Here is a 72,089-nt window from a genome sequence, read left to right on the forward strand (position 1 = left end):
TTGGTTGCCCTCCTCTGGACACTTTCCAGTTTGTCAGTGTCCTTCTTGAACTGTGGTGCCCAGAACTGGACACAGTACTCCAGGTGAGGTCTGACCAGAGCAGAATACAGTGGCACTATTACTTCCCTTGATCTAGATGCTATACTCCTATTGATGCAGCCCAGAATTGCATTGGCTTTTTTAGCTGCCGCGTCACACTGTTGGCTCATGTCAAGTTTGTGGTCAACCAAGACTCCTAGGTCCTTTTCTAATTATTAGTACTGGCGGAAATGGCTGGCAGAATCCGAGACCAGGGAGAAGAGTTGGGTGAAGAAGATTGGAAGGAAGAAGATTGGTGGAAGAAGATTGGAAAAAATTTAAAGAATATTTACAGAAATACTGTAAAATCAATGAATGTTAGAAAAATGTTGGAATGAAGTTACATAGCTTTAGCAGAAATGTTATAAAGAATTAAGTACAAATAGTTTAATAGAGTATTAAAGGAAAAAATAAGGTTAGAATGAGTTAAGATAATTATAGGATAGAAAACAGAGGAAGATGGAAAGGAATTGCTGAAATAATTAACAGAAGTGGAAAACAAAAAGGGAGGTGTGAGGAGGTCGCGGAAATAAGTGAATGAATGATGGGATAATGAAATTGTTTGATTTATTTTACTGTTTTTGTTTTGTTTGTTAGTTTAATGTATTGTATTGTATTGTTTTTTTTAGTGTTTAATTTTTTTGGAAAAGTAATAAATATTATAAAAAAAAAATGAAGGTGACCTGGAAACTGCAAATAATCCAGAATGCGGCAGCTAGACTGGTGACTGGGAGCGGCCGCTGAGACCACATAAAGACCTTCATAGACTCCCAGTACGTTTCCGAGCACAATTCAAAGTGTTGATGCTGACCTTTCAAGCCCTAAACAGCCTGGGTCCAGTATACCTGAAGGAGCGTCTCCACCCCCATCATTCAGCCCAGACACTGAGGTCCAGCTCCGAGGGCCTTCTGGCGGTTCCCTCCCAGTAAGAAGTGAGGTTACAGGGAACCAGGCAGAGGGCCTTCTCGGTAGTGGCGCCCGCCCTGTGGAACGCCCTCCCACCACATGTCAAAGAGAAGAACAACTACCAGACTTTTAGAAGACATCTGAAGAAGAAGAAGAAGAGTTTGGATTTGATACCCCGCTTTATCACTACCCTAAGGAGTCTCAAACTGGCTAACATTCTCCTTTCCCTTCCTCCCCCACAACAAACACTCTGTGAGGTGAGTGGGGCTGAGAGACTTCAGAGAAGTGTGACTGGCCCAAGGTCACCCAGCAGCTGCATGTGGAGGAGCGGGGAAGCGAACCCGGTTCCCCAGATTACGAGACTACCGCTCTTAACCACTATGCCACACTGGCAGCCTTGTTTAGGGAAGTGTTTAATGTTTAACAGACCACTGTATTTTAATACTTTGTTGGAAGCCGCCCAAGGTGGCTAGGGAGACCCAGCCAGATGGGTGGGGTACAAATAATAAATTATTATTATTATTATTATTATTATTATTATTATTATTATTAGCCCTTTTGCTTGATTTGATCATTGTTAACTTTGTGTTATCTTTTGCAGGCCTCAGGAACCTGGGTATACAACATGGACTTGAATGGACTCTTCAGATCTGGAAGGAGATTTCTTATCTCAGGGAGAGAGGGTTGGGAGATACATTTTTTTCATTGCCAATTTCCGTGCTTGTATCACTTTGTAATATAGTAATTAAATAAACAGAGAATTAAAAATAATTAACAGATCTCTCTCACACACGTTTCCTGTAACTGTTGCATCAAGTAATGAAGACAGAGATTAAGCCTTTCAAGTAAGTTAAACCTTCCCGGTAATTTAATAATATACCGATCGGCTCATTTGAAATATTATATCCTGTGATCTGTTCATTATAATGCAGACCTAATTTCCAAATACTTTTAATTTTAATTTAGTGCTCATTCCCCCCCCCCCGAGAAAAGTTTCTTTCCCTTCTTTGCTGACTTTGCATGGAAACTTATTTGCTTATTGATTTATTCATTCATTTACTCACTCGGCCCATTTCTGGCTCTCCTTTCGAAATGCCTGCTTCTATTTGGGTTTAAATTTTGTGAGCTCTAACCACTCATTGTCGTCTCACCACCACTCCCCTGGCTTTGAGCCTTCCTTCCTTGGGGGTTCCACAGCTGGTCCCTTCGACCCGTCCTCTACCTGAAGGAGCGTCTCCACCCCCATCATTCTGCCCGGACCCTGAGGTCCAGCGCCGAGGGCCTTCTGGCGGTTCCCTCGCTGCGAGAAGCCAAGTTACAGGGAACCAGGCAGAGGGCCTTCTCAGTAGTGGCGCCCGCCCTGTGGAACTCCCTCCCACCAGATGTCAAAGAGAACAACAACTACCAGACTTTTAGAAGACATCTGAAGGCAGCCCTGTTCAGGGAAGCTTTTAATGTTTGATGCAGTACTATATTTTAATATTTTGTTGAGAGCCGCACGGAGTAGCTAGGGAAGCCCAGCCAGATGGGTGGGATATAAATAGTAAATTATTAGGTAAAGGTAAAGGGACCCCTGACCATTAGGTCCAGTCGTGACCGACTCTGGGGTTGCGGCACTCATCTCGCTTTATTGGCCGAGGGAGCCGGCGTACAGCTTCCGGGTCATGTGGCCAGCATGACTAAGCCGCTTCTGGCGAACCAGAGCAACACACGGAAACGCCATTTACCTTCCCGCTGGAGCGGTACCTATTTATCTACTTGCACTTTGACGTGCTTTTGAACTGCTAGGTTGGCAGGAGCAGGGACCGAGAAACGGGAGCTCACCCCATTGCGGGGATTTGAATTGCCGACCTTCTGATCGGCAAGTTCTAGGCTCTGTGGTTTAACCCACAGTGCCACCCGCGTCCCAAATAACAACTTCTTCTTCTTCTTCTTCTTCTTCTTCTTCTTCTTCTTCTTATTATTATTATTATTATTATTATTATTACAGTGGTGCCTCGCAAGACGAAATTAATTCGTTCCGCAAGTTTTTTCTTCTTGCGAGTTTTTCGTCTTGCAAAGCACGGTTTCCCATAGGAATGCATTGAAAATCAATCAATGCGTTCCTATGGAGACCGTCCGGCGACAGAGGGGAAGCGCCGCTCTGTCCCCTCTTTTGAAGCAAGGGGCTGCAGGGAGAAGATCGCTTCTCCGCGCCGCCCCTTGCTTCAAAAGAGGTCCAGGGACAGCGGGAAGCGCTTCCCGCTGTCCCGGACCTGGGGCTGCGGGGAGAAGATCGCTTCTTCCCCGCTGTCCCCAGACCTCTTTTGAAGCAAGGGGCTGCGGGGAGATCGCTGCGGGGAGATCGCTGTCCCCGGAGCTTGCGGGGCAAGCTTCGTTTTGCGAAGCAAGCCCATAGGGAAATTCGTCTTGTGAGGCAACTCAAAAACGAAAAAACCTTTCGTTTTGCGAGTTTTTCGTCTCGCGAGGCGTTCGTCTTGCGGGGTACCACTGTATTATTATTATTATTGCAATTGACTTGACCAAAGTCAGAAAGGAGCATCCTTCTCCTAACCGTGAACCCCCCCCCCCTTTTAAGAATTGTTTGGAAGGTGCCAATCTCAACAAAATGGCCAAGTTGCCCACAGTGAGAAAGGAAATAACCAATGCAGACAGCATTTTGTGGGAGCGAGTAGCCACAACGCCCATTTCCTTGCCCGTGACCTGAAGCACTACTAGACATGATGTAAAAACTCAATCATTGTTCATGGGATTTGGGTTATGGTGAGTTGGGCTGTTTGTGTATCTGTGGGCGAGGGAGAGAAAGAGAGAGTTCGCCAGTGGGCTGCAGGATGGATATTGGAAATGACAAGCAGTTGGGTGAGGTTTTTCCAGATGATTTATGATACGCAAGATGGTTTCATGGTCACGTACTGAGGTCGCTTTGCGGCACAAGTTATTCATAGATGCAAGATCATCGGAAAGTCAAGTTTCAGAAAACAAAACTTTTGCTAATGGGTTCAGAGGCTGCGCTTGGTTCTACATAGATCAGTCTTCCCCAAGCTGGTTCTCTCCAGATTTTGTTGGACTACAGCTCCCATCATCCCTGACATGGTGGCTGGGGCAGATGGGAATTGGAGTCCCATACCATTTGAGCCCCACCCCCAAATTATTAACTGATATATAAATCTTAGAATCACAGAGTTGTAGAGTTGGAAGAGCTCCAAAGCATCATTTAGTTCGTCCCCCAGCAATGCAAGAATAATTTGTTAAATTCAACTAATTATTTTGTTAATTTCTGGTTGTCAATCTGTTCCACCACCATCAACCACTTTTGAGATTTTGGTGCTCTTTCAGGAGGAATGTCCACCATCAGATCAGAGGTTTTGTTCCTTAAGGCTACTTGCCATTGTGGATTTCCTGAAGGCAACTGGTTGGACACTTTGAGAACAGGATGGTGGACTAAATGGGCCATTGGCCTGATCCAGTAGGCTCTGTTTTCTTAGGATCTAAGGTCCCCACAAGAGGGTGGAGCCTGGGAAAGGTAGTATGAGAGGCAAAAGCTTTCTAAGGCCCTGTTTGCTTTCCATATTTGTTGGAGCAGGTCTCTCACTTGGAGCTCTCCATAGTGCTGAAATGCCCTGTGGACTCCAGTACGAGGACAATACAGTGGTACCTCGGGTTACATACGCTTCAGGTTACATACGCTTCAGGTTACATACGCTTCAGGTTATATACGCTTCAGGTTACAGACTCCGCTAACCCAGAAATAGTGCTTCAGGTTAAGAACTTTGCTTCAGGATGAGAACAGAAATCGTGCTCCGGCAGCAGCAGGAGGCCCCATTAGCTAAAATGGTGCTTCAGGTTAAGAACAGTTTCAGGTTAAGTACGGACCTCTGGAACGAATTAAGTACTTAACCCGAGGTACCACTGTACTTTGTTGTGCATTGCTCAAGATTGCCAGAAAACAGGGCTGGCGCCAAGGGTCTTTACCCCAGGGCCTGCTGAAAAGAGCCCCCTCGTCCTGCTCCTCTTCTTCACCATCGCAACCTAATTTCTCTCTGGCCTCTTGCTGTGGCAAGCAAGTCAACAGCAGCAGTGGTAGGGAGTAGTTAGAACATCTGCCAGGACCTGTTTACTCATTGGCTTTGCCCGGCATGAGCAAGCAGGTGGCAGTAACAGGTAGAGGAGAGGGAGAGCGGTTGGCAACCATGGCAGGAGAGCAGGGATTGGGAACCCAAGAGTCAGATGCACTCAGCCATTTTCTGGCCCTTTGTGCTCTGCACCCCATTCGAGTGCTTGTGCCTGGCTGCAATGTGTCCTTCAAAGGTATGAATGCCTTGCAGAATGTAGAATGTAGATGTGTGGCTTGTGTACCAGCTCCACCTGGTACGCAGGATGAGACCCTCCCTGCCCGCAGACTGTCTTGCCAGAGTGGTGCATGCTCTGGTTATCTCCCGCTTGCACTACTGCAGTGCGCTCTACGTGGGGCTACCTTTGAAGGTGACCCGGAAACTACAACTTATCCAGAATGCGGCAGCTAGACTGGTGACTGGGAGCGGCCGCCGAGACCACATAACACCAGTCCTGAAAGACCTACATTGGTTCCCAGTACGTTTCCGAGCACAATTCAAAGTGTTGGTGCTGACCTTTAAAGCCCTAAATGGCCTCAGCCCTGTATCCCTGAAGGAGCGTCTCCACCCCCATCATTCTGCCCGGACACTGAGGTCCAGCGCCAAGGGCCTTCTGGCAGTTCCCTCCCTGTGAGAAGCCAAGTTACAGGGAACCATGCAGAGGGCCTTCTTGGTGGTGGCACCCACCCTGTGGAACACCCTCCCACCAGATGTCAAAGAGAACAACAACTACCAGACCTTTAGAAGACACCTGAAGCACTGTTTAGGGAAGCTTTTAATGTTTAATAGATTGTTGTATTTTAATATTCTGTTGAAAGCCGCCCAGATGAAACCCAGCCAGATGGGCGGGGTATAAATAATAATAATAATAATAATTATTATTATTTTCACCTTTAATAATTTCATTGTGGGGGGTGTGGTGACGAGAAATCTTCCACACTGGGGACCACCTGACCTTGCTACGCCTCTGGATGGAGAGGAAGAGATCAGCTCAAAGCTGATTATTATTATTATTATTATTATTATTATTATTATTATTATTATTATTATCCAAGACAGGAGGATGGGGACAACCATACTGTACTCTACTGCCACAATGGCAGGCAGGCGGAAAGTGATATCGCTGCTTCAAGAACCAGGCATTGGGGACCTTGACAGCCAATATGGCTCCACAATATAAATTATCATCATCATCATCATTATTACAGTGGTACCTTGGGTTACATATGTTTCAGGTTACATACGCTTCAGGTTACAGACTCCACTAACCCAGAAATAGTGCTTCAGGTTAAGAACTTTGCTTCAGGAGGAGAACAGAAATCGTGCTCCAGCAGCGGGGCAGCAGCAGGAAGCCCCATTAGCTAAAGTGGTGCTTCAGGTTAAGAACAGTTTCAGGTTAAGAACGGACCTCCGGAACGAATTAAGTACTTAACCCGAGGTACCACTGTATAATCATCATCATGCTCACAATGTTCAGTAAATAAACCAGAAAATAACACTTGCGACTGTATCTTATTTTCACCTTTAATAATTTCATTGTGGGGGGTGTGGTGACGAGAAATCTTCCACACTGGGGACCACCTGACCTTGCTACGCCTCTGGATGGAGAGGAAGAGATCAGCTCAAAGCATCTTTGAGGTTATACCCCAATTGGGACTCTCAAGATGCATTTGTGACATTTGAGATGTCCGGCGATCCCCTCTCCCTGCAATCGTTTCCCCATATGCACCCAATCAATTGTCTTCAGGACTTGAAAAGCGATGTCCCAGGATAGTGTTTGACTCATGCCAAGGACAGATCTGGCGATTATTTTTAGCTTCTTGGAAGAGCAACTGTTTCCAGGACAATTCCTCCTCTGGAGAGTCCTTTGTTCTGGAGAGAGAGAGGCATGAATTGATTGCTGGAGACAGTTGCGGCTTCCTGAACTTTAGCACCGGCAGGGCATGCGCTCCTGTTCCTGTCAGTCACGAGTTCGAAACACCTGCGTGGTTGGGCGATTTGGGTTGGCGGTAGCTCATGCTATGGGCTTTGTTTCCTTGTGAAGAAGCTGTGGTTCTCTTTGGGGCAGCCGCACAGGTGTTGTGTCATAAAACACACAAAGACTGACAAACACAAAAGGCAATGCTGGGAGGGGAGAGAGAGATATGCTTTCCCCCCACAGAACAAAGGAGCTCCAAATAGCTCAAAAATAGCCGGGTGAAGAAACTGATATGGCCCCGTCATGCTCTCCAGAGAAGTCCTGAGGGCATAAATTTATGTCTTCTCAGGTTACTAGACCCCATAAGGGTCTGGGAATGCAAACAAGGCTTCCATGAGATGAAAAAAAAAATTAAAATAAACGAAACGCAGATAGGTCTGGTCTGATCTGAAACAGGCCATTCTTAAAAAAAAACCAACGTTCTCCCAATTTAAATCTGCTTGCAAACATCTTGGATAGCTAAATATAGGCTGCATTCATCCCCTTTCCTCAAGCTTTCCCTAACAGTTAATTTCCTCACTCTTTGAGTTTTCAAACACTGTAAAATCCACTTCCAGAAATACAGTGGTACCTCGGGTTACAGACGCTTCAGGTTACATACGCTTCAGGTTACAGACTCCGCTAACCCAGAAATAGTGCTTCAGCTTAAGAACTTTGCTTCAGGATGAGAACAGAAATCGTGCTCCGGTGGCGCGGCAGCAGCAGGAGGCCCTATTAGCTAAAGTGGTGCTTCAGGTTAAGAACAGTTTCAGGTTAAGTACGGACCTCCGGAACGAATTAAGTTCTTAACCCGAGGCACCACTGTATAGCAGAATACAGTCTTCTACAGATTTATTTCCAAGTTCTTTGCAAACAGTTTTTTGGTTTCTTTTCCTGGAAGCAGATAACAAGCGCTAAACTTGTGCTATGTTCTTCTTTATTTCCAGAAGTATACGTCATAGACAATCTTTATAGAATTCCTTCAAATCATAAAAAGTTCAAAATGAAATCTTTAGTCTCAAAGTCTCTGGAAATCTTTAAATGAAGCGAGGTACCAAACTTAGTACGGTGGAAGTCAAGCTGTGAAGCTTTGTGTATTCAACAACGATGTCCAACACTGAACAGTAATTCCAGATATTGACTACTGTTTCGTAGAATTCTTCCTCAGCGTGGTGGGTGGATATAGAATGCTTCATAAACCCGTCTTATTTTGAATGAATGTATATAAATGAAAATAATAAATGCTGTGCTCATTCAAAATAAGATGGGTTTATGAAGCATTCAATATCCACCCACCACACTGATGAAGAATTCATTTTGAACTTTTTATAATTTGAAGGAATACTATAAAGATTGTCTATTACGTATACATATGGTCATCGTGTTGCCTAGACATTGTTGACGTTCTCTTTGCAAAACAGGGGCTTGTTTGGATATTTATTTCCAGAAGTGGCTTTTGTGTCACATGAAAGCTCAGATATAATGTGGAAATAAACAGTATGGGAAACCTCAGGAAAATGGAATAGATGGTTGTGTGGATGCAGCCACAGAGTTGTGTGAAGATCATAGAATCATAGAGTTTGAAGGGACCCTGAGGATCATCTAGAGTCTAGTCCAACCCTCTACAATGTACATGCAACTGTCCCATATGAGAACCGAACCCGCAACCTTGGCGTTACCATGCTCTAACCAACCGAGCTATGGAAAGGTGTGGTTTCCCCTACCCCCAAGGGCTCCAATGCCAATAAAGTGTGCCATGCATTAAAAATCTGAGCCGTGCAGATTAACTGTTCGAGGAGGAAGGAGTGCTGTCAGCAGGAGGGAATTCAGTAGTAGTAGTAGTAGTAGTAGTAGTAGTAGTAGTAGTAGTAATAATAATAATAATAATAATAATAATTCAGCCCCCCATGCTTCTCCCAAGCAGCTGACCATTGTATCACTGTCTGTTTTATTGTGTTTAAAATATATTGCAAACCTCCTCGAAAACTTTGAGTAAAGCATTCTGGGAAACAATTTATAATGAGTTGAAAAAAATGTTTAAAATAACGTTTGTAAAAACAACAAACCCAGAGGCTTTTTTTTTCCTTATTAGGAATCTTAGGTGCAGAGATACCAAAGGAACAGAAACTATTATTTGTGTATGTGATGACAGAAGCACGGATACTACTGGCCCAGAGATGGAAAGAAGATAAAGTCCCAACCAGAGACGAATGGTTGATGAAGATGATGGACTATGCTGAAATGGTGAAATTGATCAAGAAAATCAGAAACCAGGAAGAGAGGAACTTTAAGAAGGAATGGGGGAAATTTACAACGTTCTTAAGAGAACACTGTAAACAACTAAAAACTTTGGCAGGATTTGAGTAATGCTTGTAATGTACAAAAAATTATGGTTAAAATGGACTATTTAAAAAATATAGAGAAAATAAGAGAAGCAGTTGAAAAAAGATTGATAATGGTAACCAGGGAAGGGTGGAGGGGTGTCGAAGAATTCAGGAAATCCTAAATGATAGGTAGGCAAACTAAGGCCTGGGGGCCGGATCTGGCCCAATCGCCTTCTAAATCCAGACTGTGGATGATCCAGGAATTGGCGTGTTTTTACATGAGTAGAATGTGTGCTTTTATTTAAAAGGCATCTCTGGGTTATTTGTGGGGCATAGGAATTCGTTCTCCCCCCCCCCAAAAAAAAAATATAGTCCAGCCCCCTACAAGGTCTGAGGGACCCCCTGCTAGAAATGTTTGCTGACCCCTGTCCTAAATGATGAACTTTGCATTTTAATTTGTGACGTAAAGCTTAATAAGGACTCGGGTGGCGCTGTGGTCTAAACCACAGAGCCTAGGACTTGCCGATCAGAAGGTTGGCTGTTCGTATCTCCGCGACGGGGTGAGCTCCTCTTGCTTGGTCCCAGCTCCTGCCAACCTAGCAGTTCGAAAGCACGTCAAAGTGCAAGTAGATAAATAGGTACCACTCCGGCGGGAAGGTAAACGGCGTTTCTGTGCACTGCTCTGGTTCGCCAGAAGCTCCTTAGTCATGCTGGCCACATGACCCGGAAGCTGTAGCTGGCTCCCTCGGCCAATGAAGCGAGATGAGCGCCGCAACCCCAGAGTCGGCCACGACTGGACCTAATGGTCAGGGGTCCCTTTACCTTTACCTTTAAAGCTTAATAAAAAAAAGATTTTATGAAAGAAAGAGAGAAAACTTTGAGTAGTAGTCAGGGTATAAATACTCCTAAGTAAGTCAGCAAGCAAATAAATAAATAAATAAATAAATGACGATGCACATATTTATTATCCAGGTACCAGGCAGCAAAAATGGACAACTGTTAGTCATCAACAGATCGCTCGATGGAGGGGACTTTTCTCCTTCTGTTCTCAGGTTCCCAGACGGGTGAAGGTGAAGGTCTTTGTTTGATGTCTTCTTCTTCTTTACCTGCAGGAAGTGTGAGGTTCGATCCTCGTTGGCATCTTCCGGTGGATCCCTGGAATCCCTCGACTGAAGCCCAGGAGAGCCACTGTTTTTGTTCAGTGGGGACACACTGAGCTAGGAGGAGCAATGGCGTGACTCAGTATAAAAGCAGAGTCCTCTTTTTGTTTCTGACCTGCTTCGTTTGGCTTTGTTGAGGTTTGGCTTTGTTGAGGTTGAATCCTGAAAAGACAGAAGCACTGTTTTGGGGGGACAGGAGGCGGGCAGGTGTGGAGGACTCCCTGGTCCTGAATGGGGACACTGTGCCCCTGAAGGACCAGGTGTGCAGCCTGGGAGTCATTTTTGACTCACGGCTGTCCATGGAGGTGCAGGTCAATTCTGTGTCCAAGGCAGCTGTTTATCAGCTCCATCTGGTACGTAGGATGAGACCCTACCTGCCCGCAGACTGTCTCGCCAGAGTGGTGCATGCTCTGGTTATCTCCCGTTTGGACTACTGCAATGTGCTCTATGTGGGGCAACCTTTGAAGGTGACCCAGAAACTACAACTAATCCAGAATGCGGCAGCTAGACTGGTGACTGGGAGCAGCCGCCGAGACCACATAACACCGGTCTTGAAAGATCTACATTGGCTCCCAGTACGTTTCCGAGCACAATTCAAAGTGTTGGTGCTGACCTTTAAAGCCCTAAATGGCCTCGGTCCAGTATACCTGAAGGAGTGTCTCCACCCCCATCGTTCAGCCCAGACACTGAGGTCCAGCCCCGAGGGCCTTCTGGCGGTTCCCTCTGAGAAGTGAGGTTACAGGGAACCAGGCAGAGGGCCTTCTCGGTAGTGGTGCCCGCCCCGTGGAACGCCCTCCCACCAGTTGTCAAGGAAATAAACAACTATCTGACTTTTAGAAGACATCTGAAGGCAGCCCTGTCTAGGGAAGTTTTTAATGTTTGATGTCTTATTCTGTTTTTAATCTGTTGGAAGCCGCCCAGAGTGGCTGGGGAAACCCAGCCGGATGGGTGGGGTACAAATAATAAATTATTATCATCATTATTGTTATTATACATCCCAATAACCATTTTTGTGAAATGGCTAACTTCTCTGGAACATGAGGTAGCTTGGCTAGATATAACCATTTTAGCACAGCTACACACAGGAGCCAAAGATTAATGCTTTTTTGTATGTCAGTAAGAGAGGCTTAATAGTGCTTAGTTGCCAGGACTATCTCTAATAGTAGTAAATTACTATTGTGTTACTACTAGTAGTAAATTACTATTGTGTTACTACTAGTAGTAAATTACTATTTTGTTACTACTAGTAGTAAATTACTATTGTGTTACTACTAGTAGTAAATTACTATTGTGTTACTACTAGTAGTAGAAGAGGACTACAATTTCAAGCTAATCGAGTGCCAACATTGGTCTTTGCCTAGAACACTGAGTCGCAGCATCCAAGCTCAGGGATCTGTAGTCTTTATTACAGGATAAAAGACAGGGATAGGATGGAGGTGCCCCAAAGAATTAAGGGGATGGAGAGAAACCAGTAGAAGTGGGTCTGTGGAGAGGGTTGGGCTCATTCGGGAGAAGGAAGCGGAGGTGGCTGTTCCAAGCAGAGGGAACGACATGGCGGAGGTTGTGAGGAATAGGGTAGCCGGTGGCCAGACAGAGTGAAAAAGAGCCCATTCCAGAGGGACAGAGACAAAGACAAGACGGTTGATGGAATCTGAGCATCGATTCCAACTAGAAATACTAATTCCAATCCACAGGTTCGGTTGAAATCCAATCTCGGTATCCAGTTCCGGTTGTCGTGGCCTAAAAACAAAGTTGGAAACAAAGTTTTATTCATTTGCTACTGCATTTCAGAAACACTTGGGGGTTGACCACATAACACCAGTCTTGAAAGACCTTACATTGGCTCCCAGTACATTTCCGAGCACAATTCCAAGTATTGGTGTTGACCTTTCAAGCCCTCAACGGCCTCTGTCCAGTATACCTGAAGGAGCACCTCCACCCCCATCATTCTGCCCGGACGCTGAGGTCCAGCTCCGAGGGCCTTCTGGCGGTTCCCTCACTGTGATAAGCCAAGTTACAGGGAACCAGGCAGAGGGCCTTCTCGGTAGTGGCACCCGCCCTGTGGAACGCCCTCCCACCAGATGTCAGAGAGAAGAACAACTACCAGACTTTTAGAAGGCACCTGAAGGCAGCCCTGTTTAGGGAAGCTTTTAATGTTTAATGCATTACTGTATTTTAATATTTTGTTGGATGCTGCCCAGAGTGGGTGGGGAGGCCCAGCCTGATGGGTGGGGTATAAATAAATTATTATTATTATTATTATTATTATTATTATTATTATTATTAGCAAAAAAAGAGAAGAAATTAGAACAAGATGGGGGAGAGATCGATCGATGGATCGGTCGATGAGATAGATAGAAGAGATAGATAGATAGATGAGATAGATAGATAGATAGATGATAGATAGATAGATAGATAGATAGATAGATGATAGATGATAGATAGATAGATAGATGATAGATAAATATAGATGATAGATAGATAGATAGATAGATAGATAGATAGATAGATGATAGATGATAGATAGATAGATAGATGATAGATAAATATAGATGATAGATATAGATAGATAGATAGATAGATAGATAGATAGATAGATAGATAGATATAGATAGATGATAGATGATAGATGATAGATGATAGATGATAGATGATAGATTAGATAGATAGATAGATAGATAGATAGATAGATAGATAGATAGATAGATAGATAGATGATAGATAGATAGATAGATAGATGATAGATAGATGATAGATAGATATAGAAAACAGTAAGTATGGCATAATGACTAGGCTGTTGGACTACAACCTGAGAGATGAGAGTTGAAATCTTAATTCAGCTATGAAGCTCACTGGGTGGCCCTAGGCCAATTGTTGTCTCTCAGTCTAACCTGTGATACGTGAGGATAAAATGGTGATGGGGAGAAGTCTGTTTGCCACCTTGAGCTCCTTGGAAAAAAGGTGGAATATACACATAATGATGATAATACATAGATGCTGGGTAGCTACCTAGCGAGATATAGAGGAATTAGTTCATTGTTAACATTTAATTCACACTTCCCAAACCAAGAAGCAATGATAAAAATGCTATTCTTTTTTTTTTAATTGAATCTTGTGGTGCAGTTCTTCCACAGCCAAAAAAAAAGTGTCCACAAAACTGCAAATATTAGTGAAAAATAAAAAAGTAAGCGCAAGATTGCATGCAGGAATGTGAATGCTGGGCAAAATTATTTACAATAATTCCCAAGCAAGGGAAATGTGCATGTAAAGGCCCATGGCTTTTTCTGCAATCTGTTTGGCAAGGAAGATTTGCAAATTCTGTGGAAATGCAGCCAGCTGAAGTTTGTGTGGTTATTATCTTCCCTTGTGGGTCATGCAAACTGCTCTTCTGAATAATGCTTTTTATAGGGTAGGTCAGGGGGTGCTGGGGATGAATTTATGGAACAAGAGGGGCAGTGGGACCCCCCAAAAAAGTATGGGAACTTTAAGAACTGACTCAGAATAAATTGCTACTGTAAAGATCCCGATACACCTCAAGATATCAAACTCCCAAAAAGGATTAGAATTGCCCAAAAAAGATGTTAGATTATTTTTGTATGCCACTACAGCGGCAAGACTGCTATTAGCAAAAAAATGGAAATCCCAAGAAATACCAGCGGTAGAAGAATGGCAGTTGAAGATGTTGGAGTTTTTGGAGCTGGCTGAACTGACTGGGAGAATCAGAAAGAAGAGGAGTACCAAGAAGACTGGAAGAAATTTAAAGACTATTTAGCTAAATATTGTAATATAAGATAATTAGAAGATACTTGAAAGTATCTGATAGGCCTAGGATTAGAATAAGAATGTTGTAGAGTAATATGGATTTAAGTCAAAAAGAAAAGAGATGAAGATAGTTAGTTGAAGAGGAGTTAATTGTATTAGAAAGAGGATTTTGGAGACCTGTTAAAAAGGTGTTACAATGAAATTCAGTTAGGGGTGGAATCGAGGAAGTCAGACTACAGTGAATCATAGAATCATAGAATCATAGAATCATAGAGTTGGAAGAGACCACAAGGGCCATCGAGTCCAACCCCCTGCCAAGCAGGAAACACCATCAGAGCACTCCTGACATATGGTTGTCAAGCCTCTGCTTAAAGACCTCCAAAGTAGGAGACTCCACCACACTCCTTGGCAGCAAATTCCACTGTCGAACAGCTCTTACTGTCAGGAAGTTCTTCCTAATGTTTAGGTGGAATCTTCTTTCTTGTAGTTTGGATCCATTGCTCCGTGTCCGCTTCTCTGGAGCAGCAGAAAACAACCTTTCTCCCTCCTCTATGTGACATCCTTTTATATATTTGAACATGGCTATCATATCACCCCTTAACCTCCTCTTCTCCAGGCTAAACATGCCCAGCTCCCTTAGCCGTTCCTCATAAGGCATCGTTTCCAGGCCTTTGACCATTTTGGTTGCCCTCCTCTGGACACGTTCCAGTTTGTCAGTGTCCTTCTTGAACTGTGGTGCCCAGAACTGGACACAGTACTCCAGGTGAGGTCTGACCAGAGCAGAATACAGTGGCACTATTACTTCCCTTGATCTAGATGCTATACTCCTATTGATGCAGCCCAGAATTGCATTGGCTTTTTTAGCTGCCGCGTCACACTGTTGGCTCATGTCAAGTTTGTGGTCAACCAAGACTCCTAGATCCTTTTCACATGTACTGCTCTCAAGCCAGGTGTCAGCCATCTTGTATTTGTGCCTCTCATTTTTTTTGCCCAAGTGCAATACTTTACATTTCTCCCTGTTAAAATTCATTTTGTTTGTTTTTGCCCAGTTCTCTAATCTGTCAAGGTCGTTTTGAAGTGTGATCCTGTCCTCTGGGGTGTTAGCCACCCCTCCCAGTTTGGTGTCATCTGCAAATTTGATCAGGATGCCCTTGAGTCCATCATCCAAGTCGTTGATAAAGATGTTAAATAAGACCGGGCCCAAGACAGAACCCTGTGGCACCCCACTAGTCACTCTTCTCCAGGATGAAGAGGAACCATTGATGAGCACCCTTTGGGTTCGGTCAGTCAGCCAGTTACAAATCCACTGAGTGGTAGCAGAGTCAAGACCGCATTTTACCAGCTTCTTTACAAGAATATCATGGGGCACCTTGTCAAATGCCTTACTGAAATCAAGGTAGGCTATATCCACTGAGTTCCCTTCATCTACCAGGCTTGTAATTCTGTCAAAAAATGAGATCAGGTTAGTCTGACATGACTTATTTTTCAGAAATCCATGCTGACTATTGGTGATCACAGCATTCCTTTCTAGGTGCTCACAGACTGTTTGCTTAATGATCTGCTCCAGAATCTTCCCTGCTATTGATGTCAGACTGACTGGGCGGTAATTATTTGGGTCCTCTCTTTTCCCCTTTTTGAAAATAGGGACAACATTTGCCCTCCTCCAGTCTGCCGGGACTTCGCCTGTTCTCCAGGATTTCTCGAAGATGACTGCCAGTGGTTCTGAGATCACATCTGCCAGTTCTTTTAATACTCTTGGATGCAGTTCATCTGGCCCTGGAGACTTGAATACATCTAAACTAGCCAAATATTCTTGTACTGTCTCCTTAGTTATTCTGGGCTGTGTTTCCTTTGCAGAATCATTTGCTCCAAATTCTTCAGGTCGGGCATTGGTTTCTTTATCGGAGAAGACTGAGGCAAAGAAGGCATTGAGGAGTTCAGCCCTTTCTGTGTCCCCTGTTTGCATTTCACCATCTTCTCCTCTGAGTGACCCCACTGTTTCTTTGTTCTTCCTTTTGCTACGAACATACCCATAAAAGCCTTTTTTGTTGCTTTTAACCTCTCTAGCAAGCCTGAGTTCATTCTGTGCTTTAGCTTTTCTGACTTTGTGTCTACACGTGCTGGCTATTTGTTTGAATTCCTCTTTGGTGGTTTCCCCCCTTTTCCATTTTTTGTACACATCCTTTTTTAATCTTAATTCAGTTAAAAGTTCTTTAGATAGCCACCCTGGCTTCTTTAGGCACCTTCCATGTTTCCGTCTCATTGGTATTGCCTGACGTTGTGCTTTTACTATCTCCCTCTTAACAAACTCCCAGCCATCATGAACTCCCTTTCCTTTTAGTATTGCTGTCCATGGGATCTCACCCAGCACTTCCCTAAGTTTTATGAAGTCGGCTTTCTTAAAGTCAAGAAATTGAGTCCTAGTATGCTTGGCTGCTCCTTTCCGCTGTATAGTAAACTTCAGAAGAGCATGATCACTCGCGCCTAATGATCCTTCCACTTCTACCCCACTAACCAGGTCATCAACATTGGTTAGGACCAGATCTAAAATGGCTGTTCCTCTTGTTGCTTCTCCCACTTTCTGGACAATGAAGTTGTCTGCAAGGCCAGTGAGGAATCTGTTTGACCTTATGCTCTTGGCTGAGTTTGACGTCCAACAAATATCCGGGTAATTGAAGTCCCCCATTACTACTATCTCCCTTCCTTTTGCATGCTTGGCCATCTGTTCCAGGAAGGCATCATCTATGTCCTCCGTTTGGCTTGGGGATCTATAGTAAACTCCCACAATGAGGTCTCTGTTATTCTTCTCTCCCTTAATTTTGACCCAAATGCTCTCACATTGGCTTTGAGGTTCTAAATCTTGGATCTCTTCACAGGTATACACATCCCTGACATATAACGCCACTCCTCCTCCTTTCTTGTCTGGTCTGTTTCTCTGAAATAGATTGTATCCCCCCATTATTACATTCCAATCGTGGGACTTATCCCACCAGGTTTCAGTGATGCCTATTATGTCATATTTAGTTTGCTGTACCAAGAGCTCAAGCTCATCTTGTTTATTTCCCATGCTTTGCGCATTAGTGTACAGACATTGAAGTCCATTAATCATTCCCCCGTGTCTCTTATTTAAGGATTTTTTCCTCCCACCACTAGGTCCGCGTGCTGTTTGTTCCATTTGGTCTATGACATTTGGATGATCATCTTCATTAATTGATAGACTCCTACCTTCAGGAGCACTGTCTCCCTCCCCCACATTAGTCAGTTTAAAGCCCTCCTGATGAGGTTTCTGAGATTTTTGGCAAAAACATTCCTCCCAACCGTTGTGAGGTGCAGCCCATCACTTGCCAGAAGTCCATCTTCAAGAAACTGCAGTCCGTGATCTAAGAATCCAAACCGTTCCTGTTTACACCATTTGCGAAGCCAGCTGTTCACTTCCACTATTTTCCCCTCTCTCCCTGGGCCACGTCGTTCAACTGGGAGGACAGACGAGATGACAATTTGTGCATTTAGTTGCTTCAATTTCCTGCCGAGAGCCTCGTAGTCTCTTTTGATCTTCTGGAGGCTATTGCTTGCAGTGTCATTGGTTCCCACATGAACCAAGAGGAAGGGGTATTTGTCAGTGGGTTTTATGATTCCTTGCAGTCGTTCAGTTACATCTTGGATCTTAGCCCCGGGGAGACAGCACACTTCCCGAGACATCTTGTCAGGCCCACAGATCACTGCTTCTGTTCCCCTCAGTAGGGAATCCCCTATCACCACTACACGCCTCCTCTTGGGTTTGGTCGGGGTTCTTCCGTGAGCTGTCCGTTCCAAGGTCGCCTGCACATTCCCTGAGGACTGACTTTGCTGCTCGTCTTCATATACCTGATCGACTGTAATGAGGGAGAGATCCTCAAATGGAGTCTGCTCTTCGTCTTCCATGCTAGGGGAGAGGACCTCAAAGCGATTGTGTATTTCTAAACAATCAGAGTGAACCCTGGGCCTCCTACTTCTTTGAGTCACGTTTCTCCATATATGTGGCTCCTGTGTTGATGAAAGTTAAACTTGGAATTTGGAAGTAATGACTGCTTTTTTTCTTTTTTCTTTTAGTATTGTAAGATGTTTTGTTTTGTGTTTTTCTTATATTTGTTATAAATGTGGAAAAGACAATAAAAAAAATTGGGGGGGGGGAGATATCAAACCACCGAGGGATATAGATATAGATATAGATATAGATATAGATATAGATATAGATATAGATATAGATATAGATATAGATATAGATATAGATATAGATATAGATATAGATATAGATGCAATGGGCAGCGTTGGCTACAACTTCGCTGAATTACTCAAGGCAAGAAGTCGCAGAAGAAGGAATCTGGGGAAAGTGCCTATATGGGAGCTGTAAGTTATCTGACGAGAGCGGGCCGCGAGCCAGGCAAGTACTTGACCCCCGGGGGTCAAAAAAATAAGCCGCGGCCGGATGTAACAAATTGCTCCAGATTATCGAGATTTCGCAGCCTGTGCAAGAAAAGGAGCCAGCAAAGGAGGCTGCTCTGTGTGTGGGCTGAGAATTAAACAACATCCCACATGGGAAAAGGTATCAGAAGAGACGGAGAGTGACTCACGAGCTCTGGGATAAGGAAGGAGCAAAGGTTTCCACGTGGTGGGTTTTGCTGCTGCCTGGCGAGATGGGGGCTTGGATGGTTTTAGATAGGCTTACCAGGATGCGGGTGGCCCTGTGTGTTAAACCACAGAGCCTAGGACTTGCCGGTCAGAAGGTCGGCAGTTCGAATCCCTGCGACGGGGTGAGCTCCCGTTGCTCGGTCCCTGCTCCTGCCAACCTAGCAGTTCGAAAGCACATCAAAAGTGCAAGTAAATAAATAGGTACCACTCCGGCGGGAAGGTAAACAGCGTTTCTGTGCGCTGCTCTGGTTCGCTAGTAGCGGCTTAGTCATGCTGGTCACATGACCCGGAAGCTGTACGCCGGCTCCCTCGGCCAAGAAAGCGAGATGAGTGCCGCAACCCCAGAGTCGTCCATGACTGGACCTAATGGTCAGGGGTCCCTTTACCTTTTAAGGAGGCAGCTACCAATTAGCAGAGCATATTCAGGGACAGTGTATCTCTCTCGGTACCAGCTGCTGGGATTGGCAATCTGCTTTCTTTATGCCCTGCTTGTGAGCTTCCCATTTTGGACTCACAGCTGTCCATGGAGGCGCAGATCCATTCTGTGTCCAGGGCAGATGTTTACCAGCTCCATCTGGTATGCAGGCTGAGACCCTCCCTGCCCGCAGACTGTCTTACCATACTGCTCTGGTTTTCTCCCGCTTGGACTACTGCCATGCGCTCTACGTGGGGCTACCTTTGAAGGTGACCTGGAAACTAGAACTAATAAGAAGAATAACTACCAGACTTTTAGAAGACATCTGAAGGCAGCCCTGTTTAGGGAAGTTTTTAATGACTGATGTTTTAATGTATTTTTAATCTTTTGTTAGAAGCCGCCCAGAGTGGCTGGGGAAACCCAGCCAGATGGGCGGGGTATAAATAATAAATTATTATTATTATTATTATTATTATTATTATTATTATTATTATTATTATTCCCCAAAGCAACATTTTTTAAAAAAAATAATAATTGAGAAACAGCCCACATCAGGAAGTCCCCCGTATTTTCCTTAATACAGTGGTACCTTGGTTCTCAAACGCCTTGGTTCCCAAATGTCTAAAACCCAGAAGTAAGTGTTCCGGTTTTCGAACGTTTTTCGGAACCCGAACGTCCGATGTGGCTGTCGGCTATTGTTTCCAGGACACCTGCACCAATCACAAGCCCTGCCTTGGTTTTCAAACATTTCAGAAGTCAAACGGACTTCAGGAATGGATTAAGTTCAAGAACCAAAGTATCACTGTATTTGGCACTTTTGTTATTGCTGTTTATTTTGCGTTTTTGTTTTTGAGGCTTTTTCAGTTAATTTGTTTTTGTGACTGTGTGGAACCCAGTTCAGCTACTGATTGATTGATTGATTGATTGATTGATTGATTGTGTGACTGTGGAAATGGATCAAAGCGCCCCATCCAAACAAGGACTATCATCAGTGCAGCTAAGAAAATAATAATAAATTTAATTTTTATCATCTACTGTCTTATTTATTTTATAGTAAATTGCTCTTTTAGGGGTTGCTTTAAAAAATCTGGAACAGATTAATCTGTTTTGCATTACTTTCTATGGGAAAGCATGCCTTGGTTTTGAAACGCTTTGGTTTTGGAACGGACTTCTGGAATGAACTAAGTTTGAGAACCAAGGTACACCATAAATGAGTCTGTCTAAGCGACTCAACTCACAAGGCAGGATGGACTGTAAAGATCCACAGAGAGTGTACAGGGATCCAGCAGGTTCCTTCACAAATTACTTGCTGTGGTCTACTCTGTGGAGTCCATATATTAGAGATGGACAGAGTAGCCAATTCTGTCCTGTTTCATTTCACTGGAACTCAGTTGCAGATCTGTTGCTTTGCGTGCAGATTCTGTGAACTTTTTTTTAAAAAAAGATGTGCGCACGCAAAAGTTGTGCACACATTTAAAATGTGCTCGTTTGCAATGTAAACTACACATTTCTAAAAATGTAAAATAAGAATCCTTTGGTGCTTTTCAACTCTTTCATCTAGAAAAAATACTTTTTTCCATTAGATTTTAACATAAAATACCGCTATATATTTTCTGCGTTCATCTTTTGCACACTACCAACTGCTTCATTAAATCCCATGCTGCTTCAGCAAATCCAGAGAAATGTGCATCTCACAGGGTCTTAAGCAAGTTTGGAAGCCTCAAATCTGATTGGTCCACTGTGGAAAGTAGACCAAACAATTTTTTCTGGTCTCTATCACGTACTTCCAAAAGGAAGATCAGAATAACACAGTGATTTGCTGTGATGAAAGGAAAAGAAGGAAGGACAAGGGAAAACATTTTTGTTTTCTTTCTGCTCCTTATTTTTCCATCGTTAGGTTCTGTCCAAATTTCCACATCAGTTTCTGATTTTTTAAAAAAGTCCTTTTGAGTAATTTTCAATTCAGCATCATGCAGCAATTTCCCCCTTATACACACTTTATTATATTCCATTTTGTCCAGAATACACATCTTGCCAGCAAATCGCCCCAATTGGCGATGCATTTTGTATATTCTTCTGCATGCTTTACCCTAGTACAGTGGTACCTCGGGTTAAGTACTTAATTTGTTCTGATGGTCCGTTCTTAACCTGAAACTGTTCTTAACCTGAAGCACCACTTTAGCTAATGGGGCCTCCCGCTGCTGCCACGCTGCCGGGGCACGATTTCTGTTCTCATCCTGAAGCAAAGTTCTTAACAACGGCCGCCCAAATATTACTTGCTAAAAATTGGAAAACACAAGAACTACCAACAGTGGAAAACTAGCAGATGAAGATGATGAACTTTTCAGAGCTAGCTGACCTGACTGGAAGAATCCGTGACCAGAAAGAAGAGGAGTTTCAAGAGGACTGGAGGAAATTTAAGGACTATTTGAATAAATATTGTAATATAAAAAAATTAGAAATTACTTGAAAGAAACAAATAGGCCTAGGATTAAACTAAGTAAGTTATAATTAAATGGGATTTAGAATGTTAAGAAAAGTGAATAAGATGGACTATAATTGCAAATTGTTTTAGTTTAATAATGATATTGGAAAGCTGTTACTTTTAATTACAAGGAAACTCAGAAGGGAGGGATTTGAGGAAGTCAACCAAGATGTTTAAAAGGTTGGATTTGTGAAGAATTAAGTTTGTTGTTATTGTTTATGTGTTTATTGTTCACTTTTTCTGTTTTTGTGTATCATTTTGCTTTGTGGTTTGTGTTATCATTGTGGAAAATCTAATAAAAAAAACTATAAAAAGAGAACAGAAATCATGCTCTGGTGGCACAGTGGCCCCATTAGCTAAAGTGGTGCTTCAGGTTAAGAACAGTTTCAGGTTAAGAACGGACCTCCAGAACGAATTAAGTTCTTAACCCGAGGTACCACTGTATTCAGAAGGATTTCCTGGCTCTGTGAACGCTCAGCATAGCCCTCCTGCCTACAAGCCATCGGTGGCCCTTCTCTCCTCCTCCAGAAATTTGCCCAATTCTCTTTTTAAAGCCACCTATGTTGGCGGCTGTCCCTGACTCCATAGCTTAACTCTGTGGTACGTTAATAAGTCCATCGTTTATCTGCCCAAATCTTCCAACTCTCAGCTGTGTTGCATGCCCTTGAGTTCCAGCGTTAGAAGAGAGGGAGGAAAACTGTCCTCTGTCCTCTTTCTCCTTGCCATTCACTCGAACTCAGCATCCTGACTTTATCTTCTCCTCTGGTTTGCTCTCTCCCTGGGGTTTTGCTGACCGGGTGAAAGCCCATGTTTTAAAGAGCTTTGGCCCCACAAGCTGGGATAATTTCAGATTTCCCTGAGCAAACAAGATCAGGAGGCAACGACAGATAAATAAACCAGAGCAGCGGGAAAACAGGAACTGATAATACAGAGTTTGGATTGTTTTCTAATTTATCTAAGACACACAGATTGTTTTTTTCCCCTTTGCCCACAAAGTTGTGGTTGCATCCTAGGTCACCCCCACCAAAGAGCCTAAAAGATATCAGCAGAGGTTCTGAGAAATCAGATGTTTCTGTTGCTGTTCTGTGTGTGTTTTTCTTCCAGGAAGAAATATGGACTCAGTGACTGTGGAAGAGCTGATCGGAGCTCCTTTGCAATGGCAAAATCGGCTGCGTTCTACATTTAAGGCTCTAGGATACCACTTTAAACAGCTCTCGTTTGCCCCAAAGGATCCTGGGAGCTGTAGTTTGTTCAGGGGGCTGAGAGTTGTTTGAAGGTCCCTATTCTCTGCCCACAATGACAAACCTAGACACCATCCTTAAAAGCAGAGACATCACCTTGCCGACAAAGGTCCATATAGTTAAAGCTAAGGTTTTCCCAGTAGTGCTGTATGGAAGTGAGAGCTGGACCATAAAGAAGGCTGATCGCCAAAGAATGGATGCTTTTGAATTATGGTGCTGGAGGAGACTCTTGAGAGTCCCATGGACTGCAAGAAGATCAAACCTATCCATTCTGAAGGAAATCAGCCCTGAGTGCTCACTGTAAGGACAGATCCTGAAGCTGAGGCTCCAAGACTTTGGCCACCTCATGAGAAGAGAAGATTCCCTAGAAAAGACCCTGATGTTGGGAAAGATGGAGGGCACAAGGAGAAGGGGACGACAGAGGATGAGATGGTTGGACAGTGTTCTCGAAGCTACCAGCTTGAGTTTGACCAAACTGTGGGAGGCAGTGGAGGACAGGAGTGCCTGGCGTGCTCTGGTCCAGGGGCTCATGAAGAGTCGGACACGACTAAACAACAACAACAATTCTCTGCCCAAAGCCACAATTCCTAGAGTTCCCTAGGAACAGGGATTGATAGTTAAACCACTCTGAGAATGGCAGCTCTTTGAGGGGTACAGGGTCATCTAGTCCAACCCCCTGCAATGCAGGCATCACAGCTCAAGAATCCGTGACAGATTATGTGGAGGACTCCCTGGTCCTGAGTGGGGTGACTGTGCCACTGAAGGACCAGGTGCACAGCCTGGGAGTCATTTTGGACTCACAGCTGTTCATGGAGACGCAGGTCAGTGCTGTGTCCAGGGCAGTTGTCTACCAGCTCCATTTGGTATGCAGGATGAGACCCTACCTGCCTGTGGACTGTCTCGCCAGAGTGGTGCATGCTCTGGTTATCTCCCGCTTGGACTACTGCAATGCGCTCTACGTGGGGCTACCTTTGAAGGTGACCAGGAAACTACAACTAATCCAGAATGCAGCAGCTAGACTGGTAACTGGGAGTGGCTGCCAGTCCTGAAAGACCTACACTGGCCCCCAGGACATTTCTGAGCACAATTCAAAGTGTTGGTGCTGACCTTTAAAGCCCTATACAGCCTCAGCCCAGTATGCCTGAAGGAAAGTCGCTAACCCCATCGTTCTGCCCAGACACTGAGGTCCAGCTCCGAGGGCCTTCTGGCGGTTCCCTCCCTGCGAGAAGCCAAGTTACAGGGAAGCAGGCAGAGGGTCTTCTCAGTAGTGGTGCCCACCCTGTGGAACGCCCTTCCATCAGATGTCAAAGAGAAAAACAACTACCAGACTTTTAAAAGACATCTGAAGGCAGCCGTGTTTAGGGAAGCTTTTAATATTTAATAGACTATTGTATTTTAATATTCTGTTGGAAGCCACCCAGAGTGGTTGGGGAAACCCAGCCAAATGGGTAGAGTATAAATATATTATTATTATTATTATTATTATTATTATTATTATTATTATTAATCCAACCTCCATTGAAAAATCTCCAAGGAAGGAGAGTCCACCACCTTCCAAGGAAATCTGTTCTGCTGTTGAACAGTTCTTACCATCAGGAAGTTCCTCCCAATGCGTACTTGAAACCCAAACCACTTGATTCTTGTCGTTTGATTCAGTTGGTTTGGTTCCTACCCTCAGGAGCAGCAGAAAGCAAGCTTTCTCCATCTTCCATGGACAGCCCTTCCAGATATTGGAAGATGGCCTTTCATATCTCCTCTTCTCCAGGCTACACATACCCATCTCGCTCAACCATTCCTCAAAAGTTTTGGTTTCCAGACCCTTGATTGTCTTCGTCTTCTTCCTTTGCACCCATTCCAGGTTGTCAAATAAAGCCCTTCATTTTGGATAATCAGCAAGGGCCCTTCACTGAAATTATCTAATAATGGAAAGCTACATAAATATAGTCCCATTCATACCAAAACCAAACCTTTTGTGAATAACTGTAGTTCTCCAGATGTTCTAGATGCAAGCCAACTCCCATCACTTCACAACATCTGGAGAATCACAGTTTCCTCACCCTTTTGCTGTATATGGATCGATCTATTGAAGATCTCTTTCAGCTTCTGCCTTCTGGAAGAAGGTCCAGGGTTATAAAGACTAGGACTAGCCGCCTGAGAAACAGTTTCTATCCAAATGCGATTTTGGTTTTATACGCAGTGTAAGGTAGTCTCTATGTGAGTATATTGCATTCAGTTATGGGGTATCAGAATTTTTAGGGGCCAATCAGGTTGGGATAGCAGGCTTGTTGGTTTTTGAATGTCTGATGTAGATTTTTCAATTTTGTTGTTCTGTATGGGACAATGACAATAAACATTTTCTTATCATATCTGGGGTGGTGGGTGGGGTGGGGTTTCAAAAACAAAAGAATGATGATGTGGTGTAGTGGTTAAGAGCGGTAGTCTCGTAATCTGGGGAACCGGGTTCGCGTCTCCGCTCCTCCACATGCAGCTGCTGGGTGACCTTGGGCTAGTCACACTTCTGTGAAGTCTCTCAGCCCCACTCACCTCACAGAGTGTTTGTTGTGGGGGAGGAAGGGAAAGGAGAATGTTAGCCGCTTTGAGACTCCTGAAGGGGAGTGAAAGGCGGGATATCAAATCCAAACTCTTCTTCTTACCTGCCATTCAGCTTGCCATGATATGCTTCACAAACGCTGGGGGGGAAAGGAAGAGAGTTATTACTGTCTCAGAGGTGGTGTTGTGTAATGGTTAGAGTGTTGGGCTAGAGCTTGGGATATGAGGGTCTGAATCCTGACTCAGTCATGAATCTCACTGGGTGTCAAAGACCAGGCTGAGGAGTACTGCTCTGATGAGTAATGGTGGAAACCTCTCCCTCCCGCTGCTCTTGACCAGAATCCTGAAGTTGCCCAGGAACAATGGAGCAGTATAGATATGGAGCAGTGGTTTGCAGAGGGGCATAGTTCTGAAGGCAAAAGTTGAGACTGTGGGATGTGATACATAAGTAGCAGTCAAGTACAACATTCCTTGTTTTCCTAGAGTGGACATGCGGGGGAATGTTTGGTCCAGCCAGTTGAAAACTTCCTGTTTCCTCCTGGCTGGGACATACTTCCTTTGCATGTGACTAGAGGTGGGCGTGACCTCACCTGTCCAGGTAACAAAAGGACAAGGCACGCAGCGCTCTCTCTCTCTCTTTGACTTCCTCCATCATCGGAGCAGCTTTTTAGCTAGAGACGCTCTGTTAGCTTCCAGCCAACAGAGGACACTGGGATTATCCCCATATGGCAGCCTTTCTCAACCTGTGGGTCCCCAGATGTTGTTGAACTACAACTCCCATCACCCCTAGCTAGCAAGGCCAGAGCTCAGGGATGATGGGAGTTGTAGTCCAACAACATCTGGGGACCCACAGGTTGAGAACCACTGCCCTATGGGATAGCTCCACATGTATATACTAAGTAAGTAAGTCTGCCTTCAGGGATCCATCTGTGAACTGATGTTGTAAGTAAACTTCTTTTATTGGCTTTACCCAAGATTGTGGCATCTTTATTCTTTGAAGAGGGATATAAAGGGACTTACCAGGAACATACAATTCGTATGATAGTGAGAGGCTTACAGAAGCCTGCAACCAGCTACCCGCTGTGCGTTTAAAAGGGGAATATAAAACTCTGCTAAGTAAAGGAACTTGCTAGCGTAAGTTAGGAAGGATATTAATAAACAATATATCCTCTCCTGCCTCCCTGAACATTCCCACAGAGACGAACTGGGGGGTGAACAGCAAAGTGAAGAATAACTGGAAGAGAGAGCTAACTGGAAAGTGTCCAACCTATCAGTCCAAGGTCACGTAGAGCAGATAAGGTAGCTACACGAAAAGCATAGTGGTTGCGAGATCGGGTTGCAAGGCACAGAAGTGATTGGGGTGGAAACCTTAACTGGGAGCACCTTCATTCCAAGAAAGGCTGCTCTGTCTCTGAGAAAGGCTGCTCTGTCTCCCGGACTAGCCTACATCGCAGGGATGTTATGAGGGTAAAATGGCGTAAAAGGAGAAGCACGTTGAGCTCAGAGGTGGGTTTAGGGCAGTGTGAACAGCAGTTGTGGTTGCACCGGGTGCAAAGCCAAGGAGGGCAGCTTCTCAAAGCCCAGGAAGCGCTTATCCGGCTTTGGGAAGGAGGCATGAGGACTCTGACATGATATCCAGTGTGAGAGCCAGTGTGGTGTAGTGGTTAAGAGCGGTAGACTCGTAATCTGGTGAACTGGGTTTGCGTCCCCGCTCCTCCACATGCAGCTGCTGGGTGACCTTGGGCTAGTCACACTTCTCTGAAGTCTCTCAGCCCCACTCACCTCAGAGTGTTTGTTGTGGGGGAGGAAGGGAAGGGAGAATGTTAGCCGCTTTGAGACTCCTTCGGGTAGTGATAAAGCGGGATATCAAATCCAAACCCTTCTTCTTCTCCTTCCTCCTTCCCAAAACTTGGCAAACGCTTACCAGGCTTTGGGAAAGAGGTAGGAGGGCTCTAGGACCCTGCCAGAGCCTCACACCTCCTTCCCAAAGTCCACCTTAAGTCTGTGCTATAAGGGTTATTTATTTTGTGTTTTTGTTTTTGAGGCCTTTTCAGTTAATTTGTTTTTGTGACTGTGCTCAGCTACCGATTGATTGATTGATTGTGTGACTGCAGAAATGGATAAAAGCCCCCCATCCAAACAATGACTATCATCAGTTTAGGTAAGAAAAAAATATTGTAGTTTTAATTTTTATCATCTACAATTCTGTCTTATTTTATAGTACAGTACATTGATTGTTGCTTTCATTTTATGGATCAGTTGTCTCGTTAGATAGTAAAATTCATAAAAACTACCCCCTGTTTTAGGGCTGGTTTTTAAAAGTCTGGAACGGATTAATCCGTTTTGCATTACTTTCTATGGGGAAACACGCCTTGGTTTTGGAACACTTTGGTTTTGGAACAGACTTCTGGGACGGATTAAGTTTGAGAACCAAGGCACCACTGTACCTTCGTAGCTGATGCAACCATTGGAGTCTTCCTGGCCGGCCATTAGCTTATCGACCTCCTCCTCTGTCAGCCTTTCACCTGGAACAGAAAAAAAGATTAAATTAATTAAATACTCCAATTTTCAGGGTTAAGAGCCCAAAGCAAATTACAAGTAAGGCTATGTGATTCGGTCAAAGCTCGAAACGCTAACTGATTTGGGGGGGGGGGGGCAAGATTCCAGTTTTGGCCAAGTCAGGCCAAAAAAAGTTGGTTAAAATGTATCTGTATATTACCGTATTTTTCGCTCCATAGGGCGCACCGGACCATAGGGCACACCTAGGTTTTTTTTGGGGGGGAAATAAAGAAAAAATATATATTCCCCCCCCCCAGCCCCAAAGAGCAAAGAAGCCAAGACAGCGAGTGGGATCCATCCCGCTGGCTGACTTGGCTTCCTCTTTAGCCGCGCAAAACCTCTCCAGCCGGGAGAGGCTGCGCGCGGCTTTGGCAGAAGCCAAGACAGAGCGGGATGGATCCCGCTAGCTGTCTTGGATTCCTCTTTAGCCCTGACCCCAGCCCCCAGAACGGGTCCGGGAGCGAAGGTGAGGTTGCGCACAACCTCGCCTTCGCTCCCGGAGCTTGCTGCTATCCACAAGCCTTCTGAGCCCGGCGGGAAGTCCCACCGGGCTCCGAAGGCTTGCAGATAGCTGCCTGAAGCCCGGGGTGCGCCAGGAGTTGGCACTGTGCTCCCCAGGCTTCAGGCTGCAGGCTGCTATACGCAAGCCTTCGGAGCCCGGCGGGAACTCCCACCGCGCTTCGAAGGCTTGTGGATAGCTGCCTGAAGCCTGGAGAGCGAGAGGGGTCGGTGCGCACCGACCCCTCTCGCTCTCCAGGCTTCAGCGAAAGCCTGCATTCGCTCCATAGGACGCACACACATTTCCCCTTCATTTTTGGAGGGGAAAAAGTGCGTCCTATAGAGCAAAAAATACGGTATGTCCGCAGCCAGAATTCTGTATGCCCAGAAATGGAAAGAAGTTGTTGTTCCAACAGGAAAGGAGTGGACTTTTAAAACTATTGGACTATATTGAGATGGTGAAATTAACAGCAAAAACAAGAGACAAGATAAAATGTTTGTGGAAGAGCGGAGATCCTTTTTGGAGATAATATTATAGTCAAATGAAATTGCAGGCAGGAAGGGAAATATAAACAAAGGAATGAGAAAGATAAAGGAATGTAATATGGAAAGAAGCAGAAGTCCCAGCAAAGGAGGAATGGATGCAAAAACTTGTGGAATATGCAGAAATGGCGAAACTTATCAGAAGAATAAGTAATCAGGATAACAAACTTTTAATAAAAGAATGGAAATGGTTTGTTGAATATTTACAGATGAATTGTAAACAGATAAGAACATTGGCATGACTATGGTAATATGTTTAAAGTACATATTTAAAGTAGATGAATAAATGAGCAAATTAAGTTAATTTGGATATGCAGAAGATATTAAAAATAAATTTAGAGAGGGGAGGAAGTCAAGTTTTGAAATGCCAAAAAGGATTGTAAAATCAGTGAAATGTAGAAACCTGAAAAGTATAAATAATTTTTAAATAGATAAAGGAATGTAATATGTACGTTACAGAAATCAGTATTATGTTTAAGGCAGTAGAAAAGGGATTTGAAGAGAAACATCATGAAAGGAAGGATGGATGTCAAAATGGCTCAGAGACTTTTTATCTGACTGTCTACCATGGCATTCCCCTCTTCAATCAAAATGAGGAATTTCAGAGTGCTTAGAGCAACATCTTCCAGCTCACAGTCTTTGGTCCCTCAAGATTAACTGTGATCTCCAAGCAGAAACAAAGCCGGAAAATTCAGAAACCCTGAAGTCATCATTTGTCCCGCTCGACTTTGATCACAGCATCCGGCTGGAGAATTCCTTATCCCAATAACTTCATTTTTTGCAAAGAGAAGGGAAATGAAGGACAAGTTTTTCTAGCCCTCAAGACTGCACAGAGAGCTGTTTGCATATATTTTATTTTTAACCAATTAAACTTCTTATTGCACTAGCAGTAGGCCATGGCATCATTCAGAAGGAAAACAAAAAAGGGAGGGGGAGGGAAAAAACAACAACAATAACCATAAAAATTATCAGGCGCAGACATACAATAAAACCGCAGTCACGGCTACTAAAATTATTTGTTCCATTAAATAGAATAGAATAGTTGTTGCATTAAATAGAATAGAATAGCAGAAGATTCTCAGGGGAGATGTGCCAAATTAAATATCCCCTTTGCAGGACCAGAGATTCTTGGAGGACTGGAGTAAATATTTGAGCTATTTGAAAAGCAATTGCAATAAACAGCTTACTCTAGTAGGACTGCAAGATGTTTTGTAAGGGGGACTGTGCGAAATATTGCAGAGAAGATTATGAAGAGAGTTATTAGTTGAGGACGATTAAAAGTAATAGAAAAATTAAGAAATGTAGATAAAGTGATAAAGATTGAAAAATCTTCAGAGGCGGCCGATGGAAGTCCAAAACATTGTATAAGATAAGAAAATATGTTAAATGATGGTTGAAAATGATGTGTGTGTGTGTGTGTGTGTGTGTATGGATGCGGCTGGCGCTGTGGGTTAAACCACAGAGCCTAGGACTTGCCGATCAGAAGGTCGGCGGTTTGAATCCCCATGACGGGGTGAGCTCCCATTGCTCAGTCCTGGCTCCTGCCAACCTAGCAGTTCGAAAGCACGTCAAAGTGCAAGTAGATAAATAGGTACCACTCCAGCGGGAAGGTCAATGGCATTTCCGTGTGCTGCTCTGGCTCGCCAGAAGCAGCTTAGTCATGCTGGCCACATGACCGAGAAGCTGTACGCTGGCTCCCTCAGCCAATAAAGCGAGATGAGCGCCACAACCCTAGAGTCGGTCAAGACTGGACCTAATGGTCAGGGGTCCCTTTACACACACACACACACACACACACACACACACACACACACAGATTAAGACACATGGCAACCTTCTACATATCTGGATATACCTTACAGGGTCTCTCTCCTGTCAGCAATTGCGCTGCAGCATTCTGCACTAACGGCAGGGTCTGAACAAGAACGAGGAGAGCCTTGCATAATGAGCACAAGAAAGGCATATCCTGGCATAAATTGTGCATGAAAATATATATCTTGTAGACAGTAACATGCAAAAAATGCACTCTGTTAGGGAACAAACACTTTGCGAAAGTGTGCGAATTCGGCAAAAATTGCACGTGAACACGTGTATATTTTTGCACCCAATTGCTGGTGTGTTTTTTTGTGAGGGCTTTGAAAATGTCAACCATAAATTGACACGGAAATGTGGAGAACTTAACAGAAGACTGGGGGGGGGAGAAACCAAAATTGACAGATTCTCACATCCCTATGTATGATCAAATCCATAATCTTTCAATGTGGGTGAGGGACGTGTGACCCCCCCCCTCTCAAATGTTGGAACAAAGTGGAGAAGGTGTTGTGGCAGTCCTGCCCCTCCATCGTTACACTGTAATTCACAGCGCCACCTGTCTGTGGCCAAGTGAACTTCAGCGTGATGACACCCTTACATGCTTGTTATACGTTACGATTAGATCAATATATATCACAAAATGTATACTGCTAGTTTACATTGTGAACTGCTCTGAGATCTTGTGTTGAATGGCGGTATATACCGTATTTTTTGCCCCATAGGACACACCGCCCCATAGGATGCACCTAGTTTTTTTTTGGGGGGGGGAAATAAAGAAAAAAAAATTATTTCCCCCCCAGGCACGGGCTGGCCCGGGGGAAGCCCGAGCTTCGCCCGACCCCAGCCCCCAGAACAGCCTGCTATCCACAAGCCTAGGGAGCCGCGCTGGTCTCCCCAGGCTTACGGAGAGCTGTGCGAAGCCCGGGCGCGCTCTTCAGCGCGCCCCAGGCTTCGGAATACAGGCAGCTCCGCGCAACCCTCGGGAGCCCGGCACGGCTTCGCGCCGGGCTCCCGAGGGTTGCGCAGAGCTTCCTGAAGCCTGTATTTGCCCCATAGGACACACACACATTTCCCCTTCATTTTTGGAGGGGGAAAAGTGCGTCCTATAGGGCGAAAAATAAGGTAAATCTTAATGATGATAATGATCCTTCCAACTATGTATTTATTTTATTTCTTAAATCTACCGTATTTTTCGCTCTATAACACGCACCAGACCATAACACACACGTAGTTTTTAGAGGAGGAAAACAAGGAAAAAAATATTCTAAACGAAATAGTGGATAAAAAACGAAATAGTGGATATATGATTTTTGTGGTTCATGCTGTGGCCACAGACATGTGATCTGACAGTGAGTTTGGAGTAGCCCAATGCAAAAATCCTGAGGATCCATGTGGATCCATGCTTTGTAACCAAGGAGGAGGAAAGGAAGGGGAACCATGGATCCTCTGCTCACGAATGCAGCAGATCCCCCCCACATCCGTAGGCATTCGCTCCATAACACGCACAGACATTTCCCCTTACTTTCTAGGAGGAAAAAAGTGAGTGTTATGGTGCAAAAAATACGGTATATACCACCCTTCATCTGAAAATCTCAAGGCAGTTCACAAGATAAAAAATACAGAACAAAAGCCACAGTTCTGTGAGTCTACGATTCTAGCAAAATCGGCTTAGAGGGCCATGTTGTAGAACTATAGATCCGCTCACCCAGAGTGGCCAAAACATGGCGAAGTTCGGCTCCCATGACCTTGCCATTCCCTTCCTTGTCGAAAACCCGCAGGCCTTCCACGAAATCCTCGTAGGTCCCGGTGTCTTTGGCTTTGGAGATGTGCTGGAGCATGGGCAGGAAGGTATCGAAGTCTAACATCTTGCTGTTCATTTCTGAGGATGGGCAAACAGGAAACCGGGTTAGAGCTGGCCATCTGTTTCAAATACAAGTTAAGGATGCAAACGATAAGGAACGAGGGGAATACCCAAAATATAACAGGAAGGCTCTGAGATCACGGTAAGGGATACATCATCACCACTGCCACCACCACCATCTTATTTTATTATTTATACCCCACCCATCTGGCTGGGTTTCCCCAGCCCCTCTGGGCAGCTCCTAACAGAAAATTAAAAACACAATAACACATCAAACATGAAAAAATTCCCTAAACAGGGCTGCCTTCAGATGTCTTCTAAAAGTCAGATAGTTGTTTATTTCCTTGACATATGGTGGGAGGGTGTTCCACAAGGTGGGCGCCACCACCAAGAAGGCCCTCTGCCTGGTTTCCTGTAACCTCACTTCTCACAGGGAGGGAACCACCAGAAGGCCCTTGGAGTTGGACGTCAGTGCATAGCTGTCAACTTTTCCCTTTTTTTTAAAGGAAAATTCCCTTATTCCGAATAGGATTCCTCACAAGAAAAGGAAAAAGTTGACAGCTATGCCTCAGTGTCCGGGCGTTCCACAGGGCGGGCGCCACCACCAAGAAGGCCCTCTGCCTGGTTCCCTGTAACCTCACTCATCTCAGGGAGGGAACCGCCAGAAGGCCCTCAGAGCTGGACCTCAGTGTCCGGGCAGAACGATGGGGGTGGAGACGCTCCTTCAGGTCTACTGGGCCAAGGCCATTTAGGGCTTTCAACGTCAGCACCAACACTTTGAATTGTGCTCGGAAACGCCCTGGGAGCCAATGAAGGTCTTTCAGGACTGGTGTTACACATAGATGGTGTGTGATGGAATAAAATGTCAGAGTGAGACCCCTCCTCAATAACCTGTAGCTCATTGGCACCAACACTCCTAAGACAGATCTAGAAGTGAAACCTGTCCGGTGAAGTTGCCGTCACGAAAAACAGGACAGGAAGTCTCTCACCATCAGGTTTGGGCCGGCCGAGGACCTTGAGAACTTCCGCCTGGGTGGGATTTGTCCCGCAAGCCCTCAAGACGTCTCCGCACTGCGCGTACGTGATTTTCCCTTCCCCTTTCGGAGTTCGGTCGAAGAGCATGAAGACTTCCTTGAATTCTGTATAGGAGAGGGGAAAACACACAAAATGTTTGGTGAGGAAGTGGGAGAGATGGCTCAGGAAGTCAGGAGAGAAGAAAGGAAGGGAAAGGTAACAAGGAATGGATGCGACCGCAGAAAAAGTTTCACTTGTTTATGAAAAAGACAAGCCTTCATTAAGCATTATTATTTTCAAGGGATCCTGACCCCCTGTGTTTTGCTTTGGTTTTTATTTTTATTTTTATGAACTTCGCTGTTGATCTTGATATCAGAGATGTTTACATTCCATCTCCTGTGGATATCCTGGAGGAACTGCAACAGAGAAAGAACCAGGTCAGGAGACTAGGAAAAATCAGGATTTGCTCAGAAACCCGTGTCAGAGTTTGACCTCTGAAGCGTTCCAGGGCAGGACAGCAGTCCTCAGTGCAAAATAAAAGAATAAAAAATGAAAACACCACAAGCACATCTCACTTCGTCTCTAACATCTCTATAATTAAATAGGCATTGTGGGTGACTGTGGCAATGTGGGTTCATTAGCTAATGGCTAGTGAGGTGGTGCTGTGGGTTAAACCACAGAGCCTAGGACTTGCCGATCAGAAGGTCGGCGGTTCGAATCCCCGTGACGGGGTGAGCTCCCGTTGCTCGGTCCCTGCTCCTGCCAACCTAGCAGTTCGAAAGCACGTCAAAGTGCAAGTAGATAAATAGGTACCACTCCGGCGGGAAGGTAAATGGCGTTTCCATGCGCTGCTCTGGTTTGCCAGAAGCGGCTTAGTCATGCTGGACACATGACCCGGAAGCTGTACGCCGGCTCCCTCGGCCAATAAAGCGAGATGAGCGCCGCAACCCCAGAGTCAGTCACGACTGGACCTAACGGTCAGGGGTCCCTTTACCTTTACCTAGTGAGGTGGTCTGTCTGTGTCTGGGTTTTATCACTTCATGCCACAACATTTCTGAATGTCCCCCCACCAAAAAAAAATCACCGCACATAGAAATGTAGCATATAAGAGCAAAGGGTTCAAGCTAGCCTTCGCCTTCCATGCTACTTTTTTAATGCAGGGAATGATTCATAGCAGAAGTCTTTGAGAGGTTGCATATTCACTCTGAAGTGGTACGCAGGGCAGATCATCTGGGAACCTGGACGCAATTCTAGGTTGGGCTTACAGGATTGGAGGTTCCTGACCTCGTATGTCAGTTGGTTAGAGCATGGTGCTGATACAGTGGAACCTCAAATTACGGATGTAATCCATGACGGAGGCACGTCCACAACCTGCAGCATTCGTATTCTGAAGCGTCGCGTCTGCATAGGCGCTGCTGCAATTTGGCGCTTCTGCGCATGCGCGAGCGGCGAAGCCTGGAAGTAACCCATTCCGGTACTTCTGGGTTTCCCGTGGCCCACAACCCTTAAACACGTAACTTGAAGCGTCCGTAAATGAGGTATGACTGTAACGCCAAAGTTGTTGTTGTTGTTGTTGTTGTTGTTGTTGTTGTTGTTGTTGTTGTTAAGACTACTACTACTACTACTACTACTACAGTCATACCTCGGGTTACAGACACTTCGGGTTGTGTGATTTCGGGTTGCACACTGCGCCAAATCTGGAAGTACCGGAACGGGTTACTTCTGGGTTTCGGCACTTGCGCGTGCACAGAAAGCACTAAATTGCACTTTGCGCATGCACAGAAGTGCTGAATCGCAACCTGCGCGTGTGCAGATGTGGCGCTGCGGGTTGCAGACTCTGCGGGTTGCGAATGTGCTTCCCGCACGCATCACGTTCGCAACCCGAGTGTCCACTGTATTAGTATTTATAAGCTGTTTGTCTCCTTCATGGATCACTGCCTTGCTGTGGCGAAGGGGCTTGAATAACTCAGAGAAGCTATGAACTATGCCGAGCAGGGCACCCAAGATGGACAGCTCATAGTGGAGAGTTTTGACCAAACGTGATCCACCTGGAGCAGGAACCGGCAAGCCACTCCAGTATCCCTGCCAAGAAAATTCCATGGACAAAGACAACAGGCATATAAAAGTTATGATGCTGGAAGATGAGCCCCACAGGTCGGAAGGCATCAAACATGCTACTGAGGAAGAGCAGAGGACAAGTACAAGTAGATTCAGAGCTGATGAAGCGGCTGGGCCAAAGCCGAAAGGTCGCTCAGTTCGAGAGCTGGACCATAAAGAAGGCTGATTGTTGTTGTTGCTGTTGTTTAGTCGTGTCCGACTCTTTGTGACCCCATGGACCAGAGCACACCAGGCACTCCTGTCTTCCACTGCCTCCCGCAATTTGGTCAAACTCATGCTGGTAGCTTCAAGAACACTGTCCAACCATCTCGTCCTCTGCGTCCCCTTCTCCTTGTGCCCTCCATCTTCCCCAACATCAGGGTCTTTTCCAGGAAGTCTTCTCTTCTCATGAGGTGGCCAAAGTATTGGAGCCTCAGCTTCAGGATCTGTCCTTCCAGTGAGCACTCAGGGCTGATTTCCTTCAGAATGGAGAGGTTGGATCTTCTTGCAGTCCATGGGACTCTCAAGAGTCTCCTCCAGCACCAGAATTCAAAAGCATCAATTCTTCGGCGATCAGCTTTCTTTATGGTCCAGCTTTCAATTCCATATATCACTACTGGGAAAATAATAATCCGTTATTATTATTATTATTATTATTATTATTATTATTATTATTATTATTATTATTATTTATTGAAAACTGTGCATTAAAATGCACATAATGATGAAAATAAGCCCAAACGCACTGTTTGTTGGAATAGCTTTGTGTGTTAGGTGAAACTGTATGCAGGAATATTGGGAGAAGTACTAACTAAGATACTGATAAAAATTTTATGAGAACCTCTTTGTAAAAAATCAGAAATTAATGATGAAATGCAATGAACTCAACTTAGCCTGGAAAAAACGAGGAACTGAAAGCAAAAATTGACAGGCCCTCTCGTCACGATGCGTGTTATGGATCTATTTTTTGATGTGTTTTGCTTCTTGAAATCTGTTCAGCAAGCATCTGCTTGACATCTGGTGAAAGTTTTTCCTGTCTATTTTTCGCATGCAAAATACGCATTTCAAATTCATTTCAGCCGAGATGAAATGCAACGTATCATTTTGCTGATAGCTTGACAGACAAGGCTTAAACTGCAGAGTGTGTGTGTGGCAGCAATGATTTTTCTTCCTTTCCCAACATTTTCCCCACAGTATTTTGCACAGCCCTGGCTTACTCTCGCTCTTAATGGACTTCCCTTGCCACCACTGAGGTCATCATGCTGCAAGACCTGACAGGCACCGTTGTGATGTGATCCTGCTCAATACGAGACTGAGAGCCAGTGTGGTGTAGTGGTTAAGAGCGGTAGGCTCGTAATCTGGGGAACTGGGTTCGCGTCTCCGCTCCTCCACATGCAGCTGCTGGGTGACCTTGGGCTAGTCACACTTCTCTGAAGTCTCTCAGCCTCACTCACCTCACAGAGTGTTTGTTGTGGGGGAGGAAGGGAAAGGAGAATGTTAGCCGCTTTGAGACTCCTTAAAGGGAGTGAAAGGCGGGATATCAAATCCAAACTCTTCTTCTCATTGGCTGGGATTACCTATCTGACTGCTTCGAGAAAGGGAAAGGAATAGCAGCCGGGGGCCAGTGGGAGAATGATGCACAACAAACACCACCACCAATTGAAACGGGGACAAATTCTAGAATAATAATAATAATAATAATAATAATAATAATAATAATAATAATTTATTTATACCCCACCCTTCTCGGTTCAGAAAACTAGGCTCAGGGCGGCTAATAACAAATTTAAAACACTTAATTGATGCAACAAAAAAACAGGTAAAGGTAAAGGTCCAGTCATGGCTGACTCTGGGGTTGCGGCACTCATCTCGCTTTATTGGCCAAGGGAGCCGGCGTACAGCTTCAGGGTCATGTGGCCAGCATGACTAAGCCACATCTGGCAAACCAGAGCAGTGCACGGAAACTCTGTTTACCTTCCTGCTGGAGTGGTATCTATTTATCTACTTGCACTTTTGATGTGCTTTCAAACTGCTAGGTTGGCAGGAGATGGGACCGAGCAACGGGAGCTCACCCTGTTGCGGGGATTCGAACCGCCGACCTTCTGATCAGCAAGTCCTAGGCTCTGTGGTTTAACCCACAGCGCCACCCACGTCCCCACTAATAAATCTACAACACTTAAAATACAAATCCGGGGACATTAAATGAAATCCGGGGACATTCCGGGGACGGATTTTGTCTGGGGACAGATTTGTAAATCTGGGGACTGTCCCCAGGAAAACGGGGACATCTGGTAACCATACCATACAGCTCAATATTGTCTATCCGGCTTGGCTGGATGGGAGGTTTTTAAGCAGACGTTAGGTGGCCATCTGTCATGGATGTTTCAGCTGAGATTCCTGAATTGCAGGAGGTTGAATGAGATAACCCTTAGAATCTCTTCTAACTCTTCAATTCAACGATTCTGTGATTTCTACCCACCACAATTGCCATTTCCACCCTGAAATCGCAACACCAGACTCTTTGATGCAGCCTCCCTCTCAGAGTTTGCCCAGTGAAAGCTTCTATTTCCACCCTGTTCTCTGCAAAGAATCCCGGACGCAAGGCCTGTTATTTCATTTTTTTAACAAGGGAACACAATGGTGGCAGCGGTGGCAGCTCCCACTCCCTGGCAGCTGAACAAACATGGAAACTTTTCAAAAGAATAATAATGAAAAATAAAAATATCAGCCTCTTCTGCTTTCGCTTGGGCCTATCATTATCTAAACTCCTTGTCAGCAGGATCCGCTGGGTTCATGGAGGAGCCATTGAGAAAAAGCTCTGGCTTTGCTGACCACAGACAGTGGGATTGGGGTTGTGGGGAATGTTTTCCCTAGAGAAGGAGAAAAGACTTCAGGAAGGCAATCTGGGTCAAATCCCCCGGAAGCCCCAGAGCAATGATCATATCCAATTTGTCTCGCCTAGAGAGCTGGACCATAAAGAAGGCTGATCGCCGAAGACTTGATGCTTTTGAATTCTGGTGCTGGAGGAGACTCTGGAGAGTCCCATGGACTGCAAGAAGATCAAACCTCTCCATTCTGAAGGAAATCAGCCCTGAGTGCTCACTGGAAGGACAGATCCTGAAGCTGAGGCTGCAAGACTTTGGCCACCTCATGAGAAGAGAAGACTCCCTGGAAAAGACCCTGATGTTGGGAAAGATGGAGGGCACAAGGAGAAGGGGACGACAGAGGACGAGATGGTGGGACAGTGTTCTTGAAGCTACCAGCATGAGTTTGACCAAACTGCGGGAGGCAGTGGAAGACAGGAGGGCCTGGCGTGCTCTGGTCCAGGGGGTCACAAAGAGGCGGACGTGACTAAATGACTAAACAACAACAACCAGTTTTTGGAAGCCACAGAAGGGAAGAGTGGCTCTTCGACTTAAATTCTGCTTCTTGCATGTTCCCCAAAGGCATCTGCTTGGCCACTGTGGGAACAGGAGGCTGGAATAAAGTGGTCCTTGGCCTGTGGGAAACCCACAAGCAGGACACAAATTCAAGATCCTTCTCCCTTCCCGTGGCTTCCAGCAAATCATAGAATCTTAGAATTAGGAGGGACCTAAGGATCATCGTCCAACCCTCTGCAATGCTGAAATCTCACCTAAAGCTGCTACAACAGCAGCAAGAATACTCATCGCAAAGTATTGGAAGACACAAGATCTACCCACTCTGGAAGAATGGCAGATGAAGGTGATGGACTATATGGAACTGGCGGAAATGACTGGCAGAATCCGAGACCAGGGAGAAGAGTCGGTGGAAGAAGATTGGAAGAAATTTAAAATTTATCTTAAGAAATACTGTAAAATTAATGAATGCTAAAATGTTATGGTTATAAAAAGTAAGTGGATTACAGCTGTAAAGATTAAGTTAAAAGAAAAGAAAAGAAAAGAATACAATTAGATAAAATTAAGGGGGAGGATTTGCTGAAACAAATTTAGGAATTGGAACGCAGAAAGGGGAGGTATGGGGAGGTCGGTGAAATAAGATTTAAGAAAAAAAGGATATGAAATTATACATGTTTGTTTTTGTGTATGTATGTTTGTATTGTGTATTGTTTGTGTTTATATAAATTGTGAAAAACCAATAAAAAATTTTATAAAAGAAAAAAAGAAAAGAAATCTCAGCTAAAGCATCCATGAGAGATGGCCATCCAATCTCTGCTTTAAAATCTCCAGGGAAGGAGAGTCCACAACCTCTCATGGGAGTCTTTCCCACTTTTCCAACAGCTCAGAAAGTTTTCCCAAATGTTTCGTCAGGATCTCCTTCCTTGTCACTTGAAGCCATGGGTTCGAGTCCTGCCCTCCAGAGCAGGAGAAAGCAAGCTTGCTCCATCTTCCATGTCACAGCCCTTGAGATATTTGAAGATGGCTCTCATATATCTCCTCTCGGTCTCTTATTTTTCAGGCTAAACATACCCAGCTCCTTCAACCGTTCCTCATAAGGCTTCGTTTCTGGACCCTTCGTGCCTATTGGTCATGGAGAGACTTCTCCTCCACGGAAGGTCTGTGTCAGGAAACTGACATCAGAGCGGAAGGAGAAGGAGAGGCTCTCTGACTCTGTAGGAGAAGGTACGAGCACCAGGGGGAGGCGCAGCTTGGTGGAGGGGGAAGGAAATCAGAGTAACACCCAGGATCCAGGAGAGCCAATGGAGAAGGAGGTGGAAGGGCTCCGGGATTCTTCCCTGGACATCAGTGAGGAGAGCACTGGTCCTCCGCTACCCACGCCCTCCCTGCGCAGAAGGCTTCCGCGCAATGAGAGGCGGAGAAGACTGGGTGTCAAACAGCTTTTATGCTGGAAAAGGTTTAAGAAACGCCCACAGACAGATTCTGCTAGCGACTGAGGCAGCCACGCTGAGATGGGCTGTGCAGTCAAGACGGTTTAACCCAGGCAGTTAAGCTCCCAAACGGGGACAGTTTTCGCACGAGTAACTCCAATCCACTACAGTCTACCTTTGCAACGAGCCGAAAGCAGGAGAAAGAAAAGAGGAGTCTTTCGAGAGGCGCTGCATCCTTGCGACACACCCATGCCAGATTTTGCAAAGGGGCGGGGTGGGGGGGAGCCAAAACATTTTAATCTAAAGAGCGTATGGAAACAGATGAGGTTGTTGTTTGGGCTGTCAAACGCTGGGGAGGAAAGTTGTACAGAACAGGGGTGGTCTGGCATGTGGCAAATGTGCTTAACACATGAGAGAGTGGGGTGCAGATCCAACACTTTGGGCTTTCCTGGTTTGCAAACTCAAATGCAACCGAGATGATCGAGGCTCCTATGATGGAAGTCTGCTAGCCTGCTCCCTAAAATATCACTGGTTTGCTCATTTCTATATATAGGGTGCCTACATTTTGCATGGCAACACGTGCAAATGGCTTGAGATACCTATCAGGTCCATAAATTACCATATAGCATATATTCAACACAAAAAACAGTGACAATTTGTTGTTGATGAAGGACAGCTGGACAAATAAAGGGCCCCATTACCTTCAGTAGCTTAGGGCCGCATCAAACCTAAATCCGGCCCTGATCCAGATCATGATCAAGGGAAGTCATAGTCCTACTCTATTCTGCCTTGGTCAGACCACACCTGGAATACTGTGTCTAATTCTGGACACCTCAGTTTAAGAAGGATGTTGACAAGCTGGAAGGTGTGCAAAAGACAGCCAACGGCCTGGAAACCAAGCCTGATGAGGAACGGTTGAAGGAATTGGGTATGTTCAGCCTGGAGAAGAGGCGACTGAGCGGAGATATGAGAGCCATCTTCAAATATCGCAAAGGTTGCCTCATGGAGGATGGAGCAAATAGCTCTATGATTCTATGATGCACTCTCTCTCTCTCCATGAAACAACTGTTAACATTGCTTCAGAGAACAGGGGGATTCGTGAAAGACAGAAAAGTTACTAACCTTCAAGCTGTTCATTGCTGAATTCAACCTGAAAACAAAGAGAGAGAGAGATATTATTCACTATGATGATTCTCCCTGATGTCCCATGACATTGACAAGGCTGACACTTTTCGGTGCGCTCATTTTGCTTCCCTTACTTGAAACGAGTGCTGTGTTGCTTATGCATTAATGACTCCCAGGCTGCGCACCTGGTCCTTCAGGGGCACAGTTACCCCACTCAGGAGCAAGGAGTCTTCCATACCCGCCTGCCCCCTGCCCTCCCAAAACAATACTTCTGTCTTGTCAGGATTCAACCTTAATTGGTCAGCCACCATCCATCCTCCAACCGCCTCCAGACACTCACACAGGACTAAAATGAAGGGGCTTGAAATATCCTCAGAGTCGAGAGTGGATTTCATGCTCTTTATTCAGCTCATAGTGGTGAGGAGGAATGGAAGTTCCCCCGAAATGTCTGCTTTATATACATTATTTACACAATGGGCCCCGCGTGATTGGCTATTTCCGGGATTCTCCTGTAGGCCAATCAGGTTGCGGATTCCCTTCCACCTGGAGCTGGATTGGGTGGCTCCTGTGGACCAATCAACTGCTGCATTCTGGATCCTATTGTTCTAGGACCAATCAGACTGCTGCCTTTTGGATCCTATTCAACTCAGTACATAACAGGGCTACAATCAAACCAATATTTCCTTTTGAATGCCTCGTAACCTGTGGGGTTTTTTAGCATTTAAATAAACTGTGGAAGGGCCCAAACCATGCCCCTTTCCTGCTCCGAATTTCTTGTTCCATTATCTCAGTGGATGGAGGCAGAAAGCTCAGCTTTGGAAAAGGAGATGAGGACTCCACTCCTCAGGGATTTTGACACAAAGACAGCATGTTTGCACGCCCAGGCACACACACAAAGAAAACCTCGTCTCATAAAGACACCACAGTCTCTGCTGTGCCTCATTATCCTAAAAGGGAACAGAGACCCTGTAAAGTGTGTCCTCAAACCGTTAAATCTTGCTCTGGGGGTCTTGTGTAACATTTATTTGTCTCAGCAGTTTAAGCAGGTTTCCTAGGGAGGTGGAGTTTTAATTTCATTTTACAATAAGCAACAGGATATATATATATATATATATATATATATATATATATATATATATATATAGGTTTTGTTGTCTTCGGGTGTCTTCCCGTGTAAGAGTTGGGGTGTCTAGGCGACGTTTCGACGAGGTCTCACTCGTCATCTTCAGGCTGGTGCTTTCGGCTTCTTGTTACTGGAACAGAGCAGGATCTCAGTGTTTGAGTTCCTATAAATACTGTTGAGGGGGTGTGGTGTATAGCCTCCAACGTTCTGGGCAGAGAGGAAGTTCCCAGGTTAGTGTGCCTTTTCTTCTTTTGTTCATTAATTACTTGAGGGATATCCTGAGAGATTTCTTGAGTGATATTCTGAGTACCATTTAGGAGGGTCATTAGGAGTGGATTAGTTGCTAAAGCTTTCGTGTCTTGACCTCTTGAGCTTGTGAAGAGTTTTTTTTCCTGAGAAGATGGCTGTACTGCACTTAGTTGTGCTCTGGCTTGGCTTCGTGTATAGGGGCGAGCTGTGGTTTTGTGCCCTGTGCCAGCCAGATCTGTGTAGGGATTGCAGGGGGGTGCAGCATCCGGAGGTGCCACTGTGGTTTGGCTACTGGATGGTGTCTGTAATTTATCTGTGGAGAGGGTCTGGGTTTGGGTCTGGTGAGGTTGATTGGAGATGGCGTTCTGTGTGCCTCTGGTTCTGGTGTCGGTTTTTGTGGGGAGGGCTAATTTCCAGATGTCTGGCAGGCGGGACGTATCGTCACGCTTGTTCATGTTGTGAGGGTGTTTCTCTATCTCGATGGCTTCCATGATTATTCTCTTGTGGTGGTGTTCCATGTTAAAGAGCAATTTGGAATCTGAAAAATTAATTTCGTGTCCTGTTTCTTTCATGTGTTGGTAAAGAGAGGAAGTTTTTTCTTCTTTTTTGACGGCATTCTTGTGTTCTGCGATACGTGCATTTATTCGTCTGTTTGTTTGTCCAATGTACGTGGCTGGGCAGACTTTGCAGGGTATTTCATAGATAGCCAAAAAATAGCCAATATCCTCAGAAACCCCAAAGATAAAATCCAGTTAGAAAACCAAGGGGTCTATGAAATACCCTGCACTCTCACTCGCCTAGACACCCCAACTCTTACACGGGAAGACACCCGAAGACACCAAAACCTACATTCCTGTACCCGTGAAAATCTACGAAAGCAAATATATATATATATATATATATATATATATATATATATATATATATATGGAGAAATGTGGTTCCTTTTGCTAGGACGATTTCCTGGCACAACACCAAGCGAAGAGAATGGGACCCCGGCGTTCCCAAATGTTCCTGGTTCTACTGCAACATGTTTTTGGGAGTCTAATGAGGACTGACACCTTGAGCGTGTGGTTGTCTGTCTTGTTCTTTGACTCCTAAACTGAGTTGATGCAAAGCCTCCGTCCTTTGATTGAGAACATGCCTCCATCCTCTTCCACAGCCTGGCGGGAATTAGTGCAAAGCACTGGCAAAGGAGAGGTGCAGACTTTTCGGAGAAATGACGTGGTCTTTTGGCAAGTGCCACAGCCAAAAATATAAAGCATTTCACAGACTGACTGTCCCCCCTGCTAATGGACTTCAGAGACATGATTTCAGATTCCATGCCCTTCCACATTTCTCTGATGAAAATAGGGATGTCCCATTCCATAATGAAAATTTTACTATTTATACCCCGCCCACCTGACTGGGCACTCTGGGCAGCTTCCAACATACCGTATTTTTCGCTCTATAAGATGCACTTTTCCCCTCTTAAAAAGTAAGGGAAAATGTGTGTGCGTCTTATGGAGCGAATGCAGGCTGCGCAGCTATCCCAGAAGACAGAACAGCAAGAGGGATTGCTGTGCACTGATCCCTCTTCTGGATTCAGGGATAGCCGCGCGAAGCCTCTTCAGGGCAATGGGAGGAACGCTGCGTAGTGATCCCTCTTGCTGTTCTGACTTCTCTTCACTGGAGAGGCATTGCACAGCTTCCCCTCTCTGCACAGCACCCCTTCAGGAAAGCGGGAGGAGAAATGGAGCCCCTTCGCCCACTGTGCCACTGTGCGATTTCTGTTCTCATCCTGAAGCAAAGTTCTTAACCCGAGGTACTATTTCTGGGTTAGCGGAGTCTTTAACATGAAGCACCTGAAGGGTCTGTAGCCCGAGGTACCACTGTAGTGATGTGTGGAGGTGAGAGCTGGACCATAAAGAAGGCTGCTCGCCGAAGAATTGATGCTTTTGAATTCTGGTGCTGGAGGAGACTCTTGAGAGTCCCATGGACTGCAAGAAGATCAAACCTCTCCATTCTGAAGGAAATCAGCTCTGAGTGCTCCCTGGAAGGACAGATCCTGAAGCTGAGGCTCCAATACTTTGGCCACCTCATGAGAAGAGAAGACTCCCTGGAAAAGGCCCTGATGTTGGGAAAGATGGAGGGCACAAGGAGAAGGGGACGACAGAGGACGAGATGGTGGGACAGTGTTCTCGAAGCTACAAACATGAGTCTGACCAAACTGCGGGAGGCAGTGGAAGACAGGAGTGCCTGGCGTGCTCTGGTCCAGGGGGTCACGAAGAGTCGGACACGACTAAATGACTAAACAACACCCCACTTATCTGGCTGGGTTTCCCCAGCCACTCTGGGCAGCTCACAACAGAAAATTAAAAACACGACTAAACAACTAAACAACAACAGTATCTGAAGAAGTGTGCATGCACACGAAAGCTCATACCAAGAACTAACTTAGTTGGTCTTTAAGGTGCTACTGGAAGGAATTTTTTTATTTAAACAACAACAGCAATCTAGCTCAATATTGGCTGCAGCCCTCCAGGGTTCAGGCAGGGGGTCTCTCCTAGCCCTATGTGAATATGCCCTTGAGGGCTAAAACCCCATCCTTGCAGGCGAAAAACCTTTCCTAGCAGGGAGATGCAGCGGCGGAAGAAGAGCTTCTCTCTGCCGTCCTTTCCTTAGCCGGACAGCTGCAAAAGGCGATGGGAATTGAGCCAGGAAAAAGCATGCCCGCCGCTCACTCTCCGCCTTCCTTTTACGTTCGCAAACAAGTGATTCTATTTTGGACGGTGACAAAGGGTGAGCTCAACAGGAGCCAGGTAAATGGGAGAGGAGGCAGGCGCAGTTGTCCGGCTATTAAAAGCCTGACGGATCATCCCCGTTCCTGCTACCTCTGCCCTTCTCAAGCCCAGGCAAAGAACAGACTGTGCTCATCACATGAAATAAAAGCGAGAGATAGAGCGCAGGTGAAAAGCCCGAAACATCTCACTTATTATGGCTTTATTTCATCATCATCAATCTTTATTACGGTCCAGAGACCCAACAAATCATTACAAAGCAATACCCAATTCATACAGCCTACCTCCAGGTTAAACAAGCATTTTGTTTAGAATATAGGGATCATTTGTTCTTGCAACCACCGATAAAAATTTTGCCACTGCTAATGTTCTAGCAATTGTCCGGTCTTCCAGTAGGAACCTGACATAGTGAGCCTCTGATTTTCCCAGGAAAGGTACCAGCAAGGATAGTATCAGTTCAGCCCTGGCTTGCTCATATTTTGCACAGTGCAACAAAATATGTTTTATGGAATCGATGTCTTGAGCACACGAGCAAAGTCTGTCCTGGTAGGGAACTCCTCTCAACCTACCATCCAACACTGCAGAAGGAAAGACATTTAGTCTGGCTTTGGTGAAAAGCCTTCGATAGTTTGGTACTGTCAGATTTTTAATGTAAGATGTTAACTTAAAGACATACCCGTATTGTACTCCTACTGCCAGCGGACTACAGACTGCATGTGATCGAGATCGCAAGTCACTGTGTGCATTATCCCATATTATGGCTTTATTTGTTTGTTGCACAATCACGGGACGACTCAACTCTGTATTAGTTAGAATCACTGTACGCAGCATTTTTTCAAAATAATGTAAGAAAGGGGCAAACTTCACAACCGTCCCTCACTGAGGTCCCCAAAGGAACGGGGCGTTGTTCTTAAAAGTCTGAGATGACTTAACCGTGTAAACAAACCACCGTTGCTGTTCTTTGTGGGCAGGAAATGGCCGTCTTTAATATTTTCTTTCTCATCAAATTTAGAAGCACAGAATACAGACGATCCTTTTTACTGCGAGAACGTTAAAGGGACCTGCAGGATGAGGCCAAGAGCCCATTAGGGCACATTGAATTTCCAACTTTCAAATTCCCAAAATGAGGGGTGCTAAAATGTTGGCACATTACTTGGGAATCCAAGAGATATTTTGCTTAAATTAATATCCTTTAGTTTTGCTTGGTAAGCAAAATGGGTGTGAAATGGCATAGAAACCATTCAAAGTGATTTCTAAGTACTTGCATATTGTGTGTGTGAGAGAGAGTGATATTTATTTATTTATTTATCATTACCTGACATTTTCAGAAGGTAAAATTAAAATTCTTTAGTTTTTCATCAAAGCCATCTTTCATCAAAGGCAGACTTACAGAGATAAACGTTGTGCAGTCGCAATAATAATAGCCAATTCCTCACACCCCAAATCATATTTAAAAGACCGCTCGCTGAAGAAATTTGCAAATGTTCACCCCGGAAAATGACACACCCTAATGGCGTCCCAGCATCCTGGTCTCCCATTGGCCGACCAAATGCCTGTGTGAAACCTGCAAGCAGGATTTGAACACAGGACCAACTCTCCCTACCAGCAATTCCTGCTATTCAATAACACCCGACACAGCCAAAATGGCTCAAAATGTATGTAGAGAGAGAAAGCCACAACCATTTGCCTCCACTATGTCAGCGGGTTGGCAATTGTGTGGTGAGTTCCCGCCCTCTCCCAGTGGAAATAAAGACACATGACACAATTGTTAAGGTTAATGGGCTATATAAGGCCACAACTTTATTGGCTGCAGGTGAAGAGCGGTATTGGCTTAGGCATTGGTCCTAACCGACTATATCCAACTCCAGCCCGTCCGCTTGAAGTCCGGGAAGGGTTAACCACCAGTAGGGGGAGTCCGGCTGATGCACATCAACTAGGAACTCCCCTGGGGTCACCGATAGGAATTTCCTGGGAATTTCCATCTGAATTATCCTCAACAGAAAGGACTCTGGGTGGGTGTGGGTGTTTGTTTGGTTTTTTTGGGGGGAAGGTGCTATTAAACATTTTTTTCAATTCATTATAAATCATTTCCCAATACTCTTTTACCCTTTTACAGGCTTGAGATCCTTAATGTTAAGGAAAGGAGCATATAAGAACATAGGTAGAACTCTGCCGGATGAGGCCAAAGGCCTGTCTTGCCAGCACCCTACTCTCACACCAGCCAAGCCGAAGAAACCCTCAATCAGGATTCGAACACAAGACCACATCTCCTCTCCTATGCTTTCCAGCAACTGACCTTCACAAGCATTGCTGCCTCCAGCTGTGGAAGCAGAGCAGAGGCATCACAAGTAGGAGACATCCATAATCCTCATCTGCATGAATTGGTCTCATCTTCTTTTAAAGCCATCTAAGTGGGTGGCCATCATCATCTCCTGTGGGAGGGAGTTCCACTGTTTAACTACCGTATTTTTCACTCCATAAGACGCACTTTTTTCCTCCTAAAAAGTAAGGGGAGATGTCTGCGTCTTATGGAGCAAATGTGTGGTCCCTGGAGCCAAATTGCCCAGGGGCAAGAAGCAGATCATGCTCTCTTTCTCTCTCTCTCTCTCTTTTTTTTTTCTTTTTTTTTGAAAGAGGGAAGTGGGCGTTGAAACAAAGCCACTGATCGGCAAGCGATTGGAAGGGAGATAAGGGACGCTAGAAATAAAGGAGGCTGCCTGGGAGGGGGAAGGTAAAGACAGTGAACTTGCAAGGAGAGGAGACAGGAAGACTAAAGCAATGAGGAGAGAAATTAGAAGAAAAGGAGGAGCAAAAAACTGCTCCAGCTAAGGAAAAAACACTAAGGCAAACAAGAGGGAAGGGCTTGTTGAAGGGATGCAGCTGATCAGAGCGGCCGCCGAGACCATATAACACCGGTCTTGAAAGACTGACATTGGCTCCCAGTACGTTTCTGAGCACAATTCAAAGTGTTGGTGCTGACCTTTAAAGCCCTAAACGGCTTCAGTCCTGTAGGCCTGAAGGAGTTTCTCCACCCCCATTGTTCAGCCTAGACACTGAGGTCCAGCGCTGAGAGCCTTCTGGCGGTTCCCTCGCTACGAGAAGCCAAGTTACAGGGAAGCAGGCAGAGGGCCTTCTCGGTAGTGGCACCCTCCCTGTGGAACGCCCTCCCACCAGATGTCAAAGAGAAAAATAACTACCAAACTTTTAGAAGACATCTGAAGGCAGCCCTGTTTAGGGAAGTTTTAATGTTGAATAGACTATTGTATTTTAGGGTTCTGTTGGAAGCCGCCCAGAGTGGCTGGGGAAACCATTATTATTATTATTATTATTATTATTATTATTATTATTATTATTAGCAAGCAATCGGGTGAGGGAGATAAAGGACGCTAGTGATAAAGGAGGCTGCCTGGGAGGGGGGAGGTAACAGCCCATGGATTCTCAGGATTTTTGCATTGGGTCACCCCAAATTCACCATCAGATCACATAGCATGTCCATGGCTACAGCCTGCACCAAAAAAACCACGCATCCACTGTTTCGTTCAGAATATTTTTTTTCTTGTTTCCCCCCTCTAAAAACTAGGTGCGTCTTATGGTCAGGTGCGTCTTATGGAGCAAAAAATACGGTATGTGCTGTATTGATCAACCTATCTGGGTGTTGTACTCCATTCTCTGAGTGGTGGAAGAAGAAGAAGAAGAGTTTGGATTTGATATCCCGCCTTTCACTCCCTTTAAGGAGTCTCAAAGCGGCTAACATTCTCCTTTCCCTTCCTCCCCCACAACAAACACTCTGTGAGGTGAGTAGGGCTGAGAGACTTCAGAGAAGTGTGACTGGCCCAAGGTCACCCAGCAGCCGCATGTGGAGGAGCGGAGACGCAAACCCGGTGCCCCAGATTATGAGACTACCACTCTTAACCACTACACCACACTGGCTCTCCAAGAAGCCTCTTGGGCACCTGGAATGGCGTGCCCAGGGCAGGGCGAACCGCCCATAGGGGCAGGGTGCAGGGCACCCATAGGGACAGAACAGGGCACTCGGTGCCCATAGGTGTGGGACGGAACAGGGCACTCGGTGCCAATAGGGGTGGGATGGGACAGGGAGTGTGGTGCCCATAGGGACAGCACAGCGTAGTGTCCATATGGACGGGGCGTGCCGCAAGGCCTCAGCCGCCCTACAGCTGGGTGGGGAGGCAGCAGACGGACAGCGTGGAGCCTGCAGGCACCGAGACGCATGGTTCGTGTGCGCTGCAGGCCCCATGGTGAGTACCGCTCAGCATTTTGTCACCCCCTGTCAGGGTGACACCCGGGGCAAACTGCCCCTCCTAACTAGCCCACCGGATTTGCTCTGCCTAGCGAAGTACGGACATCATCCAGGATCACACCAGCACTGTGCAAACTCAAGAAGCTCGGAGCCGCAGATGTGGGCTGTCAAGTTGAGACGGGCCAAGCCTTCTTAACCTAGAAGAGTTTGGACTTGATATCCCGCCTTTCACTCCCCTTAAGGTAAAGGTAAAGGGACCCCTGACCATTAGGTCAAGTCGTGGCTGACTCTGGGTTTGCAGCGCTCATCTCGCTTTATTGGCCGAGGGAGCCAATTACTTCAACTTCCTAAGCAGCTGGGAATGCTTTCCTAAACAAGAATGCTTTTAGCAGGTGCCTGAAAACAGTCTAGCAAAGGCAAGTGCTTTATTGCAATAGGCGGGGAGCTCCAAAGTACAGCTGCTGCCAAGCTAAACAATGCAGTACAGATATTATGGGGAACCTGTAGTAGTGCTTGAAACTACTGAAAGGGAGCTTTAATTTATTGTGATTTCATCATGTTCTGTATTATCTGAAAAGGAAAACATTTATTTAAAAAGCAGGACTGCAAAGCAGCAATCTGCTCGCCTGCGAATTTCATCGTGATCAGTGGGACTTATTCCCAAGCCGACGGTGCATAAAATTGGTTGCAATTCTATGCACGCCTTGCACCCAAAAAAGGTAATGGTACCCCTGACTGTTAGGTCCAGTCGCGGATGACTCTGGGGTTGCGGCGCTCATCTCGCTCTATAAGCCGAGGGAGCCGACGTTTGTCCGCAGACAGTTTTTCAGGGTCATGTGGCCAGCAGGACTAAGCCGCTTCTGGCGAACCAGAGCAGCACATGGAAACACCGTTTACCTTCCTGCCAGAGCGGTACCTATTTATCTACTTGCACTTTGATGTGCTTTCGAACTGCTAGGTTGGCAGGAGCAGGGACCGAGCAAAGGAAGTTCACCCTGTCGCGGGGATCCGAACCGCTGACCTTCTGATCAGCAAGTCCTAGACTCTGTGGTTTAACCCACAGCGAGTCTCAAATTGGCTAACAATCTCTTTTCCCTTTCTCCCCTACAAAAGTAGATAGGTAGCCGTGTTGGTCTGCCATAGTCAAAATAAAAAAATTCCTTCCAGTAGCACCTTAAAGACCAACTAAGTTAGTTCTTGGTATGAGCTTTCGTGTGCATGCACACTTCTTCAGATACACTGAAACAGAAGTTGCCAGATCCTTCTATATAGTGAGAAGGTGGGGAGGGGTGTTACTCAGAAGGGTGGTGGGAATGGGAGATAGGCAGATAGCTGAGAGAGCCTCTTGACGACTCTTAACGACTGTAATAGGTCTTACAAGACCTATTACAGACTTATTACAAGACCTATTACAGTCGTTAAGAGTCGTCAAGAGGCTCTCTCAGCTATCTGCCTATCTCCCATTCCCACCACCCTTCTGAGTAACACCCCTCCCCACCTTCTCACTATATAGAAGGATCTGGCAACTTCTGTTTCAGTGTATCTGAAGAAGTGTGCATGCACACGAAAGCTCATACCAAGAACTAACTTAGTTGGTCTTTAAGGTGCTACTGGAAGGAATTTTTTTATTTCCCCTACAAAAAACACTCTGTGAGTTGAGTGAGGCTGAGAGACTTCAAAGAAGTGTGACTGGCCCAAGGTCACCCAGCAGCTGCATGTGGAGGAGCGGGGAAGCGAACCCGGTTCACCAGATTATGAGTCCACTGCTCTTAACCACTACACCACACTGGCTCTCTCAGGACATGATTCATGATACTGGGTTTCATTCCCTGGACGTCCTCCAGATGTCAGCATTCCTTGGGGAGACAAACCCAGATTCATTCCACTGCAAGGACCTTGTTGGCCCAAAACGGGAAATCTCAAGAATTTCCTACCATTGCAGAGTGGCACGTCGAAGATGGCGGACTTTGCGGAGCTAGCCAAACTGACAGGAAGGATTCGGGACGATCGGAGATTCCAGGATAATTGGAGTAAATTTATTGAACAGTACATTGATTATTGCTTTCATTTTATGGATCAATGGTCTCATTAGAGAGTAAAATTCATGTTAAATTGCTGTTTTAGGGGTTGTTTTTAAAAGTCTGGAATGGATTAATCCATTTCGCATTACTTTGTAAACCAAGCGCACCTTGGTTTTGGAACGCTTTGGGTTTGGAATGGACTTCTGGAACGGATTAAGTTTGAGAACCAAGGCACCATTGTATAGCTCAGGACCTGCTTACTTAAGAGATGTCCTTCTCCCTTGCGTACCAAGGAGGCCACTGCGTTCCACAGGAGAGTATTTCCCTAAAATATCAAATGTGCACACCCAGTATATCAGGGCAGGCTTTCGGTTTGGCTGCCCCGTTCTATGGAACAGCATCTCTCTTGGGATATGGCAAGTGCCCACTATCAGTTCTTTGCAGGGAAAACGAAATCAAAGGGTTCTGTTATTTTTGTAAAAGGTTTCCCAGCTGGGTGAGAAGTTCTCTACATTAACAGACGTTAATTCTCTATTGTCTTAAAGACTATTGTTGGTGGAAGAATCCAAAGCTTGCTTAGGGTTCAGATGAGAGTCAGTGGAGACCGTGGGGATACATGGTTTTACTTACACCGCTCACTGGAAGGACAGATCCTGAAGCTGAGGCTCCAAGACTTTGGCCACCTCATGAGAAGAGAAGACTCCCTGGAAAAGACCCTGATGTTGGGAAAGATGGAGGGCACAAGGAGAAGGGGACGACAGAGGACGAGATGGTTGGACAGTGTTCTCGAAGCTACCAACATGAGTTTGACCAAACTGCGGGAGGCAGTGGAAGACAGGAGTGCCTGGCGTGCTCTGGTCCAGGGGGTCACGAAGAGTCGGACACGACTAAATGACTAAACAACAACATCTGCAATCTGGGCATAGGATAAAGGGGCTCACAGCAGTAACACCCCAGCAGATCTCACTTCTCCATTCGTCACAACTTTGGATGCAGCACAGAGCAAGCAGGTCTCTGTGTCTCCAGCTTCCAGCCTGCCTCTAGCTCAGCTCACACCCAAAACTCTGTTTCTCCTATTTAGCAGCTAGGTGAAGCAGAGAGAGCTTCACCCAGTAGCCTGGGGGGTACCACCCCTTAACTGTGGCTCCTACAACTGAGCTCATTCTTTTGGGATGCGAATGAGGGTACTTAAAAGTGACCGGCTGAGCTCCTCGTCTTACAAATAAACTTGTCTGAGCAGTTCAGCAACAGTTTAGATTCCAACTCTCGCTGGGCACAGGAACCCAAGACTTGGAAGGGACTCAGGGCATCATCCAAACTGACCCCCCCCCAAAAAATCACAACACTGTCCTTAGTTCCAGTTGATTTACTTGCGGTGCTTTCAAAGCTATCGTACTTGTTTTTGTGTCAGTCACCTTGTAGCGAAGGAGGAGGAGGCAGAAGAAGAGGAGGATGAGGAGGAAGGAGAAGAAGGAGAAGAAGAGGAGGAGAAGGGAGGAGAAGAAGGAGAAGAGGAAGGAGGAAGAGGAAGGAGAAGGAGAGGAGGAGGAAGAAGGAGAAGAAGAGGAGGAAGGAATCATAGAGTTGGAATAGACCACAAGGGCCATCGAGTCCAACCCCCTGCCAAGCAGGAAACACCATCAGAGCACTCCTGACATATGGTTGTCAAGCCTCTGCTTAAAGACCTCCAAAGAAGGAGACTCCACCACACTCCTTGGCAGCAAATTCTACTGTCAAACAGCTCTTACTGTCAGGAAGAGGAGGAGAAGGAGGAGGAGGAAAAAGAAGAAACTTCACCCAGTACCCAAGAAGGGAACAGTCCTCCCCTACCCTGTTAATGCACAATTTACGGATGTCAAAAAAGACACTTACTTTGATGTTCGCCGGGTTAAACTCCACTTCTTTGCGGACTTCTGGCTCGGGTGGGGGTGCTGGTTTAGGGGCTGCCTTGGGCTCCTCTTTCTTCGGTTCTGCTTTCTTGGGTTCTGGTTTCTTGGGGGCCATGGCGGTGGTTCTTCACCGGGATGAAGGAGGAGAGGCTGGCCGCTCGGGAAGGTGATCCAACAGAGCGGAGGATGTCCCTCCTGGCAGAGGCCTTTATCCACCTCCCGGTCCTTGGGTGTCACACGCCGTGTCACTTGGCTTCCAAATCAACCCCACCCCCCCACCCCAGCCATCGCCCCCTCCCCAGCCACACATACCATGTCTCACAATAGGGCCATTCCTATAAAAGGAGAAGATATCTGGCCCGGCTATTTTGGAGCGTCCGCTTAGGGCATTGTTCTGAATTAGCGTTGAAATGGAATGATGGTTGGAGGGTATCAGATACAGAGCCTGGAGAGAGAGGTCAGAACAGCCCATCTTGGGACGAGGTGGGGGGGCAGGAACGTGGCCAGCTGTATCGGTTTCATCCCCTGAGGTGCAGAGAGGACGGCTGTTCCCCAATGGCACTCGAGGCTCAACATTTGCATCCAAGGGAAAAAGGAGGGAGGATGGAGCTGGTTTCATCGCAAAGCTGTCCGGAACGAATCGGTTTGGAGGAAATTAACCGGCGAGGAGTGATCAAAGAAAGAAGTGGCAGGTTGCAGTTGGGTTTCATAGAATTGTAGAGTTGAAAGGGAGTCTTCTAGTCCAACCCCTGCAGCAATTATTATTATTATTATTATTATTATTATTATTATTATTATTATTACTACTACTATTATTATGCCACCCATCTGACTGGGTTTCTCCAGACACTCTGGGCAGTTTCCAACTAATTAAAACCCAATAAGACATCAAACATTAAAAACTTCCCTATACAGTGGTACCTGTTACAAACGCTTCAGGTTACAGACTCCGCTAACCCAGAAATAGTGCTTCAGGTTAGGAACTTTGCTTCAGGATGAGAACAGAAATCGTGCTCCGGCAGCGTGGCAGCAGCGGGAGGCCCCATTAGCTAAAGTGGTGCTTCAGGTTAAGAACAGTTTCAGGTTAAGAACGGACCTCCGGAATGAATTAAGTACTTAACCCGAGGTACCACTGTACAGCACTGCTTTCAGATGTCTTCTAAAAGTCAGACAGGACTTTTCCTGGGGGGACGCAGGGGTACACATACCCCTAAACAATTTGGGGGGGGGAAAGTGATGTGCTCTAAACCACTGAGCCTCTTGGGCTTGCCCATCGGAAGGTCAGCGGTTCGAATCCCCGCGACAGAGTAAGCTCCCATTGCTCAGTCCCAACTCCTGCAAACCTAGCTGTTCGAAAGCACACCAGTGCAAGCAGATAAATAGGTACCACTCCGGCAGGAAGGTAAACGGCATTTCCAAGCCCTCTGGTTTTCATCACAGTGTCCCATTGCGCCAGAAGTGGCTAGCCACATGACCTGGAAAGCTGTCTGTGGACGAACGCTGGCTCCCTCAGCATGAAAACAAGATGAGTGCTGCAACCCCATAGTCGCCTTTGACTCGACTTAACCGTCCAGGGGTCCTTTACAAAGTTTGTCCTCATTGAGGGGCAGTATTTCAATATGAGTAGGAAAATGAGAGTACCCCTAAACATATTTTTAGGGAAAAAGTACTGGGCAGCATTAAATCAATGCAACTTCCATTTGAATCACCTCTAAAACATGTGACTCAAGTTGACTTCCCTATGAAGAAATGTTGCATTGTTTGGGATTTTCCAGTTTGGAGACAAGCAAGCAATGCCTGTTGCATGATGTTTGTCGCTTTCCTTCAGACAGCTAGGTGCTTGAGAGGCAGAAATGTTTGGCAAAGCCTCGGCGATCCTCTGCTGCACAGTATATTCTTCAGACTCGAGCGAGAGTCTCAGATTCCAGCAGGGCAGGGATGGACAGCGGACATTTAGCCTGAGATATCCTCTGACTTTTCTTTTCACTGGAACTCCTGAGATTTAAGATCTGCTTTTCCCCTTTCCCTCTCCTCTAGCTCACCCCCCTCACCTCCTCTTCTAATCCCCACCTTAATATATTTTAAACTTTCAAATGTTAGAGCCGCAACACTACTGTCCTTTTAATTCTGCCTTATGTGGACAGCATTGTTCTACTGAGGCCCTCCGTGCTTCACAGACCGCAAATCTCTGGGAAATGTACATATATAAATAAGTTGGCTGTGACTGACAGCTATTTATATCCTGCTCTCTGGTTGGCAGAGCGGCTTACAAATGCCAACGATGAGACAGTCTTTGTGCTCAGGCTCACCTGTCTAAAAGACATGGCACAAAAGGAAAAGGCGTCTGGAGGGAAGAAAAGAAAAACAAGCTCGGGCACTAGTCCTCCGTTGCAAAGTTCTTGTAATGTAGGGTTGCCATATTTTGAAGAGCAAAAAGGAGGCTCTCATTCTAAATGCCCCAACTATATAGAAGCTCTGTATTGGACAAACAGGCCAAACCTTACGCCAAAGAATAAACGGAGATAAATCTGACATCAAGAATCGCAAAACAGAGAAACCAGTAGGAGAACACTTCAATCTCCCAGGACATTCTATACAAGATCTCAAAGTAGCTGTTTTACTACAAAGGAATTTCAGAAATAGACTGGAAAGAGAAGCTGCTGAATTGCAACTCATTACCAAACTTAAAACCATGGAGAGACCTGGTCTGAACAAAGACATTGGATTCTTATCTCATTATACATGACTAAGCCATGTTTCACCTTCTCACCCCTTGCCTTTTCCTGTAAGACCTATTACAGTCGTTAAGAGTCGTCAACAGGCTCATCTCAGCTATCTGCCAATCTCCCATTCCCACCACCCTTCTGAGTAATACCCCTCCCCACCTTCTCACTATATAGAAGGATCTGGCAACTTCTGTTTCAGTGTATCTGAAGAAGTGTGCATGCACACGAAAGCTCATACCAAGAACTAACTTAGTTGGTCTTTAAGGTGCTACTGGAAGGAATTTTTTTATTTTGACTATGGCAGACCAGCACGGCTACCTATCTGTATATAGAAGCTGTGATATATTGCTGAGGGCGGCAGGAGAAGAGAAAAGGAAAGCAAGTCTTCAACCACCAGTTATGTCTACATCGCATCCAGAAAGTTTAGCCAGTTTGGCAACTTTTAAAAATCCACTTGGACAGAAATTTAACCCTGAAAAAAGAGGACATGTCCTGGAAATAGAGGACGCATGGCAAGCCTACAATGACTGGAGCTGTGGCCGAATCACAGATCCCAAACCCAGTCAGGCTGATTCAGGTAGCCCAGGATTTCCCCAGGGTGGTTTGGGTCCACTTTGGGGCTCTGAAAAGGTGGGGGGCAGTCCGGTGGCAAGGCGATCGGGGAGGAAGGAGACAGACAGGTAGCCGGCCGGTTGTGACTCCTTCTATCCCTTCCTGACCGCATGTTTCGTTAGGGATTCAATCCTTAATTAAATACTATTCAATGCCCAAAAATCAGTCTGGGAACCAGACCCAGGTGAGGTCAGCCCCAGAACATCCTGGGTCGATTTGGAGGTGCTCTGTGTGGGAATGTTCAGGGATGCAGGAGAGGATAGATTGTTTGATTATAGCCTTTCCAACTTGTGTAAACAAGTTCACAATTTAGCAGAGTAACATTCCCCCTTTTAAACTCACAGCGGATGCTTTAGCTCAGGCTCGCTAAAGCCTCTATAATAACTGTTCTGGTATTTTCCCCTTATTCCCTCCTAAAAGATAAGACACGACACAGTCTTCTATAAAAGTATAAAAAGAGTTTACTCACACATCATTCTGTTCACAATAGGATCCCAGAAGGCAGACTTAGCTTAGAAAAGTAACATACACCTATCTCATAAGGAGACAGTCCCTTTGTCCTCTCTTGGAAGAGAGCATCTTTGGCTAAGCAGATGTTGCTTCTTTGATGCATGTAGTCACAGAGAGAGAGATGGCTGCCCTGCCCTGTGCTTTTGTTGTTACCTGCACAGGTGAGGCCACACCCACCTCTAGTCACAGAGGAAGTCTGTCCCAGCCCAGAAGGAAACAGGAAGTTTACCTGCTGGCTGGACAAACATTCCTCCCCATGCGTAAACATGTTCACTCTAGGAATGTTGTACTTGACTGCTCTTGTGTTTCACATCCCACACTCTGAAGCACTGGATCAGGCCCCCAATTGCAGCCAAGTAATGGAACAGTGTATTTATCAGATACATATATTTATCCCACCCCATTTAGAATAAGCAACCTGGATTATTCTTGAGGCCATCTGAGGTTGCTGCCTTGCTAAGAATCTTGTCTGACAAGCTCAGCAACAGAATCCTCTGTTTAGTTTCTCACTGGGTGTAATGGGTATGGGGTTGCTCGTGCGTACGTTGCCGCCTCTCCTGGTTATGTTGCCTTGTTAAACCTTTCTGTCTGGACAGCCCTTCAATTCGTGGCTGCCTCAGTCGCTAGCAGAATCCGTCAGTGGGCGTTTCTTAAATCTTTTCCAACATAAAAGTTGTTTGACACCCAGTCTCCTCCTACTCTCTCTGCGCGGAAGTCTTCTGCGCAGGGTGGGCGTGGGTAGTGGAGGACCCGTGCTCTCCCCGCTGGTGTCCGGTGAAGAGTCCTGGAGCCCTCTCGCCGATTCCCCCATCAGCCCCTCTATATCCCTGGTGTTGCACTGATTTGCTTCCCCATCTGCGGAGCTGCCTCTCTCCCTGCTGGGCCCTTCTCCAGCATCATTTGAGTGCCTTCCCTCCGCCTCTAGCTCCGATGTCAGTTCCCTGACACTGGGTAAAGGACCCCGGGAATTGGAGGTGACTCCAGGCATCATCCAGACTGACCCCAAACCTACAGCAATATATATAAAAAGGAGCCTTCTGGATTTCAGGCCTGTGTCCAAGAGTAGCTAGCTTGATGTCCTTGACAAACTTCCAAATTATTTATTTAGGTCTTACATTTATATACCATTTTTTTCTCCCAAGAAGCTCAAGCTGGCATACATGGTTCTCCTCCTTGCCATTTCATCCTCACAACAACCTTGCGAGGAAGGTTACACTAAGAGATGGTGCCTGGCCCAAGGTCACCCAGTGAGCTTCATGGCCATGGGGATTCAAACCCTGGTCTCCCAACACTCTTAACCATTAGGCAGCTACCTCTGGTATCTCATCCCCTCCAACATTTCTTAAGTGGAAACAGGGACATCCTATTACCAAACCCCTCCATTTCTCTTGATGAGACGGGGTGACATCCTAGTCTATCTCCTCCAACGTTTCTCCAGTGAAAATAGGGACATCCAAAAGTGGAACCTTCTGGGATGGAGTCAGATACCAGGATGGCTTCTGTAATTCCAGGACTGTCCCTGGAAAATCAAGACACTTGGAGGGTATCTGGTATCTCTCACTCAGAGGTAGAGTTCCTCTGGCTATGGAGGTTCTCTTCTGAGCTCCTTGCAGCTCCCAGCTTGACTGCATCCCTAGGTGAGCCTTGCCATAGTGTTTCATTACAACAAGAACAACAACAACAACAACAACAACAACAACAACAACAACAACAACAACAACAACAATTTATTATTTATACCCTGCCCATCTGGCTGGGTTTCCCCAGCCACTTTGGGCGGCTTCCAACAAAATATTAAAATACAGTAATGCATCAAACATTAAATGCTTCCCTGAACAGGGCTGCCTTCAGATGTCTTCTAAAAGTCTGGTAGTTGTTCTTCTCTTTGACATCTGGTGGGAGGGCGTTCCACAGGGCGGGCGCCACCACCGAGAAGGCCCTCTGCCTGGTTCCCTGTAACTTGGCTTCTCGCAGCGAGGGAACCACCAGAAGGCCCTCGGCGCTGGACCTCAGCGTCCGGGCAGAATGATGGGGGTGGAGACGCTCCTTCAGGTATACTGGACCAAGGCCTTTTAGGGCTTTAAAGGTCAGCACCAACACTTTGAATTGTGCTTGGAAATGTACTGGGAGTCAGTGTAGGTCTTTCAAGACCGGTGTTATGTGGTCTTGGCGGCCACTCCCACTCACCAGTCTATCTGCCACATTCTGGATTAGTTGTAGTTTCCGGGTCACCTTCAAAGGTAGTCCCACATAGAGTGCATTGCAGTAGTCCAAGCAAACAGTGAACAGATTCTTTTGTTAAGGCTAGCGGCCTGCAGGCATGTTGCATTCCTTTTTAAAGTGCAACTTTCCACCAGAGCTTGGCACCCCGAGCCAGAATCTTGCCCCGTGATGTCATGCGTATACAGTAAAGCCACTTCCCAAAAATACGACCTCCCTTTTCGCATTTGGCGGAATTCGGCGGGGAAACCCGATCTGGCTTTTGAGCACTGAAACGCAACACCCCGGCGAGAGCTTACAACAATACTTGGGAGGTGAAGTTTTGCCTGCGCAGACGGTCTGCTCCTGCCCACCGGCTCAGCGAGGGAATATGGAGCGAAGCCAGCGGTGTCTCGCTCCAGGGAACAGCACAAAACCTTCCTAAAGTCTGAGGATCTGGGGTTAACCGTGTGGCTAACCACTGCCTCAAAGGCTCATCTCAAAATGGAGAAACACCCTCTCCGGATTCTGCCGTCCCATTTAAAGTGTTGAAAATCCACGGTGAAATCTGTTCTGTACATCCATCCAAGCGGGAGTGTGTGTGTTCCCCCTTCAAAATATGTGGAGTCCCCTATTCCAGATGGAAAATGGTCCCTGCGATCTCTGAGAAGTGATAAGAAAATTTTTATTTTTAGGAGGGGAGCAGCTGGCATTTTGAGGAGGCTAAGAAAGTGAGGTCTGAGCCAGGGACTCTCCTAGGTCTGATCAGCATCATACAGCTTTCTCCAATTGAAGCGCAGAGTGTTTGAGGACCGGGACATTCGCAGGGAAACCAAAATGCTTGTTTACAAAGTTATTGTACTACCAACCTTGCTGTATGCTTGTGAAACACGAACCATGTTATGTACTGAGTTGAATAGGATCCAAACTGCAGCAGTCTGATTGGTCCTAGAACAATAGGATCCAAATTGCAGCAGTCTGATTGGTCCTAGAACAATAGGATTCAGAATGCAGCAGTCTGATTGGTCCAAGAACAATGCAGCAGTATGATTGGTTGGCAGGAACCACCCAATCATGCTCCAGATATAAGTGAATCCACAACCTGATTGGCTTACAGTAGAATTCCAGAATTAACCAATCATGTACAGCCCATTGTGTAAATAATGTATATAAAGCAGATACTTTGAGGGGACTTTTATTCATTCCTCCTCACCCCTATGAGCTGAATAAAGAGCATGAAATCACTTTGCGACTCTTATAAACGCTTATAAACCACTTATAAACGCCATCTCCAACTTCTCAAAAGATTCCATCAAAGGTGTCTCCGAAAAATTTTACACATCACTTGGGAGGACAGGCGAACTAATATCAGTGTACTGGCAGAAACAAAGATCACCAGTGTTGAAGCAATGATTCTTCAACATCAACTTCGTCGGACTGGTCATGTTGTGCGGATGCCTGATGATCGTCTTCCAAAGCAACTACTCTACTCCGAACTTAAAAATGGAAAGCGTAATGCTGGTGGTCAACAAAAGAGGTTCAAAGACTCTCTCAAGGCAAATCTTTAAAAATGTATTATAAATAATGACAACTGGGAAACACTGGCCTGCGAGCGCTCCAGTTGGAGAACAACCTTTACCAAAGGTGTTGTGGGCTTTGAAGACACTCAAACTCGACTTCCGGTGCTGCGCGATCGCGTTACAAGCGGGGGTTTTGCCGTGAGGGAAAACCCCGGGCTAATTTGGAGGTTTGGGGGTGCCCCAGGGCGCGGAGGCCCCCCGAAAACGTCTCTGGAGGGAGTTCAGAGAACCTGGTTCCCGTAGCGACGGAAAGCGAACGGCTTGGCCGTCAGGTAGCCCCGAATTTCGGAGCGAAGAGTACGGCGTAGCTGCTTAGCGGTCGAGGGAAGCCATTGCCGACCTCCATTTAGCGAAGCCCCGAGCTTGGTGCGAAAGCGCTGCATTCTCACGCAAAGAAACTCCGACCAAGAACCTTTAAAAGTGTGAAAATATCAACAAGGAAGTCGGGAGGAGATCCAAGAATTAAGCGGAGTTCAGCCTGAAACGAAATCTGCTCAGCACAGCGCGACTTCAGTGCTGGGAAAAAATGAAAGTGAGTTGCCTTGGCGGACACTTTGTTTCTCTTTCTATCTATCTCCCTTACCAAGTGAACTTTATCTAGAGACTAAATATCAAAAGACCGGTGGGAGGAAGGAGGAGACCAGGGACACACAGTTGCTGTTGAGAGTCCTTGAGGAACGGAGGGGGAAAAACGAAAGGAGCTTTTCACCCGCGTTTTGAACTTGAAAGATAAAGGGAAGGTGAACCGGAAAAGAAGGCTCCATTGCTGTTAACAGACTGCAGACTGCAGAGTGTGGTGGACTGAGGAAAAAGGCGCTTACACTCACTCCCGCGGAGAGATATATATATTCACTTTGGTCTCTCTACAAACATATTTCTCCCCCTTTTGCCCCTTATTTCCTTTCTCTTTCCTTTCCTACTCTTCAGGACTGCTGGATAGAAAAGACGGATCGTTTGGACCGTTCTAGAAAATAGGAAATGGCGACATCCCGGAAACTGTGATACTTTGAAGGGACTTAGCGACCTCTAGCGGATAGACTAAAATTAATGGACTTACTTGTGGACTCCCTTCCACGTTTCCCCCCCCTTTTTTTTGATTTTTCTCTTAGCTCTTTTCTATCCCACCTTTCTTTAGCAGATATTAGACTGTTTATCCACTGGACTGTGGAACCGCTCTGGACAGAAAAGAGTAATGTTGGGGAGAGTTATGGGATTGGTAAATGTCTGAGCAGGAAATAATATATTTATACGAAACTGCTAGTGAAAGGGAAATTGTGGAGGGGGGAGATTGAGTACGGTAAGGGGAGGCGGAGAAAATATAAGAGAAAACACAGGAGCATAAAATGTCACATACGGTCAAGAAAGGTATGAACGGGGGGACCCCCGGAGAAAGGAGGGGATCTAAACAAGAACCTGATCCCAAGACAGATATTATGAAAATGCTAGTGGAAATTAAGCAGAGTCAAAATAATTTAGAGCAGAAGTTAGAACAAGTGGATAGTAAAATTGGTAACATGGATAAAAAAATAGACGAAACAGTAAATGAAATTAAAGGCCAGATTAAAGAAATATTTAAAAGAACGCAAAATGTAGAAGAAGGGGTGAAGAAGACAAAATTGGAATTAAAGGATATTAAACGGGATAAGGAAAGAATTAGAGTTGAAATGTCGGATTTAAATAGAGCGCAAGAGGAGTTAAAAGATGTTATCGCAATGAATGAACTCCGACAGAGAGAGGTGAATCTTAGGTTGAGAGCCATCCCGGAGACACAAGGTGAGAACATAAAAGAAATACTGATAAGAGAACTGGCGGCCTGGATGGATGTGACACTAGAAGAAATGACGGGAAACGTACAGAATGCATTTAGAATGCGTATCAAAACATCAAAATCCAAAAAGTTTACAGGCGACTGTCTGATAACATTTAGAGACAAAGAATTTCGAAATAAGGTGTTGCAAAAGAACAGAGAAAAAAGACTAAATATAGGGGGAAATTATATAATTATTTTCAAAGATGTCCCAATTAGACTACTTAAACGAAGAGACTTTTATAAACCACTAGCACAGACTTTGAAAAAGAATAGAATCGAATTTAGATGGGAGTTCCCTGAGGGAATATCATTCGAATATAAAGGGAAAAGACATAGACTAATGAACTCAGAAGAGACCGGGAAATTCCTGAGGAAATATAAGGAATTAAGAACAGAGGAAGGTGGAGTAAGAGAAGTAGAGGAAGGATCACCTAGAAATAAGAGGACAGAGGACGAACAAGAAACGAACGGAAGCGGATCAGAAGAAGAGGAAGAGGAGGAAGGGGAGGAAGAAAGCACAGAAAACCAATAAAGGAAGGAGACAGGGAAGAAAGAGGGGAAAGAAGGAAAAGAGAGAAAAGTTTAGTGAATGTTAGGCAATATGGGGTTAAAGTTTTTAAGTTGGAATGTTAACGGAATAAATGAGAAAAAAAAGAGGAATAAAATTGAACAATTCTTGAAAAAGAAAAATTTGGACATCATCTGTCTCCAAGAGACGCACGTGGCTAATAAGCATAAAAAATTGCTAATTAACAAAAGACTGGGAATAGAGTTTGAGTCCTCCGATAAAGAAAAGAAAAGAGGGGTTGTGTTGTACATTAAAAATAAGATTGAAGCCAAACAAATATTTAGAGATGAGGAGGGGAGGATGGTTGCTGTCCGGATCAGTTGGCAAGGAGAGAGTTTAATTGTAATTGGGATTTATGCACCAAATAATAATAAGACCGAATTCTATAAACATCTTGAAATGAAAATCACAGAATATATGGATCAGAAAATCATTCTTATGGGAGATATGAATGGTGTAATTTCCGTAGAAATGGACAGATTGAGGGAAGGAGTAAGTAAGGAAGGGAAGCTGCCAAAATCATTTTTTTCAATGGTTAAAAACTGTAACTTGATGGATATTTGGCGTCTCAGACACCCCTTGGATAAACAATATACATTCCACTCCGAGCCACACAACTCGATGTCACGGATTGATCAGGTCTGGATATCAAATGAACTATGTCCCAGGGTAAAAAAAATTGATATAAAACCGAGAGTGATTTCTGACCATAGTCCGATAGAATGGGAACTGGAGAGTTACGATAGAAGAACTTTTAGATGGAGGCTAAAAGATTACCTCTTAAATGACCAAAGAATTGTAGAAAACGCACATAAAAAGCTGTCTGAATACTTTATGGATAACCGAGACAAAGGTACAAATATTAATATAATCTGGGATGCCAGCAAGGCTGTGATTAGAGGATATTTTATCCAGCAGAACGCGATTAAAAACAGGAACAGAGAGAAAGGAAAAGAGGAAATTTTAAGACAGATTATGGAAAGCGAGCAAAAATTGATTAGGAAGCCCAACTCTCAGAAAGTAAAAGAAAACATAAAAATTCTCCAAGCCCAATTTGCAGCGATATTAAACAGAGAGATAGAGTGGAATATCAAAAAGCTAAGACAAAAGAGTTTTGAATTTTCAAATAAATCTGGAAAGTGGCTGGCGTGGCAAATTAAGAAGAGAAAAGAACAAAGTACAATAAATAGAATTGTAATAGAAGGGGAAGAGGTTACTGATCCAAAAGGAATTAGGAAAGAGTTTTTAAACTATTACAGAAGCCTTTATAAAAAGAAAGAGAGAAATAATTTAAGGAAGATAGAAAGATTTCTGAAAGAGAAAATGATACAGAAAATCCCAATTGATGGAAAGCAACGTTTAAATAAGCCAATCGAAATAGAAGAGATAGAAGAGGTAACTAAAGATCTAAAAAGAGGGAAGGCTCCGGGACCCGACGGATTCACAGCAAGTTATTACAAAGAGATGAAATCAGTGCTCCTGAACCCTTTGAAGGAAACTATGAATAATGTTTTAAGAAAAGGAGAAATCCCGGAGACCTGGAAGGAGGCGTTTATTACTCTAATCCCGAAACAGGATGCAGACCTAACCCAGGTCAAAAATTATAGGCCAATTTCGTTGTTGAACACGGATTATAAAATATTTGCAGGCATCCTAGCGAGAAGACTGAAGTCTATTTTGGTGGAAACTATTCACAAAGATCAGGCCGGGTTTCTTCCAGGCAGGAATATGAGGGATAATATAAGAAATATAATTAATATGCTTGAATTTCTATCGGTGAGAATTGATAAGCAGGTGACAATGATGTTTGTAGACGCCGAAAAAGCGTTTGATAATGTGGCATGGGATTTTATGATGAAGAACTTAGAACACCTGGAAGTAGGCAGGAACTTTTATAATGGGGTGAATGCAATATACAGAGAGCAAAAGGCCAAACTGATTATAAATAACATTGTAACAGAAGAAATTAAGATACAGAAGGGTACAAGACAGGGATGCCCACTCTCACCGCTGTTGTTTATAATGGTTTTGGAAACTCTGCTAAACTCAATCAGACAAAATGAGAAAATTAAAGGAGTGACAATAGGACAACACGCCTATAAGATAAAAGCCTTCGCAGATGACCTTGTTATAATGACGGAAGACCCTATAACTACAATAGAAGAAATTCTAAAGGAGATAGAGCAATTTGGAGAATTAGCTGGCTTCAAACTAAACAAAAAGAAAACAAAGATGATGGTTAAGAATATAGACCAAAGAACAACAGAAACAATCCAAGAACAGTCACAGATACAGGTGGTTAAGAAAATAAAATATTTAGGGATTTGGCTCACGCCAAAAAATATAGATCTATATAAAAACAACTATGAGCCAGTGTGGAGAGAAATAAGAAAAGATCTGGAAACATGGGGAAGACTGAAATTGTCGTTGTGGGGAAGGATTAATACCATTAAGATGAACGTATTACCGAGGGTATTATTTCTATTTCAGAGCATTCCCATAATTAAGGGAAGTAGAATGTTTAAAGAATGGCAGAGAGTATTATCAAGATTTATATGGCAGGGCAAAAAACCTCGTATAAAATTCAAACTGTTGACAGATAGGAAAGAAAGGGGAGGCTTTGCCTTACCGGACCTGGGCATTTATTACGAAGCAGTATGCCTCTGTTGGGTAAAAGATTGGGTTAAGTTAAAGAACAAGGAGTTACTTGATTTAGAAGGATTTAATAACAGGTTCGGTTGGCATGCCTACCTGTGGTCCGGTAGGAGGAAATCACATAAGGGGTTTGAAGATCATATTTTCAGAGGCCCACTTATTGAAGTATGGGAAAAGTATAAGAACATACTCGAACCTAAGATTCCACACTGGCTCTCACCCCTCGAAGTGATGAGCCTCAAGAAAATTAACATGAGTGGGGATTGGGCAACATATGAGCAACTGCTAATGAAAGAGAATGGGAAATGGAAATTAAAGCCGTATGAGCAGATTAAGGGGTATGTGTATGACTGGTTGCACCACCACCAAGTTAACGAAATGTTTAGAAAAGAGGCCAAAGATAGAGGATATGCAGATAAAGAATCAAGATTTCAGAGGGAAATTATAAATTGCGAGGAGAAAATAATATCTAAAATGTATAAAATGTTGTTGGATTGGAATTTGGCAGATGAAGAAGTTAAGACAGTAATGATTCGATGGGCTAATGATGTGGGCCACGCTATACAATTTGAAGACTGGGAGAATTTATGGAAGGAGGGCCTGAACTTTACGGCATGTATGACTGTGAAAGAGAACGTCATGAAGATGTTTCACAGGTGGTATATAACACCTGTGAAATTGTCAAGAATGTACAAAGTAGATAGTAAATGCTGGAAGTGCGAGGAGAAGGAGGGTGCCTTCTACCACATGTGGTGGGAGTGCAAGAGAGTGAGAGAATTTTGGGAAGAAGTCTACACTGAACTAAAAAAGGTTTTAAAGTATACATTCACTAAAAAATCCGAAATTTTTCTGTTAGGAATATTAGGGAACGAAATTAAAAAGAAAGATCATAAATTTATGTATTATGCAACAACAGCTGCAAGGATAGTCCTTGCCCAAAAGTGGAAAAAAAAGGAAAGGCCAACAATAGAGGAGTGGAGATCGAAGTTATTAGAATACTCAGACTTGGATAGGTTAACGGGTAAGATCAGACACCTAAGAGACCAAAATTTCGTCAAAGACTGGGGGAAATATGCAGATTACTTGGAACACCTTAGTGAAGGTCAAATAACGCTAAGGGGATTTAGAGAAGCACTGTAAAAGAGGAAGAGGTATTGCCCAAGAAAAACAGAGGTATAAGAGTATCAAACGGCAATACATAATAGGTAATGTGTACTTCCGATTCTTATTGTGGAAGATTCACGGGCGGGCTGAAGGAAGTCCAGAAAGAAATGACTATGTTAATTTGACAGATGTAAAAATTCCTTTGTATATATGGAGTATCTATTCTGCGCTGTTTTTCTCTTCTTAAATTTTGCTTTGAAATCTTATTCTTTATTCTTTATTTTCTTTCTGTTTTTACTTTTTGGAAAATCAATAAATACTTACCTGAAAAAAAAAATGAAGACACTCAAACTCAGGACGCAAGGGAGAAACGTGCTAAGAGGAAGGCACGCTTGGCAAATCCACACCGTGATCAACTCCCACCCAGAAACCAATGTCCCTACTGTGGAAGGACGTGTGGATCCAGAATTGGCCTCCACAGTCACTTACGGACTCATTGTTAAAACCGTGTTTATGGAAGACAATCTTACTCGGCTACGAGGGATCACCGAAGAGGACATTTAAAGCTCAGTTAGACCTCTTTAAATCACCACGAGTTCACCCAAAGGAATCCTGGGAACTGTAGTTTATAAAGGGCACTGAGCGTGGTTAGATCTCCTATTCCCCTGGCAGAGGGACAATTCTCAGAGTGGTTTAGCAACCAATCCCTTCTCCCCAGGGAAGAGGGGCAAATCTCAGCAATGCTAGAGGCATCACATGAAAGCCTTACCTGGCGCACTCAATTTTTTAAAAAAGGAAAAACAAAGGCAACCTCTTATGTCTCAGTTTGGTGGGATTTTATTGAAAACATTAAAAAAAAATGCATTCACCTATTCCACAGCTCTCTCAAGATATTTGGGCTAGGCAACATCTAATTGGTTGAAAAAATATTTGATGTCAGATGGAGCCTTTATTATTGCTGCTCCTTGCGCCTCTGATATTTTCAGCTTATGTTTCTGTATACATCAGTATCACAGAATTGTGGAGTTCAAAGGGACCCGGGGGTCATCTAGTCTAACCCCACACAAGGCAGCAATTTTAACACGCAGTACCCCATCCGATCTAAAACCATACCAGATCCGGCTTAGCTTTGCAAATGCTCTCACAGTTTTATTGCCGCACCACTAGGTGCAAGTCATGTGTGCCACACCTCTCGTATTTTATTTTATTTTATTTTTTCTCTCGTTTCTTATGTTGGTACTCTCCGCTTACCTGTCTTTATCATATTTCAAGTATCCTGGTAACCAGCTCTATCTTGTGAATGTAGCATCCCAAGCCAACCTGGCTTCAGTTCGGTTTATTCTTTAGGTGTTTGTCTCTGGAAGTTTTGTTTTGCTATTCAGGTTAGATGGGTAAAATTTAATTTTTTAAAAAATGCTTTTTTAAAAAAAGAGGGAGAGAGGGAAGAAATTCCAGACACCAAGGCGAAACAGTGGGAGACAGCCACTTGACCATGGTCTTCATGACATAGATCTGTAGAACTGTAGAGTTGGAAGGGACCCTAAGAGTTATCTAGTCCAACCCCCAGCGAGGCAGGAATGTCCTGCCTGTAAATTTGGGGTGACTAACCTGCCACCCTCCAGATATTGCTAGCCACAACTCTCCTGCTCCCACACACATTGAAATTATTATTATTATTATTATTATTATTATTTGCCTGCAAAAATGGTTTGACTTTATTTCATATTCTCTTACAAAGGAATGTGGATTCTGGGCCTCTGATAACAAGTAGGCGACTGCGGACAGATACTTAAATCTACAGGGTGGATTGTGTTTTGGCTTGTGTTATTTTATTGATATTTATTTTATTTAATAAAATTTATTTCAAAAACAACAACCTGCAAAGTGGTTTACCAAAACAAACAAAACACCACAGAATTAAATTCAAGAGAAATTAACAACCCTACGTTAAAACATACAAAAGCTAAAATATTAAAACTGATTAAAATTACTTCAACTTCCTAAGCAGCTGGGAATGCTTTCCTAAACAAGAATGCTTTTAGCAGGTGCCTGAAAACAGTCTAGCAAAGGCACGTGCTTTATTGCAATGCGGTACAGATATTATGGGGAACCTGTAGTAGTACTTGAAACTACTGAAAGGGAGTTTTAATTTATTGTGATTTCACCATGCTCTGCATTACCTGAAAAGGAAAACGTTGCTTTAAAAAGCAGGACTGAAAAGCAGCAATCTGCTCGCCTGTGAATTTCATCGTGATCGGCGGGACTTGTTCCCAAGCTGACGGTGCATAAAATTGGTTGCAATTCTATGCACCCCTTGCACCCAAAAAAGGTAATGGTACCCCTGACTGTTAGGTCCAGTCGTGGATGACTCTGGGGTTGCGGCGCTCATCTCGCTCTGTAAGCCGACGTTTGTCCGCAAACAGATTTTCAGGGTCATGTGGCCAGCACGACTAAACTGCTTCTGGCGAACCAGATCAGTGCACAGAAATGCCATTTACCTTCCCGCCAGAGCAGTGCCTATTTATCTACTTGCACTGGTGTGCTTTCGAACTGCTAGGTGGGCAGGAGCAGGGACCGAGCAACGGGAGCTCACCCCGTCACGGAGATTCGAACCGCCAAACATCAAATCTTCACCAAATATCCAGACTGGTCCTACGTGGGCCAGAAAAAAGCCAGGGAAGTCCCCAAATAGGAGTTTCATCACAGAAGGAGAAAGGAAAAAAGAAAGAGGGGGAGGGAATCAAGTTGATTCCAAGCCAAAGGCCAGGCGGAGCAACTCTGTCTTAAAGGCCCTGTGGAAAGAAATCAGATCCTGCAGGGCCCTGGTCTCATGAGACAGAGCGTTCCACCAGGCTGGAGCCATCACTGAAAAGGCCCTGGCTCTGGTTGAGGCTAATCTGACTTCCTTAGGGCCTGGGACCTCTAGGGTGTTGCTATTTATGGACCTTAAGGTCCTCCGTGGGGCATATTGGGAGAAGCGGTCCCATAGGTACGAGGGTCCTAGGCCATGAAGGGCTTTAAAGGTCAAAACCTCTATGACACCCAGGGCGGCCTGCACCCCCCTTCCTACGCCACTGCAGAGGAGGCACCCCTAGCATAAATCTTTGGCAGGAATCTGGATGGCTCTCTGGCAGAATTCGAATCCTGGCCTCATATTGCAAAAGCAGTTCTTCTCTTCTCCTGCTCTTAGCTGACTCCTCCCTTTGAACAAAACAGAACTCACACAATGAGACACTGTTTCTCATATATATATATATATCACACAGCTGCAGAGACAGGCTTTTACTTCTTTATTTAGAAGTCCCCCCCCCCGCCCCACCCGTCAGTCTCACTCACTTAATTTACTTTTTTAACAGAATGCTCCAAAACACATTGGGGACTGCTTATAAATAGCAGAAGCTGGTCTCAATTAAAACATCCATAGTCTGCACGTGCCTCCGAGAGTTCTTGCTCGCACTGCGTTGGGGGGGGGCGAGATACGGTTCCCCCTTTCTCCCTCACTCCCCCGCCTTCCTTTCTTTCTTTCTTTCTTTCTTTCTTTCTTTCTTTCTTTCTTTCTTTCTTTCTTTCTTTTTTTCCTTTCTTTCTTTCTTTCTTTTTCATTTCCCTAAATTAATCCATTCCCTGATGGGGCATGATCTAAATGCATTCCAGACATATTTATTTTTCTGCTGACAGCCAATGTTTTGGGGGGAAAGAGGGGAGGGGGTTTTAAGAGAGCCACATGATACCCTGGGTGGAAGTTTGGAAAGAACTGCAACTCAGATCGAATTCTCCAGCGGGAATCGGGGATTGAAGCCCTAATGCAAAGCAGAATGGCATTGTGAAAAACTGAAGTCTCCTCAGCTGAAGTAATATCGGACACTTAGCAAGCTGGAATGAAGGCTGTTGCGCAAATTCAACTGGTTTCATTTTGTGGAAACCACTCCCCCCCCCCCAAGGTGGTGAAGATCACTTCAGACAATGTACTCACCTTCCTCCTTTGCTGCCCACTTTGCAGAACCTCTCCCCCCCCCCAGCAGTTTTCCAAG

At 45.0% G+C, this 72,089-nt stretch overlaps 1 protein-coding gene across 1 annotated transcript; it reads right to left on the bottom strand.

Annotated features, from left to right (window-relative positions):
* Positions 1 to 11,922: 11,922 nt before the first annotated feature.
* Positions 11,923 to 54,570, bottom strand: MYL3 (myosin light chain 3). The gene is made up of 7 exons (XM_081163959.1): positions 54,278 to 54,570; positions 41,972 to 41,999; positions 33,921 to 34,070; positions 32,776 to 32,949; positions 28,106 to 28,183; positions 25,763 to 25,798; positions 11,923 to 12,277 (listed from the first exon to the last, which is right to left on the bottom strand). Exons 1-6 carry the CDS (start codon positions 54,407 to 54,409, stop codon positions 25,770 to 25,772), a joined length of 591 nt encoding a protein of 196 aa, XP_081020085.1. The 5' UTR covers positions 54,410 to 54,570; the 3' UTR covers positions 11,923 to 12,277; positions 25,763 to 25,769.
* Between the last annotated feature and the right edge of the window lie 17,519 nt (positions 54,571 to 72,089).

Source organism: Podarcis bocagei (genome assembly GCF_964188305.1).
Source record: "Podarcis bocagei genome assembly, chromosome: 12".
Classification (NCBI taxonomy): domain Eukaryota; kingdom Metazoa; phylum Chordata; class Lepidosauria; order Squamata; family Lacertidae; genus Podarcis; species Podarcis bocagei.

Bases quoted from the DNA above. Each gene is read 5' to 3' on its own strand.
- MYL3 (XM_081163959.1), bottom strand. From the start codon at position 54,409: ATGGCCCCCAAGAAACCAGAACCCAAGAAAGCAGAACCGAAGAAAGAG. The intron at 42,000-54,277 runs GTAAGTGTCTTT...CTTTGTTTTCAG, and splicing joins TTAACCCGGCGAACATCAAA to GTTGAATTCAGCAATGAACA. The intron at 25,799-28,105 runs GTACAGTGGTGC...TTTCCCCCCCAG, and splicing joins TGGTTGCATCAGCTACGAAG to CGTTTGTGAAGCATATCATG.